The sequence below is a fragment of the Anabrus simplex genome, chromosome 4 (genome assembly GCF_040414725.1).
Source record: "Anabrus simplex isolate iqAnaSimp1 chromosome 4, ASM4041472v1, whole genome shotgun sequence".
In the NCBI taxonomy this organism is placed as follows: Eukaryota; Metazoa; Arthropoda; class Insecta; order Orthoptera; family Tettigoniidae; genus Anabrus; species Anabrus simplex.
The window spans coordinates 190,858,026-190,930,114 of record NC_090268.1 but is presented as its reverse complement, the minus strand read 5'-3'; the positions used below and the strand labels follow the sequence as shown (position 1 = coordinate 190,930,114).

At 39.7% G+C, this 72,089-nt stretch overlaps 1 protein-coding gene across 1 annotated transcript; it reads left to right on the top strand.

The window, feature by feature from the left end:
• Positions 1–30,127: 30,127 nt before the first annotated feature.
• On the top strand, positions 30,128–70,939 carry Hr38 (Hormone receptor-like in 38). The gene is made up of 7 exons (XM_067146353.2): positions 30,128–30,222; positions 49,754–50,301; positions 54,159–54,250; positions 54,284–54,723; positions 60,669–60,871; positions 61,828–62,006; positions 64,534–70,939. Exons 1-7 carry the CDS (start codon positions 30,202–30,204, stop codon positions 64,788–64,790), a joined length of 1,740 nt encoding a protein of 579 aa, XP_067002454.1. The 5' UTR covers positions 30,128–30,201; the 3' UTR covers positions 64,791–70,939.
• Positions 70,940–72,089: the final 1,150 nt, after the last annotated feature.

Genomic DNA, 72,089 nt, shown 5'->3' with positions numbered 1-72,089 from the left:
CATACAAATATATTCTGCTGAATTATGCGACCAGCCGATCTGTTATCCTGTACGGGAGACATCTTCGAGCGTCGCATGAAAACTAAAAATATACACCCATTGTATCTTCTTGTTATTCTATACAGTAATAATGACTTTCATCCACCAGTTGAGCTTGGTAAAGCTCGTTATTAAACTGCAGATGTACTCTTGCAGGAGTTCAAATATCCACACTAATATCTACTTCCCATGGTTAGAAATCTGAAGATGACCATGTTGAAAAGTTCCTCCTGAACCGCACTTACTACCAAGTATCGCTTACTGTGCAAACCACACTACCAATCACCCAGAAAACAAGCAAAGTGACTACATCCCTCCACATTGGGTTGGCGTCAGGAAGGGCACCTGGCCGTCAGACAGGGCCAAATCCATATGTGTGACACAGTCCGCACCCGCGACCCCACATAGCCTATATGGGAAAAGAGGTGGTAGTAGCAGAAGAAAATCGCTTACTGTGCGAAAGGTTTATTGTATTTTTCGCGTTCTTTCTTGGTAACAGTCTTATAAGATTCTGTGGCAAACATACGGAACTTGAAAGCATTTTAAAACACAAGAATCTCATTTGGGAACTTGAATCATTATTCTTACCTAATTCGGTGGTACAGGTCTAAGAAAACGCCTGGTAGAACTAATCTTTATTTCAAATATTGCATTTCTTTTACTAAAGATTAGATGTGTAAACTTGCGTCAAAATTAGCTAAATCAATAAAGGGAGTGATGCTTATCTCCAAAACGCTACAGTCAAATGGAACATTGATACGTTTACTATTTGAAATTGCCATAATTGCATACAAAACTAAAATAAAAATAATATGATGGATAAATAGGAAATTCGCCGGAAGAAGAAATACAGTTCCGATAAAAGGTCGCGTAGTACATGTGGTTTATAGAACATAAATCTTCCATTTCACAGAAGTGAAATATGTTGAGAAATCTTTGAACGGTTATGTTCAATTTCTTATATGCTGGCGTTTACATTTTGGTGAGTTCCTTCGGTAGATTCTGACCACACTTCATATATATTATAGTTTGCTTCAAAGGAACATTTCAATAAATTCGTAACAATTTCTTTCTTACAATATTCATTTGTATAATTTGCATATACTTCGCCGAAAGGCAACTTATGAAGTGGAGGAGGTGTCAAAATATAGTAAATATTTAGCCGTAAGATATGAATGCGATGTATTATATTTTATGACGAGACTTGCAAGGTGAAGGAACTGTCTTGTCAGACCAATCCTGGAATATGGATCTGTAGAAGAAGTAGTGTTACAGAATCGATTAAGAAACTAGGATGAAAAATTCCCGGAGGAGAAAAGAGAATAGTGTGACTATGTGACATGTATAATAAATAGGATGAGTTGAAGAGAAAGTTAGAAAAGCCTTGTTATATAAATATGACTGATCACTCACGCAGGGTAAAAGAAAAGAGACTGCAGAAGACAAATTTGGGGGATGAAAACTGTAATGAACTATCTACAGCCGTCTTAGAGCCTTCTCCTTGAAAAATAGGATTGCTTCTAGAAGAGAATGCAAAGTAGAAGGGCGAATTTTCTGTAGTCGAAATTCTTGTGCGATATTGCGGAAATGATCGTGTTAAACTAATCTAAATGACCGTACTCCTTAATTTGATATAGATTGTAAACAATTTCTGTGACAAGTGGAGATAGATGTTATTTAAAGTAGCTTTATCTCATAAGTATACACCTTTTTTTTTTCCTATTCTATATGTTTCGTATTCTTTAAGTAATATGACTATTTCTAAGTTATGATCTGCATTAGCTATAAAATATCGATTCGAAGTACACTATTTTCCATTTATAAGACATTTGATATTCCAATTGTAATAATAAGAATAATATGCAGTAAGGCCTACATAGTATGCGTTTGCGATTCTTATTTGCTTTCTTTGTATTAATACGTATTTTACTGAAGCGAATTATTGTGCCTGGGATGATGATAATATGTTATTAGTAGTAGTAGTAGTAGTAGTAGTAGTAGTAGTAGTAGTAGTAGTAGTAGTAGTAGTAGTACGGCTACCAAGAAGGACTAATCTGAGAAATGATGTATAGAACACCTGAGTCATCATATAGGTAATATATTTAGGACATATCCTACTTCTTTTAAGTTATAGAATGATGTCTTAATCGCACTCTCTTTCCGTCCCATAAATCTGTGCAGAATGGAACAGTTTGAAGTCCATATCTGCCGATCTGTTCACTCAATGAGTTATACACATTATGGTCTCCCTAGACGAACAAAGTGCCGTAAGTTTAATTGGGCTGCCGTGGTTCATAATGCACTCAGCTCGCCAACGCCATGACATGAAGGATAGGAGCTTGGAACCAATTTAGATAGAACACGTTCACCAAGCGCATTCGCCTCAGGCGAGAAGTGTGTCAAAACATTCAAGTGCTTTAAAATTAATCCTCCCGTAGAATGGTCCTCAAGTTGTAACTCATTTCCTTTCTTGAAGGAAAAAAATCTGTATCCTAAGTTCACAGTTTCACAATGTGTGTTCTCTCAGTCGAACTATATACAAATGAAAGAGATTCCTGGTGTTTTGGAAACATAATAATGTCGAAGACGAAAGAAAATACGGGTTAACGTCACAAAGGTAGGATGAACGAGGGTAGACACAATCCACGTTTTACGGAGCAAAACTGAGATGAATTCTTCTGAGCCCTCATTAGTATGGATTTTCTTCCATGGAAACGTGACTGAATAAATAGAGGACTTGTTGCGTAAGCTTTGGAATCATAATATTCTGAACAGAAAGTAAAATATCTAATCAAGGAGAAGGATTAGTTACCTAACCTCTCTTAAAAAATAGAAATATATTGGTATTGCGTACCTCTATTCGCAAAGTTCGGCAGCGGTTAATTGAACCAGTTAAAAGCTAGTTCATGTAATCCAAAATTGGAATAACAAGCATTTTAGGACAGAAAATAATTTCACGTCGATGACCGTTGTTTTGAATATATTGACAAAGTTATATAGCCCTACCAGTAGACTATTTACTTAATTCGCTCAATGAAGTATTGGACATGGTGTATTTATTACACTAATGAAATTAAGTTACCGATTTTCTTAAATGTAATCGCATTCAAAACCGTATTAATTACTTTAACAGACAATTAACGTAAAAAAAATTCGTTTAAGGTAAATCTCCTATTTGTTTGACTTGTGAATGTTCCGTTCTATTTCACCCCACACAGCTGTTTAGGCATCTTGAAACACAGATTATACATTCGTCATTAAATCGGTGTTCAACGTGTGCTATCCATTGTAAAATACGAATATCGATAATTGGTTGTCCAGATAATCATGGCTCGACTATTCTCGAAACTCGAGAAAATTACGTTGTTCAAGCCAATTTGCTTAAATAATTATACCTACTAATTATTTTCGTTCATAACCCTGTCTCAATTTGCACTATTTCGGTGAAAGTGAATCATCGTCATTTAAGAGCCAGATGACAATTTAATTATTTCTAATTATAAGACCAATCCTCCGTCAGGTTTGCGGAAGTAGCAACAAACATTCTCATCACACTACATCCCTCAATCGAAGCCCTGTCTTGCTGGGAAATCAGTTTATAGACCTGAATGAGGACGTTCTCATCACTATCTAATTAATTCTAACTTTGCAACATAAAAGTCCACGTGACGAGATCTTCAAAATCACCGCAATGTTTTCGAGATTTTCCATATTACAGACTGTCTGCATAATGAAGACACTACTTTCTATTGAGTTGTCTTTTGTGTCAAATAGTCTACTTTGCACAAAGCAGTTTCCTAAGTCCGTCAGAAATGTGATGTCTTTGAGATGCCGATTGAGTTGTCTACACAGCTGGGGCAGTGGGCTTTAATCCCAATATCGACAGCCCAGAAGATGGCTTTCCATGTGGTTTCCCATCTGGTGTTATACCGTAGTTAACGCCACGGTCCCTTTCAACTCGTATCCCCATTCTAGCATCGCTCCACTTCCCATCTCCAAAATAAAAATAACTCTCTCGTTGGTGAGACATTGAAATATTAGGAAAAATATCTGAAAGTGTAAAAGTGTGAGATGAAAAATCTGTAATAGCTACAACCACAGATTATATAGTACCGTATTCTCATAAATGTACCGGTAAGTCAAGTATGTATGCAAATTTGATCACACAAATCAATAGTCTTAATTCGAAAAATTATTTCCTGATTTTCAATGTGAAATTTTACTGAGAACTTTTACAATATTACTAAGTTCTCGAAAGAATAGTAAGACACAAATAAGTAGGGTTACCACACATACTCTCTGAAAATATGCTTGTGAATGTGATTAACAAAATAGGTTTATAAAAATTAAAATAAACATCGACATTTCCTGCATTTGTTCTCAGTCCGGTGGTATTCAAAGGTGCTCAAATACGGCAGCCCCGTGTCGGAAGATTTACTGTCACGTAAAAGAACTCCTGCGGGACTAAATTCCGGCACCTCGGCGTCTCCGAAGACCGTAAAAAGTAGTTAGTGGAACGTAAAGCAAATATTATTATTATTATTATTATTATTATTATTATTATTATTATTATTATTATTATTATTATTATTATTATTGCATTTGGTCTATCGTGAGCAAGTAAATACACGTTAATACGCTAATGTTGCAAACATGCAAATGGGGCTCTTAAGTAAAAGGAAAGACTGAATACCTCGTTTAGGTAAAACTAAGACAACAGTGGCGAAAGGGAATCTCACTCTGCCCTGCTCACGACTAATGGGCGATCGCGTGACATGTGAACGTTAACGGTTGCTGGGGGACTGTAAGAATTTCGGTGCTCCTGTGCAGCGAGTATGCATTCATTCATCATTTTGCTGTCGTCTGGCGTGTTCCAACACTCCCATGGCTTCTGGATAGCAGCGAAGCCCTGTTGGGCGTCAAACACGGCTTTTGCCCGTCACGGTAAAGCTGTGATGTGTTATGTAATGTTAAATAAAAATAAGCGTTCTATTCTGTTATGTCACTTGGTATTTAGTGGTCGTTCATTTCATCTTTGTACTTCATTCATTTATATGGCACTGTCACTGATGATGATACTACTACTGCAGACTTCGGCGGGCCTCCTGGAGGGTTACGCCCCCTTCCAGGCCAAAGAGATGTGTAGTGGTAATTTGAGGTGGGGAGAAGAAGACGGAGGAGCGGTGCTAGTTTATAAAAGGCACTGTTGCGACATTTATCTTAGTGAGGAGATCGGGATACCACGCAAAACCACATTCTCAATACAGCCCACCACCTCCCGAATGCAGAGCAGTAAAGCCACGGTAAAGCCGCGACCACTGTTAGGCATATTTACTCCGCTCGGTATGACATGTCACACATTACTGGGAAAAACTCAAGGCCATTGTGATACGGTTTTCAGAGCTAAATTTATGGACAACGTCCTCCGATGTTCTCCTAAATAAATGTTCATTAAATCTCGCATGTGTTTGCTTCAGTATCTAGAAAGACCATGTTCTTTATATTATTATTATTATTATTATTATTATTATTATTATTATTATTATTATTATTAATCGTGTGGCCTCAGCTTCCATGTCCAAGCATTTTAAATTGACGCCCTCTGTCTACCAGGACGTCAATTTTGAAGTTTCGTTTTTCTAATAATGTTATTGGTTTTACGTCCTTTCACGGTTTTCGGAGACGCTAAGGTGCCGAAATTTTGTCTCGCAGGAGTTCTCCTCCTACGTGCTAGTAAATCTACCGACACGAGGTTGACGTATTTGAACACCTTCAAATACCATAGAGCTGAGCCAGGTTCGAACCTACCAAGTTGGGCTCAGAAGACCAGCGCTCTGCCGTCTGAGCTACTTTCGTTTTTCTCTAGGCCTGCTAAATGGCAGATTAAACCATATCTCTCTTGGACGTCTTTGGCTGAGTTTTAATTAATATTGTCAGGTCTCCAGGGGTCTTTTACATGCCGACATGGTACGACATGGAGTATCGAATTAATATTTTTTTCCGTCCTACAAACATCCGACTACCTCTATGGGATTTGAACCGGCGATCTTGGAATCCAGAGACAGGCACTCTACCACTGATTCACAGAGGGAACATTTATCATATTCGAACTACTGCAGTAGAAAGAATCGATAAGTAAAATCAGTTATGTAAGTTAGTGAAAAATTAAGAAAAACTTTGCATGTGGTGACAAATTTCGTCTCAGCCTGTTTTACCTGATCGTACGTATGCAGTGTTGAGAGTTACATTGCATTGGTTGCATTCATTGGCAAGCAGAGCTGGTAGTGTACTAACTCGCCGCTGTCAGCTGTTGCGGCGCCACTGGACGGCAGCTATGAATTTAAGCGGAATGCGAAATCGTGTATCACCCTGCTATCTGTCGCCGAATTCCTCAAAGAACAGTTTAATTTTAGTACAGCCTGCGTTGCAGATATTCGTGGGATTTTGTAACAGTAATATTATTTATGTTCCTTTTGATATTTACCTCACTATTTTAATGTTCCTCAGAAGATGGTTTTAAAATGTCGACAAAGAAATTCTCATCCATCTATTTCTTTATATACATCGTTCTTATTCCTGACGATGGTATAGTATTGCCTTAAACAGTGCTTTTTCGTATTTTTAAAAAATATAATAGTGAAAATCTACTAGAGTAACGGAAGAAAATATTTAACTTGTACTCGAAATCGGAATGTCGTAGGTTCGAATCCGCTGGTGTCCAGTTGGCCAATTGTTTTTTCTGTTCTAAACATCTCCTCGATATGTACTATCTGTACTGAACATGACGTAATACGTTTGAAAGTTGAATACGAGAAGGAAATATTTTTCTTTCGTATTGCATTTGTTGTTGGCTCAATTTGAGACCCTAAAATCTTCCATAATATACGTTGCCTTATGATAAACAGCAGCTAAACATCTTTTGTAATGCACTGGAAAAATAACTCTCATATTTTCCTGTTCGATGAACTTGTACAAAACTCAGTTTAAGTAATGAATATACTTGAATTATGAAGAAAGTCCAACGGAATATTTATGACAATCTTGTCGACCTCTAGACGAAAGTATTCTCTCTAAAAGAATATGAGGTAAATGAACTGTGTAAATTCTCTCGCTGTTATGAACGAATCTAGGTTAAGGAGTGCAAGGAAGTACACATATCATGGAAGTTTTAAGATTCTAACACTACAATAATGTTAAGAGCGAACTACAGCACCATCTGTTTTCGAAGAAAGATTTAATATAAATCCAATGTCTTCGTTCACAAAGTTCCCAAGCATAAAAAATTGTTTAGGATTGTATAGACTTTACAGTCACAGGTTATTTCTGAATAATTTTCAGATTGCTTTCGATTTCAGCTCCAGCGTGTAATGCCTCAAAGGTTTTCCTCAGTTTTGATTAACTACTATATCTTACTATTTCCTCACCTCATTAAGTCATGCACATGCCAACGATTTAATATAGGCCTATGTGTTTTAATCGTGTCTTTGTCCACGAGGTATAAGAAGAAGAAGAAGAAGGAGGAGGAGAAGAAGAAGAAGAAGAATTTTACTGCTTTTACGTCCCACTAACTATGGGTTTTCGGAGACGCCGAAGTGCCGGAATTTTGTACCGCAGGAGTTCTTTTACGTGTCAGTGAATCTACCTGCACGAGGCTGACGTATCTGAGCACCTTCAAATACCTCCCGACTGAGCCAGGATCGAACCTGCCAAGTTGGGCTCAGAAGGCCAGTGCTCTTCCGCCTGAGTTACTCAGCCCGGCTGTCCGCGATTTCAGAGTTACTAATTAAAGTTGACTCTATGGAAAGACGAAAACGCATAACTGCATTCTCGCGATTTAGCAAAAAACCTTCACGACCAACATTAATCTTAACCTTTCTCTTTGTTCTATAGCCTATATTTTCTCAATGTAAATGAAGGAGACGGCAATAATGGCTATGTGAATAACGGTTTTCTTTTTCAGAGTGTTAACGTCCCTACAATCTAATTTTCAGTGTCACTGAGCAAATTTCATGCTGCAAATTTCCTCTGTCAATATCTCGTTTCAATTTAAAATCAGTCCTTTCTTATTTATTAGATTATTTTTACCTGATGCTCTTTGTTTCTGTCTAAGAATTTATACACGTTATTAATTTTGAAAATATTATGTTTGGATCGCAAGTTCCCTGCATTTTACATTAAATATATAGAAAATATCTAGGAACCAGAAAAAATGAAATGGCGTATGGCTTTTAGTGCCTAGAGTGTCCGAGGATCTGTTCGGCTCGCCAGGTGCAGGTCTTTTGATTTGACGCCAGGAGGCGACCTCGCGTTGTGATGAGGATGAAGACGACACATACACCCAGCCCCCGTGCCAACGAAATTAACCAATGATGGTTAAAATTCCCGACCCTGTCGGAATTGACCCCGGGACCCCTGAGACCAAAGGCCAGCACGCTAACCATTTAGCCACGGAGCCGGAGCTAGGTACCAGAAAGGAAACTCTATAAAGCCTGATCCTAGTTGTACACTAAAATCGAAATGTATGTTGAATCCTCAGCCCTAAGGCTGTTTGGATCCTCAACAGCTTCGCCATCAGCTGTCATAGATGGCCTAGGCATCGCTGAAGAGGGAATTAAGGAGTGAGTTAGTTCCCTGTTGCTTTCCTCGCCGAGCCAGAAGTTGCTATTACATATCAGTCTGGCCAAGTCCACTGAAATGCATGCATCAACCAACCCTATGAGCAACATTATCACACCATTCATAGCAGGGACTGGCTGCAGAAGGGATGGCATTACTAGCATCACTCATACCAGTCACTTTCATATTGTCAAAGCCAATGATAAGACTGAGACAGGTCAATGAAAGTAACAAAATTGCTCTAGCCTATACCAGAAGGCAAAGGCATAAAAATCGAAATATGTTGGTGGAATTATTTCTTCCTAGATTCATCAGCATCTATGAAGCTGATCATTTCGTACAGTTACTATGTAATATAATTTGAAATGCTATTAATCCCATGATATGTCTCTTTTCTTTGTCGTTTAGGCCTACTGAGAACCACGGGGCTCGTATCTACTCTTCTGTAAAGTTGTTGCTTTCTTCTTCTTCTTCTTCTTCTTCTAATACTCCTACATTTGCTGACTACGAGCCAGCTTTCTCTCCTCTGTCCCCTTAGTTCCTGTAGTCTTCTTATTTGTAAGGGACGTTGGGAAAACTCACTGTCGGATGGCTTGATGAAACAGCAGTCGGTCATGAGTTTGTCCCAGTGGGATATCTAGTTGTTCCATATCCGACTTAACTGAAGTGATCCATTTGTTCTTCTTATTATATTATTATGTTATTATTATATTATTAATTTATCTAATTTAGTTGCTAGGGAATATAGATCTTTTTCAGGCAGATCCCTCGGCAGATACAATTTGTGTTGATGTGATACGCGTTAAGCACTGCCTACGAATATGTGTGTTCTCTTGCGTGTGCGATGTGCTGTATCTCTAAAAAGAAGTATTCTCTTGGCATTTCATTGTAGTAAATGTGGATGAACTAGATGAATCATGCAGAACAACCCGTATTCGAACGACATACCAAGGTTTTAAGGGAACATCCTCAATCCGGAGTGTGTTACAGCGGATGAACCAGTGACTTATGCCGATAGTGAAAATCATTTTTAGAAGAAAACATACTATGAAATCACAAATAGGAAAATTAGTAACAAATTAATTGCTTGATTTTCACACAACTGACCAAGTTTCGAATTCCGGTTTAAATTTACACCTGAAATTCATTGAAGCCGGAGTGGCTCCAGCTGAAAAATATTAAACCAGTTTGAATAGTAATAAGAAATATCTGTGAGAGAGTGTTCGGAAATCAGTTGAGAACCGGAGGAAGTTCAGCAGCGTCTTTCAGTCCTTAAATGTCAAGAACATAATTCAGTGTTCAGATATTATCTACTTTCCTCTTTTAATTTTATAATGACATGATTTCTTGTGTTTGTTTACTCAGTTTAATTTATTTATTTTTAACTGTTTTTCTGTATCAGTGTTCATTCACTTCCAGGCCTGTGTTCGCAATATTTCGTGTAAGGAGTTTATCTCGCGCTGTCGCGCCGACCAGGAACTGTTAACAATGCCTTTCACGTGGGTGTGGTTGGTCTCATGATCGGGCTCCCGTGGGGATCGAACCTCGGGCGGAACCTGTCTGGGCCCCAGCTGTCCAATTGTGTGTCGCAGCAGGCTGACGTTTGTGGTGCGGTTCCATTTCATGGTAAATCACATTTAAATATAATTCCTTCATTGCTGGAAAGAAAAAAAAGCACGCTTTTGGTTCTATCTGTATTAACAACCGATCACTTTGTAACGCTTAACATCAAAAACACGCTTAATCCAACCCCCTTCCTTCAATCATGGTAATCACAAGCGTTACTACTTGTGAGGAGAAGGAGCAAATGGACCACGGTATCCTCATTTCCGTGTATTTATGTTTGCTGTCTAGCGGCACTAATGGAAGTTGAGTTCGCCCCGAGCATGAATGAACTCTGTCTTTTAATACCATGTGATGAATACTACAGATTTACTAGTGGCTTTAACGTCGCACCGACACAGATAGGTCTTAAGGTGACGATGGGATAGGAAAGGCCTAGGAGTTGGAAGGAAGCGGCCATGGCTTTAATTAAGGTACAGTCCCAGCATTTCCTGGTGTGAAAATGGGGAAAACCATAGAAAACCATCTTCAGGGCTGCCGACAGTGGGATTCGAACCCACTATCTCCCGGATGCAAGCTCACAGCCGCGCGCCCCTAACAGCACGGTCAACTCGCCCGGTGAATACTACAGAATAACAATCTCCATAACGCTCATTGATGAATGGGTTCAAATCACGATAAGATGTCAGCAATGTTCGATAGATCGATTAATTATCAAAGATGAGCACGGTATTGACACGTAACGCACGATGAAAATTATTTGCTGGTTTCCCATTAAGAATCGATTGTAATAACGCACAATCAATTTGCGACTGCGTTACGCATCCATTTCTTCTGGAAATGGTGGTGGAGTCACGATTGTAAAATGATGGTGACGGGGAAAAGGGTTCTTATAATGTTTGCGTATTTTACGATAATTCAGCACACTTGTAACTAAACAACTACAATTTCAACGTTCCTATTACTGTGCCGCGTTAAGAGTGGAACAGAACTTAACTGGATAGTTTCTATAAAGTCTGATATATTTTTTACAAGAATCGTCTACCTCGGAGGGGAATCGAATCGATTCGAATCTGTGAAATGGGAACGTCTAGCTTTCATCTATAATTATTACGTATACATTCAACTCCAGACTTGTTGTATAACCTCCCATTTCCAGAAACGAATAAATCACGTATAACAGCGTTTATTTATTTATTTATTTATTTATTTATTTATTTATTTATTTATTTATTTAGCGTATGATGATAATTTTTTATTACTTGCTCTACGTCGCACTGACACAGATAGGTCTTATGACGACGATGGGATAGGAAAGGCCTAGGAAGGGCAAGGAAGCGACCTTTGCCTTAATTAAGATACAGCTCCAGCATATGCTTGGTATGAAAATCGGAAACCACGGAAAGCCATCTTCAGGACTTCCAACAGTGCGGCTCGAACCCATTATCTCCCGGATGCAAGCTCAGACGCACGGCCAACTCGCCCGGTATATGATAATACAGAGGTATATACAAGTTATGTCGGATGTTTGATGAAGATCTGCCAAAGTGTTGTGGAAAGCTCGAATTTGGCATTCAAAGGCAATATGTTGAACAGTCCGTAACTACTCGCCACAGTCGCAGTTCTGTGTTTCAAACTTCGGTTTAGGCAGGGTTTTTTCCGGCAATCCTGTTGTTAGTTTGGAATAAGTTAAAAAAATATTGTTTGTTCCTGTGAATGCCTCAGTTTCTGATCAAATTCATGTTTGAAAAACTATATTATTTCTCAAACAACTTGTAATAGACTTGAAAGAATGAACAAATGTAAGAGTAGACATTAAGGTCCAATAAATGACCGGAATTTTACAGCCACGAGATGCGAAATGGTAAGGACACCAGAATATTAAATTGTAGAGGGTAGAAGAACCTGACTAAGAATACATAACATTAACTGTGGAAAAGGATAGTAGAAACGACCAGCTTGTTTGCATTGAAGATTACAGACTGCACTTTGAAAGGCATTACAGTCTAAATTGGAACTACATGCGTACAATCTCCAGTTGTAATACAGGAAATCAAAGAGTTCGCTACTTCCTTCGGGAGTACTACCTAGGGGTATTTAAGAGATATTTTCTTAAATAATCGCAATGTAGTTAATATAGTTCAGCTGTTGGTATTTGAATCATCAGTACATTGGCAAGTTAGATGTAACTCTCTATGTCGCCCTATTTCATCCCACGTGGACTCTGATCTGTTTATCACATTCATACTCCCTACAGCTCCTTCGGGTTTTGGGTGCATCTGCTATCAGTTTATCTCTTCTTCTGGACAATTTTGTGAAATCGTCCTTCACTCACAAATTTCACTCACAGTTTCTCATTTGTGATTCGATCTCATCTCATTTTCAACATTCTTCGATAATGCCGCATCTTTCTTATACCAGTTATTGTGGTGTATTCATCCCATTTTGAAAATCAATTCTTAACTAATCTTCCCTGATTGGTTCAAATTTACTCTCCAGTATTGATTTTCTGAATTTCCCTCCGTGTTTATCATTCGACCGCTCCATGTACATTTGTTATCGACTGAAAAAATGGCACGCGTCTTTATTTTGGCATGAGATAATTTCGTGTGGTTATTCCTAGCCGAGTGCAGCCCTTGTGAGGCAGACCCACCGATGGGGGTGAGCGACATCTGGCACTTGTAGGTAACTGCGTGTTATTGTGGTGGAGGATAGTGTGTGAGTTGCAGGGATGATGGACACAGCACGAACACTCAGCCTCCGGGCCATTGGAATTAACCAATGAAGGTTAAAATCACCGACCCGGCCGGGAACCGAACCCGGGACCCTCTGAACCGAAGGCCAGTACGCTGACCTTTCAGCCAACGAGTCGGACGTTTGCATAATGATGATGATGCTAATAATAATAATAATAATAATAATAATAATAATAATAATAATAATAATAATAATAATAATAATAATAATTGAATCCTATCGCTACAGCTTTTCAAACATGCTTTTTAATTTGCAATAGTGTTTTGCTATTCACATGAATTGTTGAATGATAAGATATAGTGGGCATTGTTTGTAAATGTTTCATTTACCGAGTAAGATCAAAGGCTGTTATAAGAGATGGAGGAAGCAGGGTACGGTGTGGCTTTTATGTAAGCACGGCAGTGAAAGTGGCGGTGGTGTTCTGACCCCAATCACACATAAAACTTGCCGTGTTATGCTCTCGGAAGAAGGGGAAGAAAAAATCCAACAAAGAAGAAGCGTGAAGATGAGAGGGGCAATGAGGAAAGAAGAAAGTAACTTATCGCCTGCGGGCCTGTCATCTGATTTATCCTAAGAAACAGCCATAATGAGCGAGTGCGACCACTTTCACATTGCATCATGCAGCAGCTAGGGTGTTGCTCCTTCAACATACTCATTGTTGCGCTCTTTGGCATACTTCAAAGAATGGTTTCACAACACCTACTAAAAAAGAAATAAGCTGATTGATACTTCAAGCGTTCCGAACAGTTTATATTTAAATTCCCTCTGGTTCTTTAATCTCTTCATTCAGTCAACATTATTTTCTTCTACTAAACTTCCTTGAGGGCGTGAATAACTTAGTAGCTAAGCCGAACCTCCGAGTTTCGAATTCTGGTACGATGTCATTCTAGGGATGTACATCTTTACTTTTCTTCTACTGCGTATTAGCCTTGACCCAGTTACTTGGATCTGGCATAATATGTGGTTTAGGCCCAGTTTTACGTCCGGATGCACTTCCTGTTGTCAACACTATGTAGAGGCTTGTATTTGCTACGGCGTGTTTCTGTGATGATGGCAGTGTGATGTGTTGTATATAAATGGAGACTGTATTAAGACAAAAAATTCCTCCAGTTCCCGAGCTAGAGGCATTAACCAGATGTGGTTAAATCCCCGGCTCGGCCGAGAATTGAACCCGGGGCCCTCTGAACCGAAGCCTACAACGCTGACCATTCAGCCAAGGAACCAGACATCCTAATGGTATTTTTTTCTCTCAAAAATCACGTGGTGACATGAAGAGCATCTATACGTGAATCCCTCAGTTACAACCAAAAATGTGCTAGGATGAATACGCAACCCCACAAATAACTGCCGGCGCTGTACCTTAATTACGACCACGACTACTGTACTCCCAATCATGGCGCTTTCCCATTCTACCCTCACCAAAACATTCCATATTTTAGTGCGATAATAATAATAATAATAATAATAATAATAATAATAATAATAATAATAATAAAGCTAGCGTTTTACAGACGTAGAGCTTGTGTTGCTTATTAACTTCTAGTTTTGCGTGGCTGTTGATACTGTGATCATAGCCAAGGGACGTCCAGTTTTTCGAGCGATACAGACGTAGTTTTTCATTTAAAAATTCCACATGCATTCGCTGGGATTCGAACTGTGACTGCTGTGGTGCCTTCAGAAATATAACTCTCAAAATTGTGTATTGGCTTTTAATAGAGAAAACCATCGTAGATGTACTATAATTACTGTACTTCTGAATAAGTTATCCGGTTATATATTTCGTCTAAATTTAAGTTTAATAATAGTTGTCGGAAATATTTCTAGCTCTATGAAGAACCGAGCTGTCTTACATTACCTCGAAAACTGAACGGCGAAAAATTGCTGAAGAAAATGAACAAAACTGAACACACTTTCAAGTTTCGTACGTCTGTAAACTTTCAGTGCATCAATAGAAGAGTCGGAAACGTAAGTTTGTTTAAATACCAACACATAGTACCCCACAACATCAACAATATCGATTTAATAAACACGATAGTCTGAAGAAGATAAGAGTGACCAGAAAAAATAATCTTCATTGCATTTTCTGATACAACCATCCCTCTTAATGAGACTCGGTGCCTAAATTTGGAACACGAATGACATCATACACTCACGACAGAAACCGTTGTGTTACAAGTTCGTGAATTGCTCACTATGTTGCGCCACAGTACGGTGGGTGGAATGCTGTTCCGTTAGTATTCGGAACTTCCCACATGGGGGCGCTGCAAGCACTGTGAATACCCGCTTCACACGAATGTTGGCTGTGCTGAATGCCAACATGGGCGTCAATGAACTATCTCTCTTGGAATTTATTGAAAGCATACAGTGTAATTAAAATGTTCTAAAACTCATACAGAAATGTATTTAATTTTGAAAATAAGGGAACGATAATGCTAACAGTTTATATCTGAAATGGAGGCGATCTTTTGTACAGTTGGTTAGACATCCTCACTTTGTTAAGGTAGTGACGTTGAATCACGGCATAGTCGATCAACATTTACGAGGGCTTAGACCTGTGTCATTAAATCTCCCAGCGCCTAACAACCTTCTTTTAAGGCGGCGAAATACAAGAACTCTGACGGATTTTTTTTTAATTGCCAACAGTCAAAAGCACGTTAAAGACACGTTATTGTTGAGTGGTTATAGCGCTGGCTTCCGGAGCGCAAGCTTACGGGTCCGATCCCGGCTCAAGCCGGTGGTATTTGATGGTGTTCAAATACGTCAGCCTCACATCAGTAGATTTACCAGGATTTACCAGGACAAAATTGCGGCACCTCTGAAAACCGTAAAAAGTAGTTAGTGGCTCGTGAATTTATTATTATTACCGGTATTATTATTATTATTATTATTATTATTATTATTATTATTATTATTATTATTATTATTATTATGTTAAATTTAAAAATAATCTTTGTCTAGTTATGTTTAGGCTGATCATAATTATGGTAGATAGGGATAATTGGAATGCCATCAAGCTTCCAAAACTGAGGTTGTCAGAAGTTACAAGGAAGATAATATTTTTAAAATGGTACTGGGTTTCCATCCCACGAATTACTTTTACGGATTTCGGAGACGCCGAGGTGCCGGAATGTTGTCCCGCAGGAGTTCTTTAACGTGCCAGTGAATCGGCTGACATGTTTGAGAACCTTCAAATATCACCGGACTGACCCAAGATCGAACCTGCCAACTTGAGCTCAGAAGGCCAGCGCTCTACCGACTGAGCTGCCCAGTCCTGCTTAAAAGAAAGAAATACGTAAATTTTTCCGCTACGGAAAAGCTTACAATCATGAGTATGTTTTTGGGCTTAGAAAACGAGAAAGCGAGTAGATTCTTTGGTTGTTCCCCACTTAGTAGCCTTAGTCTATGGAGGGGGTATAGATAATCTATCCTTTGACTCCACCCACAGGAGAGATAAAGAGTTCCGATAAATCGAAAGAAATGTGTAGCATCATGAACTAAGTCCAACAATATGGCAACTGTTCCAGCATACAACATACATACAACAGGTGCTTTGCTGTGACCTAGACGAAACGCGGGTCAAAGACAGTGGAAACTCGTTCAAAACTCGGCGCCATTTGTACCTATTGTATACAGAAGGTAGAGTTCTGTCACACGGTAATAGCAGGATGAAAACGATGATGAACACTGGTTGCTTGGTTACAATGGTGTCGGTTTCCTCACTTTTCCCCCTTGCGAAAATCAAATGATCATAAATATGTCTCCCGGTCATGGCCATCCATCAACGGCTGCTAATTTCGACAACCAGCTTTACGACACAGCCTGCACGGTTGCTAGGTAACATTGTATGGCCACTTACTGCCTGCACGGTTGCTAGGGTTACACTTCCGTCACACATTTTGTCACATCACACAAATTTTCGGATAACCCCCACCCATAAGACATATTTATGTCAAATTGTTGACTCTAATTCTAGATAGACCTCAAGCCAAAAGAATTCCAATGTTAATAGTCTGGGGGAAATCCCTGGGAAATTTAAAACAATACATGCCTCGGAAATAACTGAAAAGATTATGGAACCCGAAGAAGAAATCTGAGCACAGGTATATTGACTGCTGCATGTTCCAGAGAAGTAACTGCCAGGAGAGGACACTGCTGATTGTCACCGGCGTCATAAGCCCGGTTGTCACATCAGCTTAGCAGATCACCTTGCTATGTGCAATTACGAAAACCTGTAGCTATTAGCATTGACCTTCACATGGACATGCTCATCGAATGGACTGTGCAGTGGGATGGGCCTGTTCCGTTACTTCCAACATGCATGTCTGGGTTCACGTCTTGATCGCCACACCTCCAGTGTTGCTAATAAGAAGTTTCCTAAATAGAATTTATAAGTTCTAACAGTAATATATTAATAGTGGTTGTGGTGGTGGTAGTGGTGGTGATCGTTTTAAAAGAAAGTACAACTAGGCAACCATCCTCTATTAACACTAACCAGAGGGGAACAAATGGAATGGGTCCGACACTTCGAAAAATGAATGTATCAGCGGGCGTGAAAATGAACGACTCCTTCGGACTCGAATGCTCTAACATCGTTGTGGTCGGAAATGAACAACCGTGACCAAGGGAGGTAGGATAGATGAAAGTGAGGAGCCTGGCACAAGTAAGTGGAAGCAATACCAGGACTCAGCTAAGGGCACCGTGGTCACCAACCCGCGCTCCAAGTTAAGAGGCCCTGGGATTCTGAGCTCAGAAGGCCAGCGCTCTACCATTTGAGCAAGTCAACCTGGCGCTCAACATTAAGTTTTTTAAGAACTTCCGTAACTCCCGAAAAGAATGATTATGATTAATATAGCGTGTCAAAGAAGGATGGAAAAGAGAGTGCAAGTCCCACATATGAAGAGATTGCTTTGCTAGAATCAAATTTTGAACTTATTTATCGTGACTTCGTAGAACGAAATGTAGGTAAGAGGACATCTCATAACAAACGTGTCTTATACTGATGATCTGCTAATCAGAACACCCTTCATCTAACCTGCTAAAATGACAAACCTCCCTGCACATTCTGATTTTGGTAAGAAAGTTTTCAATTCAAAAACGAACGTGAATAACTTTGTATTTAAGGTCCGTCTTAAAAAGAAGTTGAAGTGGCTGAGTTTTGTCCTGGAAGGGGACTTCATCGTGCCAATAACTTCGCTGATCATGAGTAGAGATCGAATGTTCTAGCAATAAAAGTTAGATTGGAAACTAATTGAAGCGAGTAACAAGTACAGTCCAGCATGCACAATGGTTATGAAACGAGTTTTGCATAAATATTAGGAGTGCGCCTCATCAGAACCCCTAAAATATATGTTACTCTCGCTACATTATAGAATAGCGGGTTAGACGACACTTAATTAGTTTGCATTCTAACTTATTAATGCCTAAATATCCAAGGTCCAATCACGAGCCTCTCTTCAACGGTGATCGACTAAGAAGTAATGGGCGTAGGTCAACACCGCCTCCTCTATTCGTGACAGAAATAGCCATAATCGCTATTGTCGATTAATTTTCAAAATGCTCTATCAAATTTTTCAGAATTACAGGATATTACTTACATTTTCGCCCGCCTCGTTAAATTTCCTTTTATGAAATGTGCAGGAATGATTTTCGTTATTTCTATACCTTCGCAGAACCCTGTTTTACATGCAACCCATTGATCATTCATGTGAAGTGGTTATGCACAGAGCTCACAGCGCTGAGGCTTTCAAGATTGTATGAATGGTGGTGGTGGTGGTGGTGGTGGTGGTGGTAAGTATTGTTTTAAGAATAAGCCATCGCCTCTTAACAATAATCACAGCACTAATCAGAGGAAAAAGAAGAAGAGCTCCGACCTTCGAAGAATAAAAAGTATCGACAAAAAAAAACTGAAGGGTCGCGAAGGCGTTGAAAATGAAGGACTTTGAGGGTCAGAAGAGAACAAGAATCGACAGGGCGAGAACACACAGATGATGACGATGGGGATAAAAATACGTCAATTACTATAGATTAGGAAAGACGCCGAGATGTCGGAATTTTGCCCCGTCGTTCTTTAACATCCTACTATCTTCGGAACTGAATAAACATGACTAAATGGCTCTGCCACTGAGACCGGCGTATAATCCCGAGAAATTTCCGAAATTAAACGACACTGAGAGTGGTCAACATTTGGATAGGCGATCGAGTATCGTTGGCTGTTAAAGAACCGGACCGGATGAATTGGCCGTGCAGTTAGGGGCACGCAGACGTGAGCTTGCAGCCGGGAGCTATTTGGTTCGAACCCCAATGTCGACAGCCTTGAATATGGATTTCCGAAGTTTCCCATTTTCACACCAGCAAAATGCTGGGGTTGTACGTTAATTAAAGCCACGGCCGCTTCCTTCCCACTCCTAGGCCTTTTTTATACCATCGTCGCCGTAAGATCTATCTGTGTTGGTGCGCCGTAAAGCAAATTATAAAAGAAAAAGGAATCGGAAAGAAACTGGTTACCTTGCCGCAGATAAGCTGCTCAGCTCTCGTTTGGATTTGCTGAGAAACCTGATCAGGTCACTAATATCCAGGACTGGATAAATCAGTAGACTATGTAGGTATGTAGGTACATATATAGACGGCTGTTTAGGAAACCAATTCTAGATTCACAAGGTCTGTTGCAATGCTGGAAAACTTTCGTCAGCTTATCCCAGTTATTTCTAGAGTAGCTGAAACCACTCTCGCTCATTCCAGATTTAAGCTAGGGGTTTAATGCTGGATGCCCTTCCTGGCGCCACTTGATTTATAAAATGAAAATTTGAACTCAGGAACGTTCGGGATTCGACCTGAAGCCATTTGAGTGGAAATAACAGTTACATCTTTAATTCTTTAATGCTTTAATTCGCACCGACACAGATAGATCTTACGGCAACGATGGGACAGTAAAGGGCTACGAATGGAAAGGAAGCGGCCGTAGCCTTAATTAAAGTACAGCATTTGCCTGGTGTGAAAATATGAAAACACGGAAAACGATCTTCAGGGGTGCCGACAGTGGGAGTCGAACCCACTATATCCCGAACAGCCAAATCAATGCGCTAATCATGTCCTCTGGCATTTGAATCATATAATTTGTGCTATCGAGTAACTGCGATTTACGGAGCTTCTTTCCATGGTTATACATAGCAACATAATTTTGCTGCGATAACTAAACCACTCTCGAATTTGATTGGAGTTGAGTAATATTGATCGCAACACTTCATACGTAAAATGAACACTTTAAATCGAACATTAAAATTCGTAGAACATACTGCTGCGTGTTTCAACGGGCTACTCAAGACATGTTCGTAGCAGATGTGTGGGAAGGGGGCCGTAACAGCATTCATATCCGTGACATGACTGTTTATATTTAATTGGTGATAATAATCTGTAAGTATAGCCTTACTTTCAATAACCATAATGTAGCAGTGTTGTACCGTGTAACTAGAGAAGACTTGGAGAGGCGTGAGGGGGATAGTGGGTGGCAGGCATCCCCCGTTCCGGCCCATAAGCCGCGGCCCGCATTCACCAGCGCCGCGGCGCACAATGGACGCCTACCCCTCCCTCGTTGCGTCCCTCACCTCCCATTCTTCTTTCATAGGAATAAAAAAAGACTAAAATTTTCATCATCGTCATCATCATCGTCATCCAGGATGATGATGAACAGTGAAGTCTCGTAATAAGACTGGAGTTTGAAATACCACTGATTTAATAGCCTGGTCCCCTGGGACTCAAGCCTCTTCCCCCGCCTCGCCGTGCTGCAGACTATATAAATTTGAGAGTAGCTCCAACACGAAGATCACTTGAATCTCGACCGAAAGTGTTGGTGTATTGTTGAAAGTGGGAGGCGTGTCTGAGGCGAGGTGAGAGCTTGGCAGGCGATGCTGACTACACCGGACAATGGTCAGTTGTTGAATTCATTTCACATCAGTAATTTAGTTTATATCGTTCTGGTATTCCTCAGTTCAATTGCTCGAAATAGACATATTGCATTGCGGGCGGGGGGAAATAGTATTTGATTTCATATTCTAATGGATAGTCTTGACTAAATATTGGCTTCCCAAATACCAGAACCAAAAGCTCAAAATCTAACACCGTCAACTCAATGTTTCTTACCTATATCTTTAGGAAAGTATGTATCAATTTGATCAAAAATGTCTCTAAATGTTATGTGTAGCTATTTTGTTTCGCTAAGAGACTACATTATTTGTGGAGAAATTTGCAAAATATTTGCAAAATTAAACAAAATTAGAAATTGTTATAAATATACGAAAAATTCTCAAATCAATTCGTCGACCATGACTTTCTTGAAACTGTAATCAAAATTTGACAAAATTTTAACAATGTTACGTTCCACAAAGGGACGAAAATCAATCGTTTATATAATTTGCAAATAGTTTCAAAATTTAAAAAGACGGTTGTTTTGTAAACCGATAAATTAATTCTCACTCTAACCTGCTGATATATAAACTTCAAGGAAAAAGTCATAATTGTGACTTAGTCCAGAAACCTGTGAATATTTTAAATTTTTACCCTGTCATTTCATGTTTCTAATTAAATCTTCATTTTTAGGATTACGTAGGCTTCTACCGGTGTAGATCGTGTAAATTCACAAACATTATTCACTCGTCATCCTTACTATGATGTGGAATTAATAATCACAGTCGAATAATTATACAAATACTATTGATGAACTGATACAATCCAAAAAGGAGAAGTATTAAACAGTTCTAAAATTAACTGTTACACTCAACTGTTCACCTCGGTGAAACATCGCATTTTTTTCGTATTCATCACCATCAGTCATAATCATAATTCCACTCCTCGCCTGTGTTGCAGTCCAGATCCCACTGCTTTATTGTTCTTTGAGTCATCAGTCTATACACTGGTTTGATGCACCTTTCCTATGCCACCCTATTCTGTGCTAACCTTTTCATTTCTACAGAACTACTACATTCTACATCTGCTCTAAGCTGCTAGTCATATTCATACCTTGGTTCTTACCTACACTTCCCTCAAAAACTAATCCAACAAGTCCTGGGTGTCGTAAGATGTATCCTATTATTCTTTCTATTCTTCTCGTCATATGTGACCAAATCGATCTCCTCTCACCAACTCGACTCAGTATCTCTTCATTCGTGATTCGATCTACCCACCTCACCTGCACCATTATTCTATAACGTCACATTTCAAAAGTTTATTTCTTGAGTTAGTTATCGTCTATGTTTCACTTCCATACAATGCCACGCTCCAGACGGAAGTCTTCAAAACCGTTTTTCTAATTCCTATATCAATGTTCGAAGTGAGCAATTTTATTTTATTTTATTCTATTGCTTTATACTATTCTTAACCAGTTACATTTGTTGTAATCTAGATCTGTCTCAGCCTCTCTTTATTTTCATTCATAATTTTGTCTTCATCCGTTCTTTTAAAACCTCCGGATAATCTCAGCGTATGTGTCTCTATTTCATCACTGAAATGTTCGATTCTATCCATTGCCTTCGGCAGATGGTAGGTTTTTAACCCCTCTGTCGCCAGCCCTGGTTTCCCATTTTCACACCAGGTAAAAGGGCGTTATACTGAATTTCTCCACCATTTAAGGTATCTTTGTCCCTGATTTTTATCCCTCTTCTTTTCACACGACTATAGCCTAGCATTTATCCATACTAGTTCTAATTTTCCATCCTTCAATCTTCCCATTTACTGCCCAAAGCCAGTATGTATTATTATTATTTATTTCGACTTTCCCCAACTGGAGGTCGCTTCTGAAGACAAGGTATAGGCCTACAGTAAACGAGAGATATTTTAAAATTAATTGTGGTTTCACTCAAAACTTTGGAAGATATGATTATTCAGAATATGTATGGAATATTTCAAGACATTCACTGCAACTTCTCTTATTAATGCCTGATCGAGGTTAAATGAATTGCAAAACATGACACCGATACACCGATACAGATAGGTCTTATGGCGACGATGATATAGGAAAGGGCTAGGAGTGGGAAAGAAATAGCCGTGCTCTTGATTAAGTTACAGTCGGGTGTGAAAATGGGAAAGCACGGAGAACCCTATTCAGGGCTGCCAACAGTGGGGTTCGAGCCCATTATCTCCCGAATGCAAACTCACAGCTGCGCGCCCCTAACCGCGAGGCCAACTCGCTCGGTAAAAGCCCGAGTTACTTAACGCTTGAGCAATGGTATATCGTACTTCTCTCGCGTCCTTCCTTTTAAAATATAACGAAAAATTAACTAAAGAAATCGAACTAAGCTTGCGGTGGATAGCGAACACATTGAACATCTTGGATAGGGAATGAGGAATGTAACTTTTTGGTCGTGGTTGGAATCCCAGTCAAGAAATATCACCTCCCATTGATATGTATTCAGCGTGGCTTACACTCGCGCTTTTAGAAGTACATGAAACTATAATGTTGCATGCTTCGTTATAACATTGTTTTCAAGGCGCAAACTTTGCTCATAATTGATTTAAATCGGTGTGGAGATTACTGTAGTAACTCATATGTGTCCTTCAAGCATTTTAATTTATTTCCTTCTATAGAGTTTGTATAAAACTGTATATATTACAAATGTCATCGACATATTTTAAAAACTTAAATGACAGGCATAAATAGCTTCTGTGCTGTACTCTCTTCGACACTATTTTGGCATTCTCTTAATCTGATCATAAATACTTCGTATCTGACAAGAGACATGGAAAAAGAGCTCAGTGTTGCAGCTTTGGCAACTCTCCATTACTGCTCACAGTTTTACTGGAGATTAATGTGAAATGAAAACCATTCAAGGTGAAATATTTCGCTGAGGTGTTACAAGAATAGATGTAGTGCTTTTGCAGCATTTGGTTTTTTCATGGTGGATGGTGGAAAATGCTTCACAGTAATGTACATCACAGCATTCCTTTTGACTTTTAACTGATTACTGGATCCTAAAATCTACCTCCCTTGTCTTCCTTCCTATACAATAATGTTGTCATTTCATTTTTAATTACTTAAATTAGGCATACTCTTCTTGATTATTAATAAATTGTGTTCATTTTATTACAAGCAAGTCATTAATGACTTCATATGACAACCCATTTTAGAGTTTTATAGATCTAAGAATCAGGCACGTTTGATGAATTTTCCAAATATTTGCAAATTGTTTGATGATGCTTGTTGTTTAAAGGGGCCTAACATGTAGGTCATCGGCCCAATTTTTACAGATTAGATTCACAAATATCCCAACGGAATGTCTTTATAACACAGGATACTTTCTATTAGAATGAACTATGAGACATGCCTGATCTACAAAATTGATAGTTTCTACCAAGAAAATGACCAAGAAAAATACCGAACTACTTATAGCGTGTTAAGAGCAATACTGGAGCAACAATCTACTGGCATTGATGTTTATCTCATGGACCTACAAGCAATACTTCTGAAGCAAACAGTACAATACTTCCTTTCAACTACCGTAATTCTTTTAGCATAATCTTTTGTGTTAATATAGTAAACGTTATCCTGCTTGCCTCACTTGATACATTTCAAACCTCAGTTAACTTAAGTATATATACCAGAGATTCAAATCATAGACAAGATTTATTCGCCTGCACTTTTGTTGTTCAATAACCTCGATCACTTTATATCTATGCAGGAAGCAGTTTATCTTGCTCCATTTCTCTATGAAGGAAAGTTTCTGTAATGACTCCCACATTCTTATCTTGTTTCAACAAATATTAATAGATATTTCAGCTATTCCATAAAGATGCGGTTAGAAATATTTGTAGAACTTCGAAAGTAGTTTGCGCGCCAAAAGACGATAGTGAGATGTTTGCTTATTTTCTCCCTAGATTGTAAATGAAAATGAAAACCTACAATCTGTTTTCCAGTCATTGTCCGGGTCAGGGATGTAATGAATGAAGCAGATATAGGCTGTTAGTACGATGGGGTAGCCACTCCCAAAGTGATTTATTAATGAATGATAGATGCTATGAAATGATAATGGAGAGTGTTGCTGGAATTAAAGATGACAGGGAAAACCGGAATACCCGGAGAAAAACCTGTCCCGCCTCCGCTTTGTCCAGCACAAATCTCACATGGAGTGACCGGGATTTGAACCACGGTATCCAACGGTGAGAGGCCGACGCGCTGCCATCTGAGCCATGGGGGCTCCTAGATTGAAAATATTGCTCCTTATTCACTTACCGGTACTTCAACTTAATTCAAATAATCCTCGTCCTCAGTATCAGTTACTTTTCCAGTCAAACTAAACTCCTACACGTTAAGGTCTTTCATAATAGCAATAGAGCTACAAAAATGTTTTACATCACAGCTGTTTGTCATTTAACCGTGTTGCTAACTTAGTCTGTCCTACGCAGACCTGAAAGACGGCCCTCAGGATGTTTACAACATACAACTGAACGTACCCCAACCCACAGGCAGAACGCCACGGGCAATGGGAGGCAGTATATCACTTGAAGCTTTAGTACTAGTGTGGAAGCATTAGAGGTTAGTTCTGATGATGATGATTCTTGTTGTTTTAAGGGGCCTAACATCTAGGTCATCGGCCCCTGATGGTACGAAATGAGACGAAATGCAATGACAAAATAAAAATCGAAAATCCTCCACTGACCACAATTCAAGGCGTGAGGACGAAAAATGAACGGATTGATATGAAGTTAAAACAATCAGTGGAGCCGACCCGCAATGCCTCAGTCTCAGAAACTCACGAAAACTATAGTAATACTGACCAAGGGACTGCTTCTGTAGCTCAATACTGAATCGATGATGCTTGCAAGCTAAAGGGGTCCAAAATATAGGTCATCAGCCTCTCATAATGGTACTTATCGCTTGGAAAGTAGAACCATGGTATTTGGCATTGTGCGGTACTAATCAAAAGTATCGTAGACTCGCGGTATTCCACATACTATGTTACTACTCACAGGTAATGAAATTCGCACATTTAATACAGACCTATGGTGTTTTACACATAGCGACGCCATTTACAGGCAGCGCAAACCTATGGTTTTCATCACATAAGTGTACTATCCACAGGGACTCGTACTATCCTGTGGTGTTCCTTATATAGTGGGTACTAATCATAGGCAAGCCAGAACCCTGGTGTCGCTCATATAGTGCTACTAATCACAGGTACCGTAAAAGCCTGACCACACGGTGCTCCTGATTGCTACTAACCACAAACCTATTTGGTACCTACCATAGTGGTACTACGCGCAAGTAATAGCGACCCATTGTGTTCCCCGCGTGGTGGTACTAACTACAAGTAGTTTCATGGTTCTAATTGGATCATCCCTTGGTCGCCCCTTTTAGTCGCCTCTTACGACAGGGTGGGGATACCGTGGGTGTATTCTTCGTCTGCGTCCCCCACCCACAGACGGTTGTGTGTTTGGTCCGCGAGAGGTATTTTATTTCCCTCAAGTCCGCCGGCAAGCCGGTTAGGACCCCCCCCCCCAACCGCCACCTGGGACGCGCCACGTGGGAGTATCACCTCTCCCCTGCTACGCCAGCGTAGTAGGTTCGTGGAGAGGTTAGTTCTAAGCATTGTAGCGTGCGTCTACGATGGCACGACGTGCAATGTCGACATGTGAACGTGTACGCATAATCACACTACGTCAAGAAGGATGGTCCACAAGGGCAGATGCTCGACGTGTGGACCACAACCACAGTGATGTGATTCGAACATGGAAGCGGCATAGCGAGACAAAAACTGTTGATGACTTGCCTCACATAGGTCGTCCAAGGGCTACGACTGCAGTCGATGACCGTTACCTTCGAATCACAGCTCGGACGAGCCCTGAACGTAATACTCCCATCCTGAACAATGATTTTCGGGTAGCCACAACTCAAACGGGGAGAAACAAGTTGTACGAACTTCGGTCTCGGTACTCAAGGCGAGGCTCAGCGGGACATGGTACACATGGGTCCAACATTATGCTGATTACTCTTCAGAACTGGCATAAAGTCCTGTTTACCGATGAGTGTCGGCAATGTGTTTCGAGGCAATCTGGTCAAGCTTCACGTCTCAGACACACTGTCTAACACCTGCAGCAAGGTGGTGGTTGCCTGATGTTTTGGTGTGGCATTACATGGGAACACCTTAGGCCACTCTTAGTCATCCAGGGCAATGTTAGAGCTGTATGATATAGGGACGACATCCTCCGAACCATAGTCATACCGTATTGCCAGCATTTTGGAGGAGAATTTGTCGTAATAACGATAATGCACGCGTCCATCGTGCGGTTCTCATTAATGACATCCTTCGTCATCACGACAGCGCTCGACTAGAGTGACCACCGTGCTTCCCGGACATGATTCCTCTCGAACTTGCCTGGGGTAAATTAGATAAGGCTCTTTATGGACGTCAAGATCCACCAAGCACCCTGCAAAATCTACTCCGAACCACCATGGAGGAGTGGGACAGTTTGGATCAACACTATACAGTATACCAAGCCGAATTCAGGCATCAATGCAAGGGAGCGTGTTACCTGGTATTAAGGATACTGTTGTGTGCTGTAGTCAGTAACTAAAATTGAGAAAGCGAAGCTTGTTGTAAGGGTCTTATTAGTTGTTTTGTTGCGGAATAAATGACGCTAATACGGTACCTCTGTATGCCTCTCTTTCGTCTGTTTTGTAAAGGCAGGAAAGTTTGATCCGAGATGATGCAAAAAATGTTTGATGCGTGTAGATTTTGATATCAATTTTGTATTATTCTAAGTAGAAATAGTCCATTATTATTTAATGCCTGTTTTCAGTAAGTTTGATGATGATGATGATGATGATGATGCTTGTTGTTTAGAGGGGCCTAACATCTAGGTCATCGGCCCCTATGGTGCGAACTGAGACGAAATGGGATTACAATTTAAAAGTAAAAATTCATCCACTGACCCGAATTCAAAACCTGATGATGAGGAATGAATTGATGATTATGAATTTAAAACAAGCAGTGGATAAGACGCGCAATGCCTCACATTCCCAGAAAAAAATGTTACTGACCAAAGGACTGCTTCCAAAGCCCGATCCTGAATCGATGATGCTTGTCTGAATGGGTCAATATCTATGTCAACGATCGCGCATAATGGCACTTACCGGTAGTAAAGGAGAACCATGATATTTCTCAAGCTGCGGTACTAATCAAAGGTAGCGTAAACTCACGGTATTCCAAACATTAAGGTACTACTCGCAAGTATTGTACGTCGTAAAGGTAACGCAGACCTATGGTGTTTCTCACACAATGGCGCCACTCATAGCCAACGCAAACCGATGAGGTTCCTCACCTAGGTGTACTAATCACGGACGCCGGCATACCCGTGGTGTTCTTCACATAGTGGGCAACGCAGACCTACGGTGTCGCTCATATAGTGGTACAACACACAGGCAACCCCCAGACCCGTGGAGTTGCTCACATGGGTACGACTCACGGGTACTGGAAACCCACACTGAACCCCGCTTGAATGCTACGAATCACAAAACTATTGAGTACCTAACAGAGTGGTACTACTCGCAAGTAAAAGCGACCCATGGTGTTCCGCGCGTGATGGTACTAATCAAAAGTAGTTTCATAGTTCTAATACAATCAGCCCTTGGTCGCCCCTTTTAGTCGACTCCCACGACAGGCAGGGGATACCGTAGGTGTATTATTCGTCTGCTTCCCCCACCCACAGGGTGTGTGTGTGTGGTCCGCGAGAGGTATTTTATTTCCCTCAAGTCCGCCGGCAAGCCGGTTAGGACCCCCCTATCCGCCACCTGGGACGCGCCACGTAGGATTATCACCTCTCCCCCTGCTACGCCTACAAAGCAGGTTCGTGATTCATTAAGTTTAATGTTAATTCACCCAAACCAAAGATTCCCGTTCATGTATACGAAACTCAGGAAACTTAGCTTTACTGTTGGAACACGGTTGCAGTAGTAATCGGAACGTTTTTTTTTTAATACCTTTTTCCAGTTGCAAAGAAATGTAACCACTTGCCTCAGCTACCTGGTAACGCACATATTACTTTATTAACTGGTTTAGAGTAGTAAATACGATTATATTTTTATAAATATTCGTAATGAAGTGTCATGTTAATCTTTTGCAAGTGTTGTTTCATGGTTCGTAACATGTTAAATCAGAGAGGGAAGGAAGGTTAATGCTGGTTTACAGAGGTTGCGTTATCAAATATGTACACTGCGCAATACTGACACCTGAAGCTAAAGTGAGAGCTTTATGTACGCCTCGCTCGGAAGGATGAGTGGGAGCCAGTTTGCAAGGGCCAATCTTCCCTCTCACAAAGCTATTTCATTTTTCATACAGCTTGCAACCCTCTCCTTCCCCTAGCTTTTTATTCAACCTTTTGATATAAATACGTCTTATGGCTGGAAGCCATCCGAAAATTTATGTGACGTGACGTGACGTGACGTGACGTGACGTGACAAAATGTGTGACGAAAGTTTAACCATAGCAATCGTGTAGGCTGTGATGTAAGATATGGATGGATGGTCAGACAATGTTACCTAGCAAACGTGCAGGCTGTGTCTTATGGCTGATTGCCATCTGAAATTAGCAAGCGTTGATGGATGACCGTGACCGGGAGACATATTTATGATCATTTGATTTTCGCAAAGGGAAAAATAGTTTCTCTTTCTTTTTCTAGCCCTGCAGTATCGTCCTTTGATTCATGTGACTCCATATATTTTAGTTTATTTTCTCACTACTTCCTTCCGATGTGCCACACCATTACGTCCCTATTCGAGTGATCTCACATCTATTCCATCGCTCTCTTCTCCTCTCACTCACGACTAACTATTGGTCTGAGTCTTTAGAAAACATATCTAAGTTAGTTACTTGTTCAAGCCCCATCCCCAACTATTGCTTTATCCACAACTCATGTGTTCCCATATGCTGCGCTAGTACCTCAAAATGTTACAACTTATTTCTGCCCTCTTGTTTCCAACTTCTTGCTTGATATTTTTAGAAGGCCCAAATGTTCTCTTTTTATTCCCCTGTCCCATACCATCGCTTGCGTTTTGCGTCTTGCGTTTTGCCGCTCCTTCTGCATATCCTCAAGTACTTGCCTGATACTCGTGAGAATCCCTGACGACCCTTTACCCCTGCTATCTGTTTGTCCGCAGGCCCGGAGGTGCCCAAGGAGGTCCCGAGTGAGCTCGCCTTGAGTCGCGTCGCCCCCGGCTCTACGCCGTTCACTGTAGCTTCAAGTATGCTGCTACTGCAGACACAGGTACGACTGCGCTGTTCTTTCTCCATTTTTTGCAGACCGCTGGTTTCCAAAATCATCTTCATTTAAGTACGAAGTTTCGAAATGGCGAATTAAAAACCAAATCACATTTCATTAGCCTTGAACTACTTTTGTGAGAAAATATTTTCCAGGATAACAGAATATTGGAGATACTCTACACTTGAATGAGTATTTTCATTTTATTGTTGTACTGAACATAAAATAAGAAACCTTTCAACGATTCGGTTACAATCTTTGGAAGTTGGTTTTGGGAATCAATGGTTTGCGTATTGTAGTTTTGCCGTTTATTCTGTAGACACATGGTCAAATATTCCTACTGACTGTGAGTTTACAGATCCTTCAAAAAATCTGGATTGTTGAAGAAGGTGTTTAATAAATTTAATACGTATGATTCATGCTTGTTTATTTTATGAATTGCATTGTATTTTAATAAATCGTTGTAACCTGGATATAGAGTAGCTTCAAATGTTTTAGCTATACATAAAAGTTACATATATACATTTACATGTGAATTCTTCATTAGATACTGAAGTGTTTTCCTTATGTGTCTGATATTTCGTGAATTTGCTTGACATTCTTAGCATGATACATCTCAAGACGATTTTTTAAAAGCACTATACGCCATGGTAGATTACGGAGTCTCTTACGAAATTTAGTTTCCGTTATGAATAACTGATTCCATATTTTTATCTTCATTTATACATGGTGTTTTCAATAAACAAATCTAGGGCCTACGAAACCTACCATGGCATTACTCAGAATATGTACTTGAACCTGATACTTGTATTCTTCAGCTGTTGAGCTGTACATACTTTTTAAATGATGATCTTTAGAATATTTTGTAGAACCGCGGTATTATGTTCTGTGTTACGATTTGCAATGTTCTGGGTTAAATGTTACAAGAATCCCCTCCCAATTATCCGTAGGAAAATTAAAGATACGAAGACGCTGATCATATTCCCTCATCGTTAATAATTCACGCCGATATGGATGTCGAGCTGTTTATTTTCAATGTAAGTCAATCTCCCTATTTTAATATATCTCTCAAACAAGTTATGATGCCTGATCAGTTTATTTGTGTCCGTTTTATGTTTTTGTACTCTTTATTGTCAAACGACAGTAGGTGAGTGTATTTGTTTTATTCGTTCAGTAATCTGAGAACATATCCAGGTCGAATCTAAATCCTCTGCTCTGTAAACAAATGTGATAAGCTGATATACGAACATTCTTGTTGTTTGAGGCATCAGTCCATAGACTGGTTTCATGCAGCTCTCCATGCCACCCTATCCTGTGCTTTTCTACGTAACTGCTTACCGCCTACACTTCCTTCAAAAACCAACTGAAGAAGTCCTGGGTGTCTTAAGATGTGTCCTATCATTCTGTCTCTTATTCTTGTCAAATTTAGCCAAACCGACCTCCTCTCACTAATTCGATTCAGTATTTCTTCATTCGTGATTCGATCTGCCCATCTCACCTTCAACAATCTTCTGTAACACCACATTTCAAAAGCTTCTATTCTCTTTCTTTCTGAGCTGGTTATCGTCCATGTTTCACTTCCATACAATGCCATGCTCCAGATGAAAGTCTTCAAAACCATCTTTCTAATTCCTCTATTAATGTTCGAAGCGAGCAAATTTATTTTCTTAAGAAAGAACTTCCTTGCTTTTGTTATTCTGCATTTTATGTCCTCCTTATTTCTTCCATCGTTAGTTACTTTACTACCCAAGTAACAATATTCATCTACTTTCTTTAAGACTTAATTTCCTAATCTAATATTCCTGCATCACCTGACTTCGTTCGACTGCACTCCATTACTTTTGTTTCCGACTTGTAGTTTTATGGCTTGTAAAGCACATTCTCTCCTGAAGACATGAAATGATAGTCCTTTGTCAGATATCTTTGAGATTCTGTAGCTCTTAACAAAATATTTGGGATGTTCTACCTAATTTCAAGGGCAGAGGTATATAGTTTCGACCAATTTTCCAGGCTCCTTCTTTACACGTAGATATGCCTATTTTCAATAAGTATTGATTCGACGAAAGGTCATACTGTCTCCCTCTCCCTGAATTTTTAATTCTTAACTATATTTCTTTCTAATATATATTTGTGGTTAATGAATGTTTCCGGAAATTAAATGTGTAGTTTCTTTACCTCACTATCTGCAATTACAGTATAATTTAAATATTATTCAAAGGGTTTAGGTAGCTGTTAAGGAAAGACGTAAAATTTCACCTCGTATATTGATTTCCAGCGGCATGTATATTACGTGTATTTATATCAAATTCAGCAATTAGTGTAGATTCGTGAATTCAGAGCTGGTATTAAAGAAATCGCATTCTTTACCCATGTTATTTATATAGATTTGAATTGTCCATACACTGTAAATCAGTAATTTCTTACATATTAGCTCACTTTCTTTATTAAGTAATTGTGATAGATATGAGGTTCATTCAAGGTGTATATAATTACTATTTCACTAGTAGTTATTACATTCTTTTATAGGTCCAAAGACTGGCACTAGATTCATAAAAACTAAATTACATTTTTCTTTGTTTGCTGTCCATAATGATAAACACATTTTAATATTTTATCCCAAACAGAGCAGAGTAGTAAAATGATGCGCCATCGTCTTAAATGGTCAATTGGAAAAACAAAATTACAAATATTCTCAAAAATTAATAACTGAAAATATTAATGATGATTATTTTTGTTGTTTAAAGGAGCCTAACATCGATATCATAGGCCCGTGTGAAGCATCAATTACCGACAAAGCAGATGAAATAAAATGTTGAGATTGTAATGACATCAGTTAGGAAACATCCATAGCCTTTCCAAGAATTGACCAAAAAATTAAAACAAAGTATCTCTGGCGGCTTTAGACTTCAGTGGAATATATCCTAGATGTACTGACAGTAATATTTCATAAACTGTATCTATTATTATCAAAGTCAGAGTTCTTCAATTCTAGGACATTTCAATGGGCGATTGTATTGTTTTTATCAAATTCATTTAGGTAATAACGAAGTTTGTAGATGATAAAAGATATTAGATTGAACGGTGTTAAACTATTCTACTACTGCTCTATAAAGGGCAAAGTGTTATCAAAAGTAACAATAATATGTTCTTAGCAACGACAAAGTACGATACAATATGTATTGAAAAGAGCAGAAGCCGTAATTGTTATGTGAAATCTAGTGTTCCTCTGGAACGATCATTTTCGAATTTCGCAATTTTTATTATGATAATATTTCTCTCCTCTTACTTCATTGACAATCACAATGCAGATAAAACTGTTTATTTAGATGCCAATTTCTGACTCATTAATAATATACGATCAGTGATTCGAAAAGGATAGATTTTTCATACACAACTCCTTTAAAACCTCTTAATGCAATTTTTACCATTTTAACTATATTTTAAAATTATTCTAAAATTATACTTTAATTAGTTAAATAGAGTAAGAAAGAAAGGAAAATGGGGGTTAAAAATCCTATGTCGTAAAACTATTTTAATACAAGGAGAGAAAATTACCAAATGACAAAATTGGACGAATGACTTATCAGAACCGGAAGTGAGACCAAGAATTAAGAGAATAAATACTGCAGCAACAGATAGTAAATAATTATTGAGGTTTCATGCCAATATTTTCTTTCCAGCAATTGAAGATTGTATTCTCCAAGAAGATTTTATTTTAGAATTTGATATCAAATGAAGTTCGCAAACTCATAAACACAAAATATTAATTAATATTTTTTCTGATGCTTTAAACTATTCTTCCCTAATTTCAGTGCATTAAACTATAGTAAAACGAATAGGGAACATGAAAGTTGGTTTAAAATATACCAAACATCTTATCAACATCTTAGCAATATATAGCAAGCAACTGTGAAGAATCTCATGGACATGCGCTTTTTTTCTTTTTGTTTCGGTAAATGAAAGTTACAATCAATCGATCTTCACGAGCACAACCACTTCATTGACTTCGAAAACTTTTCTAGACAATAACGATAAACCAGTAAATTTTGTGAATGTGAAATGTAATTGCTATAGAACGTGAAGATGTAACTCCTGAGTTGAACCTCTCTCGCAATAACAGGAAAATGTACTGTATCTGGGAAACCTTTACTTTAGTCCTTACGATCGTAAATGGATGCATGAATAGTTCTGTTGTTTTCACTCATTCTTTCTCTTTCTTTCACTTTACCAAACCTAGCATGACGCATGGAGCATGAGAAATGAGAAATGTGTGAACTTCTTAGTTGTACTGTTATCATGTAGGTGAAGCGATCTGGCCTCTTCAACATTATCAATGTCTGTTACCAAACTTTGAATGTAAAATATCTCATTTAGCGATATGCTATACATTCAACTATGGAAGCACTGCACACCAACGAGCAGTGAATTGCCTGGCAACTAAACGTATGTGAGAGTACAATGTGACTCCAGGACAACTCTTATGTTATGTATAGAGACTGGATTTTAAGCACTACCAGGTTAGAATGCAAACTTACTGAAGCCCGGACAACGGTTATGCTGTGAGTTTTGCATAAACATTAGGAGTACGGCCCATCAGAACACCCCAGAATTTATGGTACTCTCGCTACATAACGGACAGGCCAGACGACACTTCCTAATAACTCAATTAGTTTGCAATCTAACCTGTAACTGCCTAAAAATCTGAATTCTGGTTATGTTTTGTTTTTTTTTCAGCTAAGGTACAAGAACTCACTTTCATCTGACTAGTGCCATTACACCTCTGATAGTGTAAATAAATTAATGTGGTCCTCACCGAAAACAAGCATTATCGCATAAAAGAAATACACAATTCCTCTGTCCAGACAAAAATATCTGAAAGACTAAAGATCTGGGTTTTGATTATAGTTGTAAGAGGAAGTACAACTAGACAACCATCCTCTGTTGATACTAATCAGAAAAAAATTGAAGATTCGTGAATAGAGGTATCGGCAAAATAAAGGGAATGACCGCGAATGGCGCGAAAATTAAAGCCTCCCTAATACAATGGGAGTTGGAAGGGAAGGGAACAAGTGTCGACAAACAGAGGTCAGATTGGCAAGACACAGGCGAGGTGACCGGTAGAAGAAAGTGGAAGCAATGCCAGACTCAGCTAGATATATCATGGTCGCCAACCCACGCTCCCAAGATGAAAGCCCGTGTGAGTTCCCCTTCCAGTCACCTCTTATGACAGGCATCGTTCCCGCTGGATGTACGAGTATTCTACCGCCTCCATCCACAGGATCCACAGCTGTAGTTTTACCTAGCTTGCAAGGGTGAAGGAATACCTATTAACCGAAAATTCCCGCGGGGATCGTTACAGAGGACGTTTTCCAAAAATGAAATGGAATTGCAAACCAACAGTCAGGAGGATTTCATGCTTTGTATGAGGAACCTGGCACAAGTAAGTAACGCCAGGCTTGTGACTTGTGACTGCTAGCTAGATACACACCCTATAGAATACAAGTTCTATAAAGTTAATCTGTCCGCCAGCGAGGTCCATTTGACTTCCTCTCGCAGGGTGAAAGCATGTTTCTTTTTTTTTTCTCTGTTGCTGATCTCTTAATTAAGAGCTTTCACTTGGCTTAGAAATGGTTAGTGATTCGGCATAAGTAAATAAAGCCGTTGATCTTCCAGCGAATGCTATGCTAGTATACTAATTAAATTAAATTAAATGGTGTATGGCTTTTAGTGCCGGGAGATCCCAGGACGGGTTCGGTTCGCTAGGTGCAGGTCTTTTGATTTGACTCCCGTAGGTGACCTGCGCGTCGTGATGAGGATGAAATGATGATGAAGACAACACATACACCCAGCCCCCGTGCCAGGGAAATTAACCAATGATGGTTGAAATTCCCGAACCTGGCGGGAATCGAACCCGGGATCCCTGTGACCAATGGCCATCACGCTAAACATTTAGCCATGGAGCCGGACAATATACTAATAATATTAACAGAGTATTATTAAAATTCCGATGGCAAACTGACAGCAAACTGTCTGAGCCATTAAGAGAAGTTTCATCGTGCGTATTTTAAATCGTTCCATAAAAATGTAATACTTGGTCTTGTTTATTGCTGCGCAAACGGCAGTACCTGGTGCCTTCCCTTTCCACTTTTCTCATGTCCTCCCCCACTCCCACCCCCATCCCAGCCCCTCTTCAGCAGGCGCCGCGTGCTGACATTTAGCTCTGAATTTCTCCCAAGTGGGTTGCCGCTACCGGCTTGCATGATTATGATGTGTCCCCAAGCATGACGCCTTTCGTCCAGGCCTGCCAAGATTGCCGCAATCTGCAGGGACTGTTATTAATTTTGCTCTCACAATGCAGCATGCTTATGTGCCATGACGGTGGAAGGGACGCTCGCACCCGCTCACACACTACCAAATTATTAATATCGAAGCCATTTCTCTGTTAGACGTCACATAATGTGATTTCTATCAAACAGCAGTTGCGTTAGGATATCTTCTCTCGTCGAGTTCTTCGTTTATAATTTAGAAATGTTTGAACCGACCTCAGTGGTGTATTGGGTTATTTGTTCTCCTTCTGTTTCCACGGTAGTCGGTTTAATCCCGGCTGAGGTTAGAAGTATCTGAAGATGTTAAAAAGCGGTATGCCCCGGGTCGTTGACTTCCGACATGTTAAGTAGCTCCTGAAGGACAAAATCCTGACTACCCTGCGACTGTTGCAACCTACAGCATTAAGCAACTAGTATAGTTGAAACGGGCAACCGATCCCCAGCCGGCAGCAAAGAAAACGGCATACGTTTGATCTGCTGGCGCTTTGCAGGGGCTGATCAATGACGGCAGTGGGCTTTAAAACGGAAGTTCTCATTCCCCAACAGAAAACCTCACAGCTCTGTTGCCAATACACTTCTTATTATAATAGATGTCAGTCTCTTTTTTCAATTCAGACAATTCCCAAGTGCTCTGTTCGCTATTTGAAAGTCTTGTAATATTTGCTTCATTAATTAATATTTGTGAAGTGTATTATTTTTCATTTAGCTTCATGCAATAATGTGGAGGCCGCAAAATATGACAACGTGCTCTTGACAGCGCTCACTTGCCTTTTAAAATGACACGCGCCCCTTGTGTCTAGAGGAAAGAAACCGACTGACAACCCTCATTATCAATAAGGTGAGCCACGTTTTGGGATCAGAAGCTGCCGCCTGGAGATACATTCGCCGTCTTAACATTACTCTTTATAAGAAGGGTTTCATTGGGTGAAGGACATACATAGGAAGAGCCCTTATTTAACTTCCTTTCTATTTTGATTTTCTGTCGACGAATGCTCCAACGCGGCTCACCCTCAGTCTGAATCTGTGCAGTAGGGATTGGCTTTCGCTCCAGCAACTACGAAGTAGGCAAGTAAATGCCGATGTAGTCTTTAAGAACATGATTAAAATTGAGAAACCAGGGAATGCTGTGCTATACATCGGCATTTTCATACGAACAGCTTGTCTAACGGATTTATCTGTTCTTCGTTTTAAGACTGAAATTATTCTGCAAAGTTATTATAAACTTACAAAAACTACTTTTCTTCACCCCGATAAAATAGACCGTCACATTGTGAATGATGATGGTCATTAGAATTTAAAATATTTTGCGTTGAGGTCCTGTGAGACGCCATAGTGGTGATGATTATTGTTTTAATACGAAGTACAACTGGGAAACCATCCTCTATTAACACTAATCAGAGGAAAAAGTACAAGGGATCCGACACTTTTTTAAACGAATATATCGGCCAAAAAAGACGATGACCACGAAGGGCGTGAAAATCGATAATTCCCAGGCTTCGAAACCTAATACGTCGGGGTCAGAAAAGAATATGATTTGACTAAGGGAGATCGGATAGGATAGATGAAATTAAGGAGCTTAGTCCATGTAAGTGGAAGCAATTCCAGGGCTCAGCTAAGGACCCGTGGTCGACAAAACACGCTCCCTGGGGCCCCTTTGAGTCGCCTCTTACGATAGGTAATGAATACCGTGGCCCCAACCCTCAGGGGGTATTGTTAAAGTATAGATTATTGAAAGTGACAACATTCCACTACTCATGCGTCACTTTCGACTTTCTGCCAAGAGGTATATCAAGAGGAGGCTATGGACTTATGTATTATTCAGTTCTTCAAACTTTCGACCACCTTATTATCTTGGCAATATGATTGCGCGCCATATTTCTGCTTTATCTACGGTGAAAGAGTCGAAAGTTGAAGTCCCTCGAGACTCGATCTCAAATACTCCGATCTCCTCTGGAACGAACCATCCTCGAAAGAATTAATTTTCAACTCTTTGTTGTTTTACACTTATCTGCAGAACAATTCAATTATATGGGTTCCACGAAGAAAACCACTTACACAGTGGTGTGCGGTAACCCATTAGACAGACGAAGCACTGGATTCAAATAACAAATCCGAAAGAACGCAGCGCAGCCCGCCTCATGTAGAAATGTAGCGGGGTAGTTGAGAGTCCGTATGTTTAGGCATTAATAGGTTAGAATGCAAACTGAGGCGAGAAAGACGTATATTCTAACCCGAACAACAGTTCTGCTATGAGATTTGCATAAACAATAGGGCCCAACCTCCTAGAACCCCTAAGAGTTATGTTACTCTCGTTACGTTACGAAAGAGCGAGCAAGACGCCACCTCCTAATCGACAAATTAGCTTGCATTCTGATCTATTACTGCCTAAATATCCCGGCTCTAAGGAATGCTTTGCGAGCGTAGGACACTGAAGGAGCAAACTCCCATATCTTCATTGTACACCTTTAGCGCTAACTGAAGAAGAGATTTTATTCACGGATGAGGAAACCTGAGCATTCCAACAAGATGAAACAAAAATAATTACTTCAATTAAAAGGACATTTGAAACTAATTTGAATGCTGTTTTGGCTTAGTGAAGCAGTGCTTCATTTGCTTCGAACTTTAAAAACAGCAATTGAAGGAGGAAAAGAGAAAGTAAAAAGAGGAGCCACATAGCAAACGGAGGATAGCAAGATTGGAAGGGATAGACAAGGAAGAGGGGAGGAAGCGGCCGTGGCCTTAAGTTAGCTGAAATCGCGGCATTTGCCTGGAGGAGAAGTGGGAAACCACGGAAAGCCACTTTGAGGATGGCTGAGGTGGAAATCGTACCCCCCTCCACTCAGTTGACCTCCCGAGTGGACCCCGTTCCAGTCCTCGTACAACTTTTCAAATTTCGTGGCAGAGCCGGGAATCGAACCCGAGTCTCTTCCGGGTGTGACAGCTAATCACACTAACGAATACACCACAGAGGCGGACAAAACACACAGCAGACAAATCTCTCTTTGGGATCTGTAACTCGTGGATTGAAAAATATGAGCTCCAGCGTACTAACTCCGAGCTACGAAACACCTTGAACTTCTAATCTCTTCTTAGCATAACCACGAGATAGCATGTATGTATTCTAACGTTCACGTATGGAGTTACAGATGAGTGTTAAGAATAAAATAAATTATCTTAATATACGAGTTCTGAGGAATTTGGGCCAGAATGGACTAGGACTAAGAAAAGCAGACAAAAAAGAGAGCCGCAAAAGATACATCTTAAAGCCAAAGGAAGAAGATCCACGTGCGTAGTGGAATGAGTTCTCAAGCAAAAATTAGAAAGTGAACACAATTTGATATAAATGTACACAGACAGAACTCTAGTAATATGCGGAGGATGTCAGTCTCCATTGAAATGAAATGTCGTATGGCTTTTAGTGCCGGGATATCCCAGAACGGGTTCGGCTCGCCAGGTGCAGGTCTTTCTATTTGACACCCGTAGGTGACCTGCGCGTCGTGATGAGGATGAAATGATGATGAAGACAACACAAACACCCATCCCCCGTGCCATTGGAATTAACCAATTAAGGTTAAAATCCCCGACCCGGCCGGGAATCGAACCCGTGACCCTCTGAACCGAAGGTCATTACGCTGACCGTTCAGCCAACGAGTCGGACTCAGTCTCCATTGATATGTTATTACTACCCATGAATTCTTGTCTCAAATCCATCGGTGATACATAAAGTAGTCGATGAACGAAGACGATGACAATGATGTTAATGATGACTAATGAACTGATAATTTTGATTCAGGTAGTTACGAAGTGCCGAAGAAGATAATTTTTTATGAAAATAACATGGTTTGAGAAATTGATGAGAGCAGTGCTTTTCTTCTATGAGAAAAGGTTCCGGTGTTCGCCATATAGGTACTATTATAGCAACTTACACAATTGTAATACCCTCATAGCCACCATCCACTCCTCTTCCCCGCAGAAGCCGTGTTTTGTTCTTTTTCGAAACGTTTAATGTTCTGGCCAGCCATTTTTAGAATCTGCTTCCTTTCGACCCTGTGGACCTTCGTTCTTCGCGATCCTCTTCACCACCTGTATTTCGGTGTAAGTTTTGTGTTTCAAAACATCACAAGTAGATCTGACAATTTCTACTTCTTCTGCCTTCCACAGTTTGCTCATTGACAATTTTAATCATTTGGAGCAATGATTTCAATGATTTAACTTACAGCAGATTAATTCAAAACGCACGTGAACACCTGCATTTTGAAGAACGGTTATAGAATTTATTATCTGACACTGGAAACAATCGGGAGTAAACATAAATTTCTGATTTCGGCTGCGTTACCATCCAATGGATCATGTAAGCATGGTATCAACTTGCAATAATTAAAACTAAAAATTCAGTTCGTGATCAGTATATCTTCTAGAATATGTATAATTATTTTTTCTCTGTCAATAAATCGTACTTCTTTTTTTAAAAAAATATAAAGAAATGAAGGTGCCGGTACTGCATACCGTTGCGTACGGGCAGAAAAATAGCCCTGGGTTGGAGGATGATTTCACAACCATTGTGATAATTACAGCGCATAACTAATTCCTTACTAAGTACTTATATTTCCTCCGACAAATGAGATAAGAGAAAGCATGTGTGAGAGAGAAGGTGAAACCTAGACGAAGTGGAAATAGTGCCGTACTCATTTCAGGAACCACTAGTCATCTATTCCACGTATTCGGTAATCGTGAGGTACATCGGGAGAGGCAGGGAAGTTTTTCTCGGCAACAAGCAGCCGATATCTGATGACAGAACGTGGCCTGTCTGCCCACAAGGGAAAGTGTTGCCAGACACGTCCTCATTCTCAATTATGCAACTTTTTCCTTAACGTGCTCTTCATCGCACTCTGTAAGCAAGCGGTTCCCGGAAATCAGATACGTATTAGCTGTGTCTACCGTTTAACGACAAGAAAATTACCATTAACAATTTTATGAATATATTTCTCAGAACTCCCAAAACCGGTTACTAACCACCTACAAACAAAGTGTAATATAAACTAGATTAAGACCACGTCATTCTTGAAGAATACCTCAGCAATAACGTCAGCATTCGTGTAGAGAAATGTCGATTGAAAATTTAATGTTTCGTTTCAATCCCGGCAATTAAAAATAGTATGATTATGGTATGATTAGCGCAACACTCTGACAGCTGTATTCGAAAAGAATGTACAAACATAGGAGAGTCCAACAACAAAGAAAATAATTAAGGATACCATCTCCAAAGTTGCTTGGACACAACTTGGAACTTCATCGACATCAGCGCTTACTATACTTACTACTTTCCTTTCATCATTCCCCAGACTTTTCCTACTATTTATCTTTCTAAAAACTCAAGTGAGCACAGGAGACAATGCTGTGGACTGGTCTTCGGCAACGACTTCAAAGATGAGAATGAAGAAGATAAATGTTTTAATATCCACCTCTCCTTCAGATGGAAACAACCCAACCATAAATATACAGCAAGGTTAGATATCTTCCACGAGATTGCGGAATGATACAGCTAAGGTTTCGCTAACTGTCATTCATCGAACAAAGATGCAAAACTTCATTATAATGTAGATGGTGATTAGGTATTAATATTAGCGACCCCCGTTAACCGATCGCATCACAATAGAATACTACGCGTATATATGTCTATTGTATATCTATATAGACATGTGATGAAGCAAAATACAGGGCAACGTAAGGTGAAATTTATTGTGCCCCATAAGCAAGGGTAGGAGATAAATTAGTACCTTCATCGACAATGAACTTGGAACATCTGTGAGATCATCTGGACTAATCGCATGTGCTATATTGTATATGGTGTTGATTAAACAAACACCACTGAAAAGATACATAATGGTGTTGGTGATTATTGTTTTAAGAGGAAGTACAACTAGACAATCCGACTCAAAGGCTGGATGGTCAACGTTGAGGCCTTCGGTTCAGAGGGTCCCTGGTTCGATTCCCGACTCGGTGGGGGATTTTAATCACGTCTGATTAATCCTTTTGACCCAGAAACCGGGTGTTTGTGTTTGTCCCAAAGTTTTCCTGTTCATATTCAGACAACACACTACATTACCAACCACCACAGAAAAACGCAATAGTTATTACATCCCTCCATACAGAGTTGGAATCAGGAACGGCATCCGGCTGTAAAACAGGGCCAAATCTACATGCGCAATACAGTTCGCACCCGCGACCCCACAGATATAGGAAAATCGATAGAAGAAGTACAACTAGGCAACATCCTCTATTAACATTAATCAGAGAGAAAATTTTGAAGGAATCCGACACTTCGAAAAATGAAGGTATCGGTCAAAAAAGACAAGGACCACTAAGGGCGTGAAAATGAAAGAGTTTCTCGGCCTCCAATTCTCTAACACAATCGGAGTCCGAAAATAACAAGAGCTGGCCAAGAGAGGTCGGATAGGATAGATGGAAGTGTGGAGCCTGGTACAAGTAAGTAGAAGCAATGCCAGTACTCAGCTAAGGGCACCGTGGTCGCAAGCCCACGCTCCGAAGTTAAGAGCCCCTGAAGCCCCTTTTAGTCGCCTCTTACGACAAGCAGGGTATACCATGGATGTATTTTACCGCTCCCAACCCACAGGGTTTGAAAGATGCATGAGCTGATTTAAATTAACGTAAGTCATATAATCATACAGATCATATTATATGAGCTTACCATATTTAATAACAATTTGTAAAAGTTCTATGAAGATAACAGCATTTTTTATAATAAGAACACCAAGAAAGAGACTATGAAATTAGTGCATCACTAACCCTCTTTTGAGTTACAGCGAAATCAGTTGAGTAATAAGCAACTGCCTTCCGTGCCTCCTCCCAGTGCTCGAACAGATTTGCTACTTAAGAATATTTCTCACGAACAAAATATTGCTACAGTTTTGATTTTGTAAACTGTGGAGCAGTCGATTCAATCACGGCTGAGATCGGCACCATTGAAGAGTGTTTAAATGCGTCAACTCTACGTTGTTACCTTCCGTCACGTTAAAGACCTCGTGGAGTACAGAATACTGTCATCGCAGTGTCACTTTGACCGCCGGAAGTTGGAATGGATGTTAAACAAATATATTATTACATGAAAAGCGGAGTTCGCAAAGTGTAGCTTCCACCGAAGTCCTAATCTCATCCATGGCTGTGACAATATGGAAGCTGCTGGGGTATGGGTGGTGCTGAGTAATGACATTTGGAGCACAACTAGTGTCTGAGTGTTATGAAAGGTGTTGCTCATAGGATCAGTTGTGCTGCAGTGGCACCTTCTGGTCCAGTGAGGAAAGCAATGGCAAACTACCTCACTCCTCATCTTGCCTAGTACGCCTCATTTGGGCTTTGCCATTCGTTTTTGCAGTTTCCCTATAACTGCATAGCCTTTGGTGGTGCTATTTGAGGAACCAACCTGCCTCTGGGCTGATGACCTAACAGACACACACTGCAGACAAGCAGGCAGCCTGGCTTGCCCAGTTGCAGTATTGTAATTAATATTCAGGAAAGCTCTGTGAACGAAGTCACGCCAGATTTACCAGCCTATGAATTGTTTTTTTTGGTGACTCCTATGCGGAATCTAAGCGATAAGACGTACTATGGACGTCAATGCGCGGTAAAGCGAGAAGCTTACCTAGCCCACTACCGTACAGAATATTTGCGATAGCGCCTACATATTACATGCTGAGAATAAAGTTATATCTCAAATCAGGTGGCTGTTTACTGCAACTGTTGCTGCAGCCCGCTATCTAAACAAGACGTGTTAGCACAAAGCAATGGCCAAATAAACAGACGCCCACAGACGACAGGATGGAAGAGAAAGGCATGACAGTGACAAGTTGGGTTGCATCATATCTTCACGGGAGAAACTGTCTTGCCTCGCCTCATCCCTCCACGTCGAATACTTGGCTCACTTAGACAACTGTTTGTTTACTGCGTGAATCAGACATCTAATTGATGCTGGTTTCGTTACAAACATTAGTCTGCAGTCGACACATATATCCTATCGAGACTGAATACTTCATGAAGTTAATCACTTTCTAGATCATTGTTTTGAATAAAGATCTCATTCAGCTACAACCACCAACATACGACGTCAGACAAAACCAGACCAATTTCTAATGGTTACATCTGGTTAAAAAAAAAAGAGTCCCGGATAAACATTCGATGTAGGTTTAATTAAAATATTATTTCAAGTGTAGAAGATTTGCATTTTTCCAATTAGTCTTTCAAGTTGTTAGTGAGTTCAAGTGGTCCTATGTATTGATTGTAAATATGAAATGTTTTAACTGGCTATCACCACAATGTTAGGCAGTTTTATTTAATAATATAATAATTTTCCCATTTTCCTTTTTGACATAGCCTAGAAGAAAAAAATAGAATCGCTCATCCAATTGAGGATGGAACTATAATTTTACTTCTTCGTTTAATCTGAAGTCCTCCGCAAGTAAAACTGAACAAAGGAAGAACAAACTTTCGCTTTGGCGAATAAACTGTACCAATAAAAACCTATATATAGGTGGGGGTTGTTCTACGAAAGTATGAGTGTTCTGCTAAAATATTGAGCATCACTGATTATTAAAAAATACAGTGGATGCAACGCAGAAAGTGATCACTTCTAAATGCTTACTTTAATGCATCGTATTTCAAAGACAAATTTAGACTTTATAAGAACATTTTTCAGAAGCACTGATCTACCTAATGTAATAGATGTATTGGAGCTGTAGTTGTGAAAAGAATTTGCTTATATACACTGACTGACAGAGCAAATGCAACACCAAGAAGGAGTGGTCAGAACTTTATGCCAATTGCAGGGTAGACTGACGTCACTGAGGTATGCTCATTATGTGAAATGCGCCGCTGTGCTGCGCACGTAGCGAACGATAAATGGGACACGGCGTTGGCGAATGGCCCACTTCGTACCGTGATTTCTCAGCCGACAGTCATTGTAGAACGTGTTGTCGTGTGCCACAGGACACGTGTATAGCTAAGAATGCCAGGCCGCCGTCAACGGAGGCATTTCCAGCAGACAGACGACTTTACGAGGGGTATGGTGATCGGGCTGAGAAGGGCAGGTTGGTCGCTTCGTCAAATCGCAGCCGATACCCATAGGGATGTGTCCACGGTGCAGCGCCTGTGGCGAAGATGGTTGGCGCAGGGACATGTGGCACGTGCGAGGGGTCCAGGCGCAGCCCGAGTGACGTCAGCACGCGAGGATCGGCGCATCCGCCGCCAAGCTGTGGCAGCCCCGCACGCCACGTCAACCGCCATTCTTCAGCATGTGCAAGACACCCTGGCTGTTCCAGTATCGACCAGAACAATTTCCCGTCGATTGGTTGAAGGAGGCCTGCACTCCCGGCGTCCGCTCAGAAGACTACCATTGACTCCACAGCATAGACGTGCACGCCTGGCATGGTGCCGGGCTAGAGCGACTTGGATGAGGGAATGGCGGAACGCCGTGTTCTCCGATGAGTCACGCTTCTGTTCTGTCAGTGATAGTCACCGCAGACGAGTGTGGCGTCGGCGTGGAGAAAGGTCAAATCCGGCAGTAACTGTGGAGCGCCCTACCGCTAGACAACGCGGCATCATGGTTTGGGGCGCTATTGCGTATGATTCCACGTCACCTCTAGTGCGTATTCAAGGCACGTTAAATGCCCACCGCTACGTGCAGCATGTGCTGCGGCCGGTGGCACTCCCGTATCTTCAGGGGCTGCCCAATGCTCTGTTTCAGCAGGATAATGCCCGCCCACACACTGCTCGCATCTCCCAACAGGCTCTACGAGGTGTACAGATGCTTCCGTGGCCAGCGTACTCTCCGGATCTCTCACCAATCGAACACGTGTGGGATCTCATTGGACGCCCTTTGCAAACTCTGCCCCAGCCTCGTACGGACGACCAACTGTGGCAAATGGTTGACAGAGAATGGAGAACCATCCCTCAGGACACCATCCGCACTCGTATTGACTCTGTACCTCGACGTGTTTCTGCGTGCATCGCCGCTCGCGGTGGTCCTACATCCTACTGAGTCGATGCCGTGCGCATTGTGTAACCTGCATATCGGTTTGAAATAAACATCAATTATTCGTCCGTGCCGTCTCTGTTTTTTCCCCAACTTTCATCCCTTTCGAACCACTCCTTCTTGGTGTTGCATTTGCTCTGTCAGTCAGTGTATTATTTTCATTTCTGTCCACTAATTTGGTTTTGTATCTTTAATTTAAGGTTTTCATATATGTTCTGAGGAAATCCCATGATTTTAACCAAATTCTCTTACATATTTTTGTGATGCCCGTACCATTAGATAAAAGGATTGAGAGTAATAAAATATTCAGTTTATGTATATATTTGGGCAATACTTTAATTTATTTGTTCATACTTGTGCATATAACTTTGTGAAGCAAAATATTTCTTATTGCTCTTCTTTGCACGTAACTGAGCTATACTTTCACATAATATTACTTCGAACTCTTTCGTGCCTTTTTCCTTCTAACATATATTTCAACAATTTACAGTGCAAAAAATATGCTACTTCACTTCGTTTCATTTGATAAATGAACGAACTTTCTAACTCATATTTTAGTCAAGTTATTTGGTTTGTAGAAGGAGAAAATATAGTAATTTCTTACTTTTGAGAAAACTATAGGTAGAAGTTCGTTACATATATAATTTATTATTTTTTCCTGTAAGTTCCTAGGCCTTCGGACTATGATTTTCTTTTAATTTTGTAAGTATTGGGAAGTTATTTTTCAGCATCGACGTAATTCAATACATTTGTCGTAAGTTAAAACTTGTGCGATGTTGAAAGAAGAAGTACGAATGAATATCCTCAGGGTTAATTTCCATATGTCTAGTTATTCTTAATATTCACAACTCGTACTATACCAAGAAAATACCTGACTTAAATCTCATTGAGTATTCCCCTTTAGTTCATACTGCCAACAACACATCCATGTGGATATAATCTGGGTGCCGTTCGTCTTAGGCAGATCCAATGGAGAGAGTAGGCGGCGTCTGTGGTGTGAGGTACTATGTAGGTGCAGATGAGAAACGTCCTATGTGCGAGTTGCAGAGAAATATAGAGGCAACAAGAATACCCCGTCGCCGAACCACAGGCTCTGACTGAACAAGCGCGATTAAAATGCCACGGTCCGGCCGTGAATCCAACTTGGGATCCTCGAATCAAGGGCCGGTCCACTACAACTCAGCCATAGCATACTACCAATTTGATGTAATTTTTTCACGCAAATTGGCAGTAACTGGAATAATTACCTCCGATGCTGTACAATGTGTGTCACGAAGGAAACTAGTACTTAGAAAACTGCACTGTATGTCAAACTAGTTTGTTTTATAGCATTACAAAAAGTCATTCATACAGGAAAATACATAGTATGCATATGCCTGAGAGAGAAAAGACTTTCGCGCATAACACGGTATCTATTGATGCCCTTGCTTTTAATTTTAGCTGCCAGCTTTTAGTTAGCTTTTAGTTCCCAGGTGACAGAAATATAACGTATCTTCAGAGAAACAGAGCGAAGATCGCAACCTTTATTGACTTCTGGAGACACTTCTGACGAAGTTTCTCCGGCCAAGTTTCTCCTGATGAAGAGTAAATCTGTTTCAGACGTTGGTCTGGAAGAGATTAGGATAGTTTTAGGACCTCCTGGTCGTTGACCAGACGGAGTCCTATTTCAAAACCCTGTTCCAGCAGTAATATGAAGTGCAGTACAACAAACACAACTTAATATCCGAAGGAAAATTGCAAGTAAGATGTTCAATATTTCCACACTGCACGATTTGATTTAAATTGTTCTTAGTTTCCTTCTGTTTTTACTTTGACCGTAGTTTGCTCTATTTCTCTGTAAAGTGACATACTAAAAATTCATCTTCTGTCAATGAACTCTGTGTGTTTGGTGGTTGCGAGCTGTTTTTCGCCCACGTGCGCCAGTATTTGGTTTGATCCGTCCGCAGGCAGTACAGTGACAGCGGCGGCAGTTCGCGTGCGTCCTCAACGTCCTATGGGTTTGCTGACGATAGCGCGCATGGAGGATGACGGCCAACCAGCAGCCCCGGCCAACCCTCAGACGCCGCCCTCGCCGCGACCTGACGCCGCCCGCTCCCCGCCGTCGCCGGTACACATGGCGCTTAGCGTAGGCTAGGGGAATATGGAGTGGGGAGGGGGTCACCTTAGCATGTCGGGATAGTCTGTGCCTGTCTGTCTGTAGCAGCTCTACTGTGAGTGTACGCCATTGTTGTTGTTTTTTGCTTCTTTGGTGTTTTTATTTTCTTTGTTTGCCTTATCTATTGCTCTTTTTTGCTGTCAGTCATGTTTAGTCGTTGTTTTCTGTTTAGTTGTGAGTCTTCTTCACTTCCATAGATGTTAAGAAACTTAGAACTTTATGTAATTCCTGCTTTGAAGGAATTTAAGGGTGAAATCATACGTATGACTGTTTATACCGTAGTACCAGGTTTTCTGCCTGTAGTTATTTGTTTGATGTCGTGTATGATGATTCTTGAATCTACATTCCGTTGGATATATTCTTATTTGATTATTTATCCTGGGACAAGGTCCCTTGTTTCATAAGATGGTTAGTTTCAGCAGTCCTGAAACCTACGAGTAGACTGCTTACGCCATTCTTTCGTAAGTACTGTTACTTGTTTGAGTGTCCTAGATTTTAAAAACAATAAATCACATGAGCGTTTTCGAATTTAATCTGTTAGTTTATATTCCCTGTGGTAAGCTTCGTTAAGTTTTGGTCTGAATGTTGTTCGGAGTAAACTGTCCATTTTAATGTTCAGACTACGGAGATAAATGAAGGTCCTTGTTCTTCGCATGCTGAACAGATGTATCACTGTCATATCTAGAAAGAGCCAAAATATATTCAAATAAGAAACAAGGGAGGAATCACGCACTTTTTGTCTTCATCGCTGAACAGTCAGTAGAATAAATCCCCAGTACGTTGATCTTCTAACACCACGATCATTCGCTAGTCTTTTTCCATTTCGTGGAAAATATCGACGTTGATAAATGTTTTGTGTCTTTGATGAATAGTGACTTACGAAACTGGCGTGTTTCGTGTGTGAGAGATGTGAATAACACTATTGGTAAATGTGCTGAGAGTGACTTTGACTGTTAGACAGAACTTACCAATAAGTTTAGAGAACTAAAAGAGATATTTTCTTTTCCACAGGCCCCTTTCGGTTCGAGCAGCTTTGCGGACCTGCTGTCCGCCCCGTATTCTGAAGACACCGGAGCGTTATCCGAAGAGCTTGACCCGTTCCCAGACGTGGTCCTACAATCTCATCCGTCTTCGTCAAGCGAGTCGCCGGGCATCTCAGGCCCAGCGCCGCTACCCAGCTTTCAAGAGACGTATTCGCCACGGTATACACGGCCACACCCCGAACTGGCCAGCCTGGGGTTCAAGATGGACGATGAGTGCTACAGTGTGGGGCCCTACAACCATCATCACCATCACCCCCACCCCCATCCTCATCAGTCTCCTCCAGTGCCCACACCGGCGCCGTCGCCCTACGAATTTCAGCCACAACCACAACCGCCCTTCTCACCTTACTTCCCACCTCATCCGCAACAGAGTCCTAGCTTCGAGCCCGCACTGCTCACACAAGATACATACTCATTGCCACATTTCCCCAGCACCTCCGAACTTCATGTTACCACTTCTCTCAGCCCACGTCAGAGGCGAGCGTCGCTACCTCTTCAGCGGTCTGAGTCCACGAGGTGAGTACTGTACTTTACTTTACTTTATGGCATTCGGAATCTGTCAGTATTAGACTTCAACTCATATTTCATGGTATTTTTGAAAGATCATCGTGATTTTCTTTGTCGCACGTTGTTATATTTGTATATCTAACCCGGAAGTAAGAATGTTGTTAGATTTAAAAAGGGGCTCTTCCAAAAGTGCGAGTTCTCTACTTCATAAGCTCAAACCTCTACTTTGAAGTGATTTCTTTGTCTCAAAATACAAATTCATACCTTCTTGTTTATGTTTTTCTGCTTACCAAGCACCAGACAATTTGTGATGCTAATAAAGTACACTGCCGGCCCCGCGGTGTAGGTGCAGCATGTCTGCCTCTTAGCCGGAGGCCCTGGGTTCGATTCCCAGCCAAGACAGAGACTTTTACCTGAATCTGAGGATTGGTTCGAGGTCCACTCAACCTACATGATTACAACTGAGAAGCTATCTGGCGGAGAGATGGCGGCCCCGGTCTAGAAAGCCAAGAATAACGGCCGAGAGAATTCGTCGTGCTAACCACACGACACCTCGTAATATACAGGCCTTCGGGCTGAGCAGCGATCGTTTGGTAGTCCATGCTCCTTCGGGGTTGTTTGCGCCATGGGGTTTGGTTTGGTTTGGATCGGTTTCGTTTAGTTTAAAGTACACAAAACTTAAATACCATATCAATCAATCCATTTGAATCATTAAATAATTAGAAATCGAAATAATCTATTGGTATAATATTTGCCAAAGAAGCGATATGTTTGAAAGTAATCTAGGAACTTGTCAACGTGACTAAAGCTTCCGTGTACAAAATAACGATCCGTCTCTGTCTTAAGTATTTATTGCTCCATCTGCTCCAGCCCACTGAATATTGATCTTCCAATGCAAACTGTGATTTCAAAAACCTGAGAACTACTAGGTTATACATGTTTGAAAGAAAAACCACTTTACTTTTTAAAATAGCTGAGATAAAAATCCTGTTTCTTGTACAGTTTTGTAAATTTTGTATTTTTTTTTTTTTAATACAAGTAGCCACATACCACCCGTTAATTTCATCCAATGATAACTTCTCTTTCTAACGTTCCTTCTTTCTTGGCAACAATTAAATACAGATTTCTGAACGTTTTGGGGACATATTTGCACACAACATTGAATTTAAATAAAGTGAGTGCATTATTGATCTCGATAATGATTTTACTTAAGATCATATTTTGCAAAAGAAACTTCCTTAAGTTATGTGAGCAGAGTAATTTGATTGCTATTGTTTCACCATTTAAGTTATATGAATATACTTAGTGGTCAGATTTCACCAAAGAAACATATTTATTGTTGTTTATGTAACAGGGAGTTAACTAATCCATTAGAATTTCTCCAATGTATGCCTTTGTAAATCACTTCAATTTTAGGTAGAAGCATGTCCGGTTGAATCGACAACTAATAAATTGATTCATTAAGGCCTGTACATTCTTCCTGGAATAATATTTATATTGTGGGTATGGTTGTTGTAATAATAGCTTTTAGTTTCCATAACTATGTTTGATAGTAAAGCACAATAAAATTCGTACATATGTTTACCAAAGCTCTGGAGACCTGCAGTACTGTAGAACTCTGAGTTTCATAGTTTTGCAAATCTTTCTAAGCACAGCTGTACGTCCTATAGGATACCGACAACGTTTTAAGTATAATTGGACTACAGTCCAGTGCTGCATAACATTCCGCTCTCTGCCTCGTACCTGCCGAACTCGGTGTTAAATTTCCCTTGATATCTCCCTTAACATTTTGTCTGAGAAATTATAGTGATGAGAAAAGTCTTCCATTACGGGAGCTTTAGGCAATTCGGTTTACAGCAGTAGTGGGATTCATTTAAAATGAACCGTAGAAGTCGAGATCTATTTGCATCAGTTTATAACTTCACAAACACTCAGAATAATTGGTCCCTTCGGTTAACTGCTGCAACACAATGTGATTTAAATTATGTGCGTAGTTTTGTTTTGTAGTCTCCGATCGGAGCTGCAATTATTGTGTAGATGAAATGAACTGAAAGCACCTGATCCAGAGTGAGCACGCTTGGCTACTATCCACGTGACAGGTGAGCGAGTCGTATGACTTTTTCTACTCTGCTATCTTCAGTGGTGGAGAGATTTATTGTTTCACTGTTCATTACTTCGTTTGTCCTTAACAAGAGCTACTTAAGATTAAACTATGCATTGTTTAATTAGTTGGTTATGTAATTTGCTTCTACTGTTTACTGTAAATGCCCACTTCTTAGAAACTAATCTGCCTGCTGTCATTTCTTGATGGATACAGTACTTTTGCATCCACCTCTTGGCACAGGCCAGAGTAAAGTGTAGCTTCCACCGAAGTCCCAGTCAATATCCATGGCTGTGACAATTTGGAAGTTGCTGGGGTATGGGTAGTGCTGAGTAATGACATTCGAAGCATGACTAGTGCATCTGAGTGTTATGAAAGGTGCTGCTCATAGGATCAGTCGTGCTGTAATAGTACTTTCTGACCCAGTAAAGAAAGCAATGGCAAACTACCTCACTCCTCATCTTGCCTAGTAGGCCTACGCCTCATTTTGGTTCTGCCATTGGTTTTTGGGGTTTCCTTATAACCGCATAACCTTTGGTGGTGCTATTTGAGGATCCAACCAGCCTCTGGGCTGATGACCTAACAGACAGACAGACAGACAGACAGACAGACAGACAGACAGACAGACAGACAGACAGACAGACAGACAGACAGAAACTAATCATATATAGGCTAATTTTCTTGGCGTTTGTTTCACTTAAGAATGGAGCTCTTTCACATTACTTTCTGGTAAGACATTAAGACATGCCTGGAGCAGTTATCACTGGAGAAGAAAGTTACTAGACTGGCTTATTCTCCATTGGTCTAATAAATAGAGACAAATATTTACCTATCTGCCACCTTGAGGTTTCTCAGTCCTATAAAATATTGACGGAAAATTGTCGTTCTGTAGTTTGTGAGATATAGGTAAACATTATGCAGCAATGGAAACGTAAAATGATAGCAATTGCGATCAAAGTAATTCATTGATTATAGTTTTAAGAAGAAGTGCAACTGGGCAATCATCCTGTAGGCCTATTAACTTTAATCAGTGAAAGAAAAAGGAACGTTTCCGACACTTCAAAAAATGGTGTCGGCCAAATAAAGATGAGGACGGCGAAGGGGGTTAAAAAGGAAAGACTTCATAGACATCGCAAACTTAATATTTTCGGGTTCGGAAAAAAACAAGAGGTTACCAACGGAGGTCGGATAAAATAGATGAAAGTGAGGAGCCTGGCACAAGTAAGAGGGAGAAATGCCAGCGATCAGGCAAGCGCCGCGTGCTCACCAACACACGCTCTCAATTTAAAAACCCCTGGAGCACCTTTTAGTAGCTTCTTACGACAGGCAGGGGATACCGTGGGTGTTATTCTACAGCCCCACCCACAGGGGGATCCATTTGACACTCCATGTCGTACGATGTCGGCATGTAAAAGATCTCTGGTGACACATTTGGTTGTTTACCCGACTAAATTCATTAAAACTCAGCCACAGACGCCCAAGAGAGATTGTGTTTGCTCTGCTATCTAATGGGCCTAGAGTAAAACGGAAAGACGGAATTGACGAGCAAGTAGCCAGATGGCGTCAAATTAAAATGCTTCCACGCGGTAGCTAAGGCTATCAGGTTATTATTATTATTATTATTATTATTATTATTATTATTATTATTATTATTTGTTGTTGTTGTTGTTGTCTGGTTGCATACTCTTGTGAAAGATCTGTCAGCGCTCTTGTAAGGAGTCTTTCTCTAAGTCCTCTTCCTAATTATTTTCTTGTTCGTTAGCAGCAGCAGCGAATCGCCCAAGTTACGCCTGGGAGTGATGGCCACCGGCGGTCCGATTCCGTCTGCCTCTTCGTCAGCGTCATCTTCTCCAGGCTGCGGCGGCTTAAACGACGTTACTGTGGCTGCAGCCGTGACGGCACCTCCTCCAAGAGCACCTCAGCAGCAAGGAGGGCCCACTCCACCGTCCCCCTCGCAACTGTGTGCCGTATGTGGTGATACAGCGGCGTGTCAACACTACGGGGTGCGCACCTGTGAGGGTTGCAAAGGCTTCTTCAAGCGCACCGTGCAGAAAGGCTCCAAATACGTGTGTCTCGCCGACAAGGCCTGTCCTGTCGATAAGCGACGTCGCAACCGCTGCCAATTCTGCCGCTTCCAAAAGTGTCTCGCGGTGGGCATGGTGAAAGAGGTAGTGCGAACAGACTCTCTCAAGGGACGTCGTGGGAGGCTCCCGTCCAAACCCAAGAGTCCGCAAGAGTCGCCTCCAAGTCCCCCTGTGTCGCTCATCACAGCCTTGGTTCGCGCACATGTTGATACAACACCAGATCTCGCCAACCTCGACTACTCACAGGTCAGTGCCTTTCTATTTATCCAAATATAAAGAAACGAAAAACTGAAGAAATGTACGTTCCAGGAACATCGCATACTAATATTTTCATTTGAGATCTTAAATAAGCGTTTCTTTCTGTTCGTTTGGTAACACTGAGGACCACCTCTACCTGTACGAGTCTACTGCCACAGTTGCCAAATATTCAGAACAAAAAGAAACCACTTTTCCCTTTGAGAAAATCAAATGATCATAAATATGTCTCCCGGTCATGGCCATCCATCAACGCTTGCTAATTTCAGATGATAACCAGCCATAAGACATAGCCTACATGGTTGCTATGGTTACACTTCCGTCACACATTTTGTCACGTCATGTTACACAAATTTTCGGATGACCCCCAGCCATAAGTCATATTTGTCAAAATGTTAGCCTAACCAAACTTTGAAGGTGAAATTTTTGTACTTCAACTTGGCTCTGAAAAACCTTACTGGGCTAGAGTTTGCATTGACACATGCAACTTGCGAATCGAGTAGTGAATTACGGTTCGATAAAAATGTAATGTTATTGAGTAAAAGTCAGTATCTTTCACATTACGAATTCGTGCAAACAAATGGAACGGGATTTTGTAAGTTTACTAATATAATTATGACCAAACAAAATGTGTTACATGAAATCATGAGTGTAAATTTCTATAGATTTGAGACATTTTGCAGACAGTTCATGAATAGTACTCAGCGGTTAAGCCATTTCACCAGTCATCAGGTGAAATCGATTTGGAAATTACTTTCTTTGTACTCGCACTACATGCCCGAAATGTCAGCTCCTTTTATTCTAGCTACTTGTTTAACGTCACACAAGCACAGGAAAGAACTAGGATTTGGAACGTAATGCACGTAACCACATTTAAGGTACAGTACAGCCCCGACATTTGTCTAGTACGAAAATGGGGAACCATGCAACACTATGTTTCAGGTTCGTTGATGATAAGTTACGAACCTCCCATCTCACGAATACAAGCTTAGAGTTACACCACCTATATCATGTAGCTCAGTATCACCTTCAGCTTTTAGTTTGTACTTCAGCGTTTTATGCTGCGGTGATATTATAATAGAATAATTTATATAATCATATTTACCAAATACATATTGTGAATTCAGTGTTGTGTTGATTTCTGTAATTATGGATCTCACGACAGAAAAGAAGGTGTTTATCTTAGAACATAATTTCCGGCCATACGGAGTGAGGCGTCAGAATGGACCGAGTTTGCTTCACGTTCAAGAAAAGTACGAGGAGCGATGTTATAAGGAGCTCTCTCAGTGGATCTGTGTTAGGGTTCAAACCCGGCAGAGGGTAGTCAAGTGCATTCGACACTCCATGGTCGTACGATGTTGGCATGTACAAGATCTCTGGTAACACATTTGGTGTTTACCCAACAAAATTCATTAAAACTCAGCCATAGACACCTGACAGAGATTTGGTTTACTCTGCCATCTAGTGGGCCTAGAGTAAAACGGAACGTCGAAATTGAGCAAACAGTCAGATGGCAGCAAGTTACCAAAAAAAAAACTTGCATATGGTAGCTCAGGTGGTGGTTTTAAGAGGAAATACAACAACTAGGCAACCATCCTCTAGGCCTAGATAACACCAATTAGAGAGAACAAATGGAAGGGCTCCGACACTTCGAAAAAGAAAGACAAGGGTCACAAAGGGCGTGAAAATGAAAAACACCCTAAGCCTCACAAACCTAGTACCGTCGGGGTAGGAAAAGAACAAAAGTTGACCAAGGGAGGTCGGATAGGATAGATGAAAGTGAGGAGCCTGGCACAAGTTGAAGCAATGCCAGGACTCATCTAAGGGCCCCGTGATCGCCAACCCACGCTTCCAAATTGAGAGCCCGTGGCATCCCTTTTAGTCACCTCTTACGACAGGCAGGGGGACAGTACGTGTTATTCTACCGCCCCCACCCACAGGGGGAAACGCGTTCAATAATATTCAGAAACGTTATGAACAACGTGTGGCACGTGGTGGTACACATTTTGAACACAGCTGTGCCAAGCAATTAAATAACATTTCCATGCTTTTTGTTTTTCCGCATACGGCGTTAATCACGCAGAGCAAATGCTTCTTACTGTGACGTGATGACATGTTCCTAAAGATACGTAACGCTTCTCGTAAAACAGAATATTTCTCATTAAAATATAACCTGGAGATTGTTCTGCATTTGTTTGTTCTGGTAGTAATCAGGATATTCGGCATCTTCCTTCTTGGTTCGCTTTAGACACGACACGCCTCTTCAATCAAAAATCAACGAACTCAATTTTCTTTGCGAAATTAATATATTCTTTCACTTGTATTGAGTCCTTTAGATATTATGCAAGACTATACGTTCTTAGTCCAGATGGTAATCATGTCACTTTCGTAATGCAGGCCGCGTTCCTCAATAAACCGTCTTGAAATCCAACGGTTTTAATTTGTCATCCAATGATAAAACAACACGCTTCAACCCACACTCTATTACAGGTTTGGAGACCATAATTCAGTTTTGATCCCGAGTAGAGATGGCCTGTTACTTTGTCAACGATATTTTTCTGTCACCGATATATCTGATACGCAGTCACTGAAGTATCTGTGACAAAATATCGTTTAAGTTGTGTACTTGGATCACGCTCACTGGGCTATGTTATCCGCTGTAGCTCAAGGTCTATATCCGTTTATCATTTACCAGTTACCTACGGCGATATTAAAGGTGCTAAATCATACATTTTATCATAGTGTATTTATGAGCACAGTAGAGAGAATACCTGTCAAGCAACTCTATATGTCAGTAGCTAGCTCAAGTTTCATACGTAGCGCGAATCGAACATATTAGTCCTCAGGTGGCAAATGAGACATGTTTGAATACATAATATTTTTTCGAGAAGTACTTGTCCGATTTTCAAAATAATCACGGTGCTGAATTTGTGATATTGCCGTACTGCCCGTGAGTTTCTCCCACCCGTATCACGGAATGTCAGGAAATATAAGGCCCCTTAAAAGAACCATGATTATCAGTTCTAATATTCCTTAGGGTCTGTTATTCGGAGACAATAAGTTCTTGAAGTTGTACTATTCCATGTTTCAGATAGTGGGATTGTAACGGAAACCAGATTTTTCCACAAAAATTACGATAGTCACACACGACAAACGATAGTAAAGGAATCGGTTTTAGAGATACTTATTCGATAACTTTTAATTACGTTGTTGTTGTTGGAGCCACCAGTCCATAGACTGGTTTGATGCAGCATTCCATCCTGTGCTAATCTTTGCATTTCTACGTAACTACTAAATCCTGCATTTGCTCTAACCTGCTTGTCATAATCATACCTTGGTCTAACCCAACCATTCTTACTGCCTACACTTCCCTGATGATGATGACGATTATGATGATGCTTGTTGTTTAAAGGGGCCTAACATCCAGGTCATCTGCCCCTAATGGTACGAAATGACAACAAAAGGTTCAAAATCATCCACTGACCAAAATAAAAAAATTTTAAAATGTCATGAAGAATGAATGGATGGATATGAACCCAAAAAACAGAAAAAACAAACAAAAACAGTGGGTGCGACTCAAAAAAGATCATAAACAATAGTATTACTGACCAAGGGACAACTTATAAAGACAATCCTGAATCGAGGATGCTTGATGTCTAAAGGGGTCCAAAATCCAGGTCAAGGCCCCTCAGAGTGGTACTTATCGTTAGTAAAGTAGAACCATGGTATTTGTCATGTTGGGGTACTAATCAAAAGTAGCGAAGACTCACGGTGTTCCACACATGATGGTACTACTCACAAGTAGCCTATTGTACGTCGTACAGGTAACGCAGACCTATGATGTTTATCACACAATAGCGCCACTCATAGCCAACGCAAACCGATGAGGTTTCTCACCTAGGTGTACTAACCACAGGGACCCGTACTATCCCGTGGGGTTCCTCACACATTGGGTACTAATCACAGGAAACGCAGACCCACGGAGTCGCTCATATAGTGGTACAACTCACAGGCAACGCCCAGACTCGCGGTGTTGCTCATATAGGTACGACTCACGGATACTGGAAACCCACCGGAGAACCTACTCACTGCTCATACTAATCACAAACCTATTTCGTACCTAATATGGTGATTGATACTACTCGCAAGTAAAGGCGACCCATGGTGTTCCCCGCGTGATGGTACTAATCAAAAGTAGTTTCATGGTTCTAAGACAATCATCCCTTGGTCGCCCCTTTTAGTCGCTTCTCACGACAGGCAGGGGATACCGTGGGTGTATTTTTCGTCTGCGTCCTCCACCCACAGGGGGTAGAGAGTGAGAAAAAAGAAGAAAGAAGGGATCCGTCACTTCGAAAAATGAAGTAACAGACGAAGAAAGGCAAGGGCCACGAAGGGCGTGAAAATGAAAGACTCCCTAGGCCTCGAATGCTCTAATACCGTCGGGGTCGGAAAAGATCAAGAGCTGACCAAGGGAGGTCGGACAGGATAGACGAAAGTGAGGAGCCTGGCACAAGTAAGTGGAAGCAATGCCAAGACTCAGCTAAGGGCCCCGTGGTCGCCAATCCACACTCCCAAGTTGAGAGCCCATTGGGCCCCTTTTAGTCGCCTCTTACGACAGGCAGGGGATACCGCGGGTGTATTCTACATGTGCGTCCCCCACCCGCAGGTGGTTACATAATAAAACCAACACAAGTCCTGGGTGTCTTGAAATGTGTCCCATCATTCTATCTCTTCTTCTCGTCAAATTTAGCCAAATCGATCTCCTCTCACCCATTTGATTCACTGTCTTTTCATTCGTGATTCGATCTATCCATCTCACCTTCAGCATCCTTCTGCAACACCACATTTCAAAAGCTTCTATTCTCTTTCTTCCTAAGCCACGCTTCATACAAAAATCTTCAAACACATCTTTCTAATTAATACATCAATGATCAAAGTTAGCTTGTTATAGTCTGCTTTTTATGTCCTCCTTACTTCTGGCATCGTTAGTTATTTTACTACCCAAGTAACAATATTCGTCTATTTCCTTTAATACTTCGTTTCCTGATCTAAAATTTCCTGCATCACCTGACGTCATTCACTGCACTCCATTACTTTTGTTTTGGACTTTATTTATTTTCATCTTGTACTTCTCCAAGACTCTGTCGATACCATTCAGCAATTTCTCCAGATCTTCTGCAGTCTCATATAAAATAACAATATAATCGGCAAATCTCAGGGTTTTGATTTCCTCTCCTTAGATTGTGATTCCCTTTACAAATTCCTCTTTGATTTCCTTTACCACCTGTTCTATACAATGAATGAATTAATTACGTTGTTGTCTAATATCTCCATAGACCTCCATTATTCAGGACCTCATATAGTTCTTCAGCTGAGTTTTCTCCACACTTGGAGAAACTTAAGCCAATTTTAGTTAATCCAAAGTTGATAAATCTTTCTGATTTCTCTAAAGATAAATAGTGAGAGAAAAGATAATTTACTAACAAAATTCTCAAAAATCATACATTACACCAATAGTCTTATTACTCTCAGTAATAATAATAATAATAATAATAATAATAATAATAATAATAATAATAATAATAATAATAGTCGCTTAAGTGCGTCCAGTATCCATTATTCGGGAGATAGTGGGTTTGAATCCCACTGTCGGCAGCCCTGAAGATGGTTTTCCGTGGTTTCCCATCTTCATACCAGGAAAATGCTGGGATTGTACCTTAATTAAGGCCATGGCCACTTCCTTCCCACTCCTAGCCCTTTCCTGTCCCATCGTCGCCACAAGACCTATCTGTGTTGGTGTGACATAAAGCGACTTGTAAAACAACAATAATAATAATAATAATAATAATAATAATAATAATAATAATAATAATAATAATAATAATAATAATAATAATAATAATAATAATAATAAATATGGTGCTTATATTTCACAGTATCGTGAACCAAGCCCGAATGAACCAGCTGTGAGTGAAGCGGAAAAGATCCAGCAGTTCTACAACCTCCTGACCACCTCAGTGGATGTCATCCGCACATTTGCTGACAAGATGCCCGGCTTCACGGACCTGAACCGCGATGATCAGGAGTTGCTATTTCAGTCAGCATCGCTCGAGTTGTTCGTGCTTCGGCTAGCACACAGGTATGTTGCTGGTAGCTTAAACAATCCCTGTCTGACATAGACACAATATGAAGATAATCGTTCTTTATAAGATTTATCTGTTTATCTCATCAGACTTGTAGCAGTGGCAGTTCTAGGAGAAATATTTTGGGAGGGCTCAAACTTAAGTAACTTGTATACTCATTTTCGTACAAATTGAAAAGCAGCATAATATTCAAATTGGCATTAATGCATTCACGTCATCAGAATATTTAGCAGAATGATTCAAGTTCTTTTTACACAGTGCTTTGCTAATATTTTGGAAAGTATAAAAACATATGCTCACAGTTAAATTAAGATTAGTTTAAAGATTAAAGGACTTTTATTGTTCTTGGTCTTGAACTACTAAAGAATCAAGTTCAAGAATTTGTACTGGTGATCATAATTGTAAAAGATCAGATAGAAACACTATCGACATATGTTGCACAATAAAAATCTGTATCATATGTGACCCGTTGCGTGGTGAGAGACGCAAAGTCGGCAATGGAAATTGCATAGCAGAGCTGAACTAAAGTGTTTGGGGTGTAAAAATTGAATTTCTATCTTTTGACTCCTTGCGCTACCAATGGATCTTCTTATTAAACTAAGTTATGTGACAGTTCAAATCTTCACCATTTGATGTTATGAAAACTTTGTACAATTGTACGAAAATTAGTGAAAGCTGTAATTGCGGGGCTTTTTTCAAGATACAATTTTCTTAATAATAACAGTAATATCTTCTGAACTATTGCATCTAGAAGCATGAACTCTTTTTTCAAATGCTGAGTATCGTATACTAATTTTAGAACCACAAAAATCTCAAAAATGAAAAATCCTATTGAAGGGTACTTTCCGCACAATGGATCACATATACGTCCTATTTGTAAGTAGCCTGACACACAAATTTACTGATTCTACCATATGTTGGAGGATTAACATACATTTGTATTATTTTGCAGGATACGCCCTGATGATACTAAACTGACATTCTGTAATGGAGTAGTGTTGGATAAGCAGCAATGTCAGAGGAGTTTCGGAGATTGGTTGCATGCCATTCTTGACTTCTGTCAGTCCCTCCATGCCATGGATATTGATATATCTGCCTTCGCCTGTCTCTGTGCACTCACCATTATAACAGGTAAGAAATCGTGCTGAAGTCCCAGTGTTAAAATATTTTGCATTGCGAAGAGTTGTTATCTTCAAGGCTATGGTCATGAATTTTAGGAGAGTGTACTTTACAGCCACAGTAGGTTGAGGTCTCTATTATGGGTTCATCCTTCACAAGAACTGCTGGCTTGTGGTTTTGAGAATTGGAAACCTTACCTTGTATAAGCACCAGTATATGTTTTCTTCCATGTAGTCAGTTTGTTTGTCCAGCCCTTGTCCCGTTTCCCTACGGGGTCGGGTATGAGGTGAGATGAATTTGTCGTGGCGGTTTTTTATGACCGGATGCCCTTCCTGACGTCAACCTCATCAGAGGAGTTAATGAGAGATGAAATGAATGACGTGATATATGATAGTAGGGAGAGGGTGAAACCCGGTGCCGGCACATAGCCTACTCCTGTCGAATAGCACCAAGGGGTCTGCTCAAGGCTTAACGTCCCCATCCGACGGACGAATCACCATCAACAGCGTCATATGCCCTCACTCCATATGAGCACTGCGGAGAGGTTTGGAATTTAATCCAGGCTTTTGGCACGCAATCTAGTGATTAGAAATTGTATACCACCACCTCCCCTACCCTGCCGGCCAACATTCTGATGGTGAAAATTTTTTCGACCAACGGGACTCGAACCGGCTAACCTCGGTGTTAGACCGTTTTAGACTTCAGCGCCTTAACGATCATGGCCACCAGGCGGGCTCTTCCATGTAGTCAGTGATGCTGGAATATTTTCCTGTTTCATGATACTGATTATTATTGTTTTGAGGGGCAAAACATCTAGATCATTGACTCTTTTTCTATTTCAATACCCCATCTGAAGTAAGTGAAGCAGTTCACTACCAGGTAGTATTTATTTGTAGCCCAGATGGATACGATTTGCTATAGATTGAGAAACCGAGGTACAAGCTTTTGGAGAAGGAATTATTAATGATGTATGTCAAAAAATACCACTTTAGTTACACACTTCACATGACAATTTGAGAGTATGTACTTAATTATATCGGAGGTGGTGATTATTGTTTTAAGAGTAGGTACAACGGGCAACCATCCTCTATTAACATTAATCAGAGGGAAAAAATGGAAGGGATCTGACACTTTGAAAACTGAAGACAAGGGCCACAAAGGACGTGAAAACGAAAGACTTCCTAGGCCTCAGAAACCTAATACTGCCTGGGTTGGAAAAGAACAAGAGTTAACCAAGGGAGGTCAAATATGAGAGATGAAGGTATTAGCCTGAGACAAATAAGTGGAAGCATTGTCAGACTCAGCTAAGGGTGCAGTACAAAAGGAGATACAGATATGAAAACTAAAGGACAAGGACAATCTTCTCACGTATTACAGTATTATAGGGTATTGAATTGTTTTATTTTACACCTGAGTATAACTGTGCTAAATTCATGCTGAGGGTATTTTAGCGTTTAGACAGAGAAATTTGACTGAATAAAATAAAGTATGTTTCTAACAATAAAAAAGGACGAGGTTTTGGTTATAACTGCCTTTATCTTTGAGTCTGGCTATAAAAAAAGTGTCATAGGGCTGCTACTCTAGTTTAGTTGCTCAAGTAGCTAACAATTCCCAGCCCTGCCTCCCAGGTACAGAGGTCTATTAAAAGTTTGACTTGACTTAGTGAATATAGCATAACATATGTACATCTTCATTATAGACTGTTATGCCTTTAAGCGTTCAGTCTGCAATCCTCTGCGAATTTATTAAATGGTGCCATAATCCTCTGTTTGCAACTAGCTCTGTGGCATTCTTTAGTTCTACACCTCCTACCTTTAAATTATTAGAAACTGAGTTTAACCATCTTGGTCTCCCTCTGTTTTTCTCACCCTGCATGGTTGAGTCCATTATTCTCCTTGGTAACCTATCCTCCTCCACTCGCCTCACATGACCCCACCACCAAAGCTCGTTAATGCACACCGCTAAGCCTTTATCTTCTCATTCTGAGTACCCTCCTGTCATTGTTCCCATCTGTTTGTACCAGCAATTACTCTCACTACTTTCATATCTGTTACTTCTAACTTATCAATAAGCCAGATTTCACTCCTGTACAGCATAATTGGTCGGAAAACAAATCGATGTAAAGATAGTTTTGTCCAGGAGCTGATTTCCTCTTTACAGAACACTGTTGATTGCCACTACAGGCTCACTGCATTATCTTTGTTGCACCTTGATTCAGTCTCACTTACTATACTACCATCCTGGGAGAACACATACTAAATACTTGAAATAATCTACCTGTTCCAGCTTTGTCTGATCATTTAACTGTTAGTAAAAACAGTATCACTAGTCACAAAAATAACCTTTAATCATATTGACCATGTAACATTACGCACTGTCTTACTCATAGATCAGTGGATCAGTCCACAGGTGCTGCACTGTCATGGGTATAGCTATCTTACAATAATCTCCTATCCATGTCACAATATTATTTTATTCCTTTCTTATAACTACTGACTCTAGGCTGTAACATATAAAAAATTATCTCTCTCAATTCCAGAACGGCACGGGTTGAAGGAGCCCCACAAAGTGGAACAGCTACAGATGAAGATCATCAGCTCTTTGCGTGATCATGTTACCTATAATGCTGAAGCTCAAAAGAAGGCACATTACTTCTCCAGGCTGCTCGGAAAGTTACCAGAACTGCGTTCTCTCAGTGTTCAAGGACTGCAAAGGATTTTCTACTTGAAACTAGAAGACTTGGTGCCTGCACCTCCTCTCATTGAGAACATGTTTGTGGCCAGTCTACCATTTTAAGAGGCTCTCCTTGGATGCCTTTATTGCTACTTAGGTACCTTCAGACTGCCATGCTCCTTGAAGCTCATTTCCTCCAGCTGCTGATACGGTTTTTCTCTGAAGGAGTTCTATTTTGAATGATGCAGTAAAAGTTTGTTGGAGATACCTCTTCTCAGCGTACTCCTACATTTACTTACTGTCTAATATCAGTGTCTGATCTGAGACATTCCAGAATGATAGCTTACGTCTCTCTCTTCCACTTTAATTGATTCACCCAACTTGTGGGTGACACACTTGAATTAATGTCTGAGAACATCAGAAACTGTTAGGTACTCAAGTGGAACCCCGTCATGCTTCGACAGAAGTATAAAGAAAATGTTTCATACGTTGGCATTTGAAGAGCTTCTTAGTTTCGTCTTTCACTGTGAATGAGTGTATTTAGAAGGAAGAACACTTTGGTGCTCCAGAAGCTGTGATGGCTTGAGATTGTGACTCAGAAGTTAAGTTTTGTAGTTTCATATCATATAGTAGACTTCTCAATGCTCTCTTGAGTGATGAACTTGAAGAATGAATGAGCAAGAGTGAGAGTAGGGAAGTGAAATCTGTGATGGTGCTGACTTGCCCCAGGCTATGGAACTGGGTGAATAAGACCCTTTGGAAGCCGATGTGTTTGCAAGACCAATTGTGATAGGAATTGGATAGGAATTCAATGACACTGTAAATTATGTGCATATTTTTATTATTTTTGTGTATATGAGCATAAAAGAATAGTTGTGCAAGAATTACCAAAGAATTGGATTTTGGATTTCACGCACAATGGGGGAGAACTTGCAATATTTTTATTTCCATGAATATATTATATATATCTATATTGGATGAGAAAGTTACCTTATAATTTAAGAAGATAGAGTAATATATTGAGAGACTACCCAGAGACTGACATTGTATCACTTTAAAAAGCGTGCTAGTCACACATCATGAAAACGGACAGACAATGAGGCCGGCCAATTGCATGAGTGCATTATTTTTTCACATGCTTAACATTCTGTCCACTAAGTGATAACTGGAACTATTTGGAAAAAAACTTTAGCTCATAACATAGACTAATAACATGACAGCTGAATTCATTTCATTTAGGACTGAATACACAAGACTAGTGACAAAGTTTTTGATGTTTCCTGAGATTATTGATTTCACATTTGTTTGTTAGGTGTTGCATCTCATACATTGCTCGTACTCTTTTAAATTATCTCCAGCCATATTTCTCCCCATGATTTGTGGAGAATCTCATGACTATTTGTTATATCCTTGGCATAATCAGGCATGAAATGTTATGTATTCTGTGGGCTTTATTGTAGGTGTCTTAAATTTTAATTTCCCAATGTTCATGTTGAAAAAGAATACTTTCTACTATAATGAGAATATATTTTGAGGTACAAAAGATAGTAGGTATTTTGAGAAGGTATAATTATAGAAAAAATGCTGAAAGCCTGCCATTTCTCCAAAAACAAATCAAATTTGTATTTATTAAATAATTTATTTGAGTCTCATTATATTTAATGAGGCTATTGATAAGTAATTATACATGACTGTATACAGCATGTAAGTTAAACACAAGTTTCCATTGTACTTGCATTTGACTTTTCATGGCTTATTTTCTGATGTAAGCTTGTAACAAATGTGTACTTACCAGACTATAATGTGAAATATATATGATACTAGCTTGCTTGTATCTTCTGAGGTATTTCAAAGTTCTCAATGCTAGACAGCATAAACATATGTTATGGCAAAAGAAGATCCCTACATTAAATAATATCAGTGCTGAAATGTAAGAATACATACATTGAGATGTTCTGGAAAAAAAAAGACTGTTTACCAGGAACAAACCCTTTCATCAAAATAAGTCCATTAAATTAGTCATGATATTCTAATCTGCATAAAAACTGGCAAAAAGTTAATACAAAAACTGGGACAAAAACAAAAATTTTAAACTCACACACACCGAGTTGTATTTATGACCTACTTACTAGATTGAAAGACCTCATATCTGACCTTTCTTCTCTAGTATAAATAAAGAAATGAAAGTGTCTCAAAATATGATGTAAAAGGGGTGCTGGCAATATTTCTATACAAATTTCTAATACTCCTTGCAACATTTATTCATGTCATTATGTGTTAATCTCTATTTAGTGTTAGAATTCAAACAAATCAAATCACAATTTATTTTTTCAGAGATATTTTATTTTCTGTAGAGTTGACCAGTCACTGACAATGATAGTTACAATCAAAATGCACTCAAATAGGTTTTTTACTGTATTGCAATCCAATTTCTTAGCTACATTATTAAACTTCCATTCCACCCTTATGTGCATGTATATAAAAAAACTTTTCACACGTTTAGAAAATACTTTTCCATACCTACTATAAAGTATTTCCTTCTACTGGTATTTTACAGTGGTATCAGTTTCCTTTGAAGGGCTAAGAAATGTTCTTTTGTTTTGGTAGGCCTGGATTATATTAATTGTTTTATCAATGAAAATTCCTTATTTGAGTTACATAAACTATTGAAATTTACAATAAACTGTGGAGATTTTATTTCTTTGGAAGTAAGAAAATCTTCACTGATTGCTGCATAAAGACTTTATGAACAGTCCCCATATTTTTTTTTAATATATCAAGTAGTTTGATATTTAAATTCAGTACATATTTCCTGTGCTGGTGACCACTTTCTACTTATCAGATCTGATGCAAGTGTGACTGGTATAACCAGAATAATTTAACAACTAGAGTATTAAATGGTCCTCTCTTGAATTTTTGTCTGATATTCCTCTCTCCTCTCACTTCTCCCACCTCTTGATAAATGTCTTGTAATAGACAATACTTACTACACAGCAGAACACTCATTATCTGAACTTTGTTTAACTAAAACCTGAATGAACCAAATCATCTAAAAAATATTACTAATTAATAGATGTACCTAACTTTCCATAAATATAATGTAGTACAGGGCTGTAATTTAATGATCATTAAATTATAATAGCATGTGCAAAGTTATAAACCAAGAACAGACTCTTCAACCAGGATTACAGCAGGATGTGGTTCGAAGGAATGCTTACTAACCAGTACACGCCGAGGATTAAAAACTGTACAGAATGGTAGCACTTTTTTTTCCCCCCAGTTTTTACACTAAGTAAGTAAACTTGTGTTCTCGTCCCGAAGTGGTGCAGCTCTTTCCGGGCACACCCCAATGGAGGTGAGCTGCATGTACCATTTTAACTGCATATCAGCCCTTGTGCCATCTTAAATCTGTGGCAAGTACTTGGAATTGAACCCAGGCCTCTGAGGACAGCAGCTAATAGCGCTAAGCGTTACGCTATGGAGATGGACGGCTCATGCACTAAAATGAAAGTAATTTAGTTATGACTTAATAACGTTATTGCCTTAATGTCCCACTAACTAATTTTACAGTTTTAGGAGATGCCGAGGTGCCAGAATTTAGTCCTGCATGAATTCTTTTACGTGCCAGTAAATCTTCTGACACGAGGCTGACATATTTGAGCACCTTCAAATACCACCAGACTGAGCCTGGATCAAAACTGCCAAGTTGTGGTCGGATGGCCAGCGCCTCAATCATCTGAGTCACTCAGCCTGGCTAGTTACGACGTAGAAAGTATTCTGACAGAACTGAAAACCGTGGACTTTAACCACAAATGAAGTTTCAGTTGAAACTAGGCTAGTGTCATAGTGGGATTGGAAAGGCAATTTATGACATCTAAGAATGCAGTAATTTCATAGAGGTGTTGTCAAGGCAAACCTTGACAGTTGCAGGGTGCATTTATACTTCGAAGTAATACAACCTATTCTTTTTTTCCTGTATTTCTTTTTAAAGTGCTTTCTTCCTCTATCCTTTTACATTTACACTTTTGGAAGTTCCAGGTTAACAGATCTTTTAAAAGTCCAAAATCTGCTAGTCCACTTTATTTTGGACAATCAGGGTTCTAATGTATTTGAAAAATGTTCTGTTATGTATTACTTCATACAACTTAATGTAGTATAGCAAAATTATTTTTACATCATATTTTAATTAAAAGTATTTTAAAAGTGCACATTCTTGAATTTGAATATTTAAGAATCAAATTATTTGAGGAAACTCAAAATGAGCCAGATTGGTTCTGCTGATGCAGAAAAAACTGGAATAAGCTGAAGAAAATCTTTTGCTTTTGTTCAGAGAGGTGGAATATTTTTACACTATCTGATGTGCAAACTGATATCATTTTAAGAATAAAAAGAAAAACAAGTGTAAAACCTATAATGCAAAATAAGACTATATATAAACTACAACTCTGATGACAAACTTACAGATCTGTAGTAGACTCTTAATTCACATCTCATTTCAGTTCACTATGGGTTGTTTCTGTATGCATGCTGTATGTGAGAGAACAGTCAACTTGGTGCAGATGTTCACTACTATTATCTTCAAGTTTTATCTGCTGTATTTACTCAGAAACTTCCCTCCGAGTTTACTGTACTCACTTTGTAAGTTTTCAGCACATTTGTTGCAATTTTACTTTACAATATGGAACATTCATTGGGAGTTGGTAACAGCCTTCCAATAATAATATTGAAATGTAACTTGAAATGGCAGGCCTTCATATTATTACTTGGGCAGAAGCCCATGCCTGACTTCGATGTGCCGTACATTGTTTGTTACAGCACCTATTACTTGTAGGTGTTTTAGTATTAACAGATTTTCCATATTTTCATCATATCAATCTTAGTGAGAAGTTGTTACTGGAAGGAAAAATAATTTTGTATTGCCTTGGAACAATGTATTGCCTTTTTGAAAGTGTAGGGCTGTATGAGAGCTCTTAGTTAGATGTTATGGACAAGTGCTGTTTGATGTAATCCTCTAGCAATTTTCTTTCTGCCTTCATTTTAGAGCAGTCGGTTTGATGTTGTGTTACAGTATTTGCAAATGTTCTAGAAGTGTGTATAACAATGTCAAATACTTCTATGGCAGCCATTATTAGCATTTCTTTCTCTCTTTATGCATCGTAGTTACATAATAATTGTAATTAATTGTAAATGTGAGTGTGCATTAGTCAAAAAACTCTACTGATGTTGAACCATTTATTCATTTTGATTATAACGCATTGGCTCATGTTGATGCAAGCTCCCCTTCCCCCACCCCCATTGTAAAATAGTCACTAAACCAAGTTACCATAATTTAAGATGAAGGAAAGAACTATTAAATTACATGATGCCACATTGGTCACATTTGAACTACTTAATTTGCACTCTGGCTTATAGAAAGTTAAGAGTTACCAGCCTTAACTTCATACTTTTTTTGTACTTAACCAGTAGCACATAATGGTTTTGATTTGTTGTCAAAAATCTCTTCCCCTGACAGGTTTAGCTTAGGTCATATTTCTAAAATTTATATTATAATGTATATTTCTTACAAGAAAATATGACACATATCACTTATTCTACAATGATGTTGTAAATATTATATTTTTAAGATTTCTCATACCTTTTACACTTGATGAGATGAGATGATTTATTTACAGAAATTTCATAGTGCATCGAACATTATGAACCTTATTTTGTACCTGCTTTTTTTCTACACTTCTAACAAAATACCATGAACTATAACCAGTAAGAAAAGTACATTTGAGAAGCGCAACTCAAGTTTCATAGAGAACTGTGTGCTTTAATGTGATATCCTGACACAGTGCAATGTGTTTGATGCTGAGTGACTATTATACCAAAGATATATCTTGATTTATTTTAATTGTCTTTTATGAAAGCCATAAAATTTGGTACATTGTGAATGTAGTTTCTAAGTACTACCTTGGAGTATAGAAACACCCTAACTTTTAGGTTTAGAAATGCCAAGCTCCTTTTTTGGGAGAAATCAATATTTCCCAATTGCCATAATATTATTATATTGAGTATACATCAAGTGTTGATTTGCTAATTTAAAAAGGCTATTTTATCACATAATATAGTTTTTCTTACTTAATCTAACTCTATATAATATGATATATATACATAAGCAATTATACATGACAACCTATACACTTTTTAAATTGGACAGTGTTCTTCCACACATCAACCTCTCCATAAATGTTTTGACTCTTGTTAAGAAAAACCAATAAAGAGCTTTACATTGCGTTAATTTGGAACAATTTCCCAATGTATGTACCCTACTCTTACGACTAGTGCTCAAATAAGACTCCTTGTCTATTATTATTATTATTATTATTATTATTATTATTATTATTATTATTAATATTATTATTATTATTAAGCTCATTCTGTGGATTAGTGCTAGTGTGCCAGCTTCCAGATCTCAAGACCATGGGTTCACATCCAGCACAAGTGGTCGGATTTTTGGAAGGCGGAAAAACCTCCATTCAACACTCCATATCGTGCGATGTAGGAATGTAAAGGATCTCTGGTGACTGTCATTGAAGAAAACAAAACCTCGTATATCAAAATGCTCTTCCTATCCATTGTTTTCCTTAAGACTGGTCATGCCTCCTAGCCATATGTGTATATGTAGTGCATCACAAAAATGTTCGGTGTATTCATTTCCCTATGCATGTGTGTAAAGGAAAATAAATCTTACCATACCGTACTGAAGGAATGTATGTTAGCATGACGTAATTACGCACTCCTACAGTATACTACATTTATGGTTAATTTTCCTTTACACCTTTGCATAGGAAAATGAATCCAACGAACACTGTTCTGATGGACTGCATATCCATGTAGCTGCGAGGCGTGACAAGTCTTGAGGACAATAATGGAGAGGAAGAGCATTTTGACAATATGGTGTTTACCTGACAAAATTAATTAAATCTCACCGAGAGTTTGTACCCAACAGAGATCTGGTTTACTCTGCCATCTGGGTGAGTAAATAGGAACATCAAAATTGACACACAAGCACAGCCCTAATGGCATCAAATCAAATCAAGATGTCTGTCCATGGAAGCTGAGGCCATACAATTATTATCTTGTTTACAAAATTACATTTTCTATTTGAGCTCTGTACTCTTCCCTACAGTCCTCTAATTTAAAATAAAGTCACCACTGATGCCTGGTCCGTTTTGAACCAACTACTGAACAGCCATAATCCTTCCTAAATATATGATTAATGGTAAGAAATTTTTACCAATTTATTATACATTTCAGTTAACTTTGTGTTACGAACTTGTGGTTTGTTAAAACTTGACCTACGAGTTTTATACTGGGTGGGTAAAATAAAACTAGCCTGAAAAATATTTGCAATAGGGCTGACGCAGGATTGGCCTT

Bases quoted from the DNA above. Each gene is read 5' to 3' on its own strand.
- Hr38 (XM_067146353.2), top strand. From the start codon at position 30,202: ATGCTGCTACTGCAGACACAG. The intron at 54,724-60,668 runs GTCAGTGCCTTT...TATATTTCACAG, and splicing joins CCAACCTCGACTACTCACAG to TATCGTGAACCAAGCCCGAA. The intron at 62,007-64,533 runs GTAAGAAATCGT...TCTCAATTCCAG, and splicing joins TGCACTCACCATTATAACAG to AACGGCACGGGTTGAAGGAG.